This window comes from Pinus tabuliformis, chromosome 3_1, assembly GCF_031772625.1.
Source record: "Pinus tabuliformis cultivar Carrire ecotype Pingquan chromosome 3_1, CPIR1, whole genome shotgun sequence".
Taxonomy (NCBI): Eukaryota; Viridiplantae; Streptophyta; class Pinopsida; order Pinales; family Pinaceae; genus Pinus; species Pinus tabuliformis.
In genome coordinates, this window is record NC_142301.1 from 63,689,148 (window position 1) to 63,761,236 (window position 72,089).

The following is a 72,089-nucleotide window of genomic DNA, read 5'->3' on the forward strand; positions in this document are numbered from 1 at the left end:
TCACATTTTTCTACAACTATTATGCAAGATGTTAGTGTAGAAAGTCCCTCCGAGAAGGTAGATGGACAAGTTTGTACCTTTTGTCCACATGATGTGGAAGATGAGGTTCTATCAGTACCTAAATTCGAGGATTTGAAAGAAGAGAGACAAAGACTCCAAGAGGACACATCCAGAATCAAAAGGAAGTTCGAAAGCATCTTCGTATGTCAATCAAAAGATGCAACAAATGGTAAGAATTTACATGCTTCTTCCTTATGCGAAAGTGTTGACGTAAATTCATTTGCAACCTTTGAAAAACACGGTAAAGGCATTAGATCCAAGCTCTTGACCAAGATGGGTTACAAGGGAGGAGGCCTTGGAATAAACCAGCAAGGCATTAAAAATCCAGTTGCGGCCAAGGAGAGACCTAAATACGAAATCTTAGGCTATGTCGCAAAAGAAGAATGGTCTTCTAGTGACAGTTCATGGATATCGCGTTCCTTTTGTCATAAGGAAGGACACGAGGAGGCAAGATGTTGGAGTTTACATCCAGAATTGGTTCTCGCGTGGTTCCTCAAGTGTAAGAAGGACTCGAAGTACAAAACGTCTCCAAAGAGAGATCAAAATGTTGAAGAAAAAGGGAGGTTAAATTCTTCTTGCCACGCAAGTTCCTCACGCAAGCAGCGTAAGCCAAAGGACAACAAATAGAGGTATAATCGTTCTGTTAATTCGAATGTTGTTCATGATGGAAAACAAAATGCAGATTTGAATAAAATGTTGAGGAAAAATGTTTCCATGCACCTATCTAACCATTGTGTAGATAAGTGTGATAAAAGGAAAGCAATCATCAAGAAGATGTTTATGTCTACCGGAATTGAGACCGAAAAGAGAAAATCTCAGCCAAGGTTAAAGGCAAGTGAGCTGAGAGGAGCTCAAAAGAACTTTTGTACTCACTGCAATATCAGTGGACATTGGGTCGAGAAGTGTTGGAAATTGTTTCCACAACTTCATCCTAGTAAGGGCAAGCAAATCATGCAAGCACCAGAAGAGGAAGCGACAAAAGAAAAAGTGGTGCAAGATGCGACCATCCCTGAAGCAGCTTCAGAAGAAGAGAAAGTTCAAATAGAGGGTTCATTTACCTGGTTGGGTAAGAAATGGGCAGACTATTTGTCCAACTGAAGTTTGTAAATTTATGTTTTGCACTAGTTGCATATCCCCATAGTTGGGTAATTTGTAAAAGTGATGTTCATAAATAAATCACTTATATGCAACAATGTTTTCTTTAAGCAATTACAATGCTAGTTTGGCTTGTTGATAGTCAATTTGAATGGAAAATTTGGGAGTCAAGTTTATTCCATTTTGTTAAAAAAAAAAAAAAAAAAAAAACAACAACAACAACATTTTAAAACTGTTGTATGAGTAGTTGCAACACATTTAGTATGTTCCAAATGTGTGTAGCACTCAAGTTATACAAGTATTCACTATGTGAAGCTTGTTTGGGTTCATTTGGAAAAGTCTTTTAGGATCTTATCCTTGATAAGGATTTTGCAGATAAGCAATTCCAAGGTGTTCATCTTCTTGGAATTCTTCTTCGGAAGGATGTTGCTGTGGATGGCCATAGTGACATGGAAAGGTGTCGGCTCATCGCTTATGGCTCTGAAGAACAAAGGTGAAGGAGAAGGAAGGATGACCTGTAGGACACTTGCGGTGCAGACAAAGTATAGAGCAGTTGCAGATTATTTAAACTTTTGGAGACCAAAAGTTTTTTTAGTGGGGAAGAGTGATCAGGAGCTCAAAATTTTCCAAAAAATCAAAGTGTTAGAATCCTGATAAGCTTAGCTTCAGATCGAAGAGCTCGTCATTCTGAATCCAACGGTGTGAACGACACTCAAATCCGAGCTCGTATGCAGAAGTTAGAGCAAGTCAAAGTTCAGGGTTGACTGGATGACATGGCAAAGGTCCCAGCGAACCAGGAGGTGCCAAGTGGCAGGTTGCCATTGGCCCCCGTAAATCGCATATCAAAGGTGGACAAGTACTGAAGAATCGGCCCCTGGCGCAGAGCAGGTTGCGATGCGATCACAATCGCATATTGGAGGTGGACAAGTATTGAAGAATCGACCCTCGACGTAGAGCAGGTTGTGATGCGATCACAATCACATAATGATTAGAATCGGCCCCCGACGAAGCCCAGTTGCGATGCGATTTATCGCATATCGCAATTGTAGAAAATGATTGTGATTTGCGATATGGTTTCGGTAGTGATCGCCAATAGCGAAATGCGATGAGTTCCGATTGCGATAAGTCCTGAACGTGATATGTTTTTAGAGTTGTAATTTATAACTCGTCAGGTTCGTTAGATCGACGATCGCAGTTTCTGAAGGAGTGTTGACGTCGCCTCTCCGCCGATAGCCGATTGTGATTGTGATATCCGACAGGGCTGTAGAATCGTAGCCTTAACCGCCGGACCACCACTCCGCATGTGACCACTCGGCCCTTAACCACGAGATAGGCGGGAATGATGGTGAAACCACTGATTTCAGCGGAACTGCCAGTTTTAATTGTGAATATTGAATTTAACTGGCAGTAAGCCAGATTTGGAGGAGAAAATTGTTGAGAGATTGACAAAAGTCATAACTAAGGCAATTTTCGACCAAATGGGTTGCAAAAAGAGGCTAGATTGCCATTTTTGGGCATTCTGAACTCATTGGAACAGGTTTCAGGATCAAATGAGCACTTTTGGATAGGCTTTTTGAAAAGTGAAGCCTATGGGTGCTCTGGTCAACCAAAGTGTTGATTCAGTTTATGGAGGAGTATGAAGGTGGAGATGACCTTGCAGGGGTCTTCCAGCCTCCATGTGCTTTCTGCAGCAGCCATTACAGCAATGTTGTAGCTTTATTTCTTCTTTGCTCTATATGTGTATGGAGAAAGAGAATTGTTTAAGTACTTCAAGTGGATTGTAGTACTGTTTATGTTCTTGGAAGTTGGAGTATGGGGTCTTGGTGTAAGATGCCTGTGTTTGCTGAAGATTTACATGTTTAACTGTAGGTTAACATGTGTATGGAGTGAGAACTTTTGTAGGAAGTTGTTTCTTTGAAGGAGAAACTAGCCATTCCATTTCAACAGCTTATGTACTCTTCTTTTCTTGATATTGAGCATAATGAGAAGGGGTCATGCCTTTAGAGTTGATCCAAGGAGATGTAGCCCAAGAGGGGTGAACTCCTTTATCAATGGCTGGTGTATTACTGTTTGATGCATGCTTCCATTCAGTGTTTTGGTTTCATGTTTTAAGTTTTCTTCAAGAAACTAACTTAAGTAAACACACATAAAATTCATGTTTTTACTTGCTATTTTGGAGTACAAACCTCAAGCATATTTTTATATTTTGAATGGGGAATTAGCACAACATTACTAATCTGCTTCAATTCAAATGAAGTTTTTACTAACCTTGCTTGACGCCGATGTCGCTTCTAAAACTTTTAGAAATGTCTGCTAAAGTTCTAATTTTGATTTTCACCTCTTCATACAGCCTATGCAGAACTGCTATCAAATGCCTAGGAACCCCAAGTTCCTCCATTTTGTGCCAAAGCTTATCCCTGGGAACTGTGTCAAAGGATTTTATGAAATCAACAAAAGGCTTCTTCCTTTTTCTACCATACTTTTTCAATGACGTGCCTTAAAGTTATACCATAATCAATTGTGGAATGTTTAGGTCTAAAACTTGCTTGCCCTTTAGCACATTTATCTCTTTCTTTCGCCCACTTGTTGATTTTATTTTCCAGCATGCTTCCAAATAACTTTGCAAACAAGAGGTTTGTTATTATGGTCTTATAATTAGAGGGATTATTGATGTCACCACTCTTGAAAAGAGGTATTGCCAAACTAGTTGTCTAATCTGTGGGGAAACCTTGTTGTATGATGTTGTTGATTTTTTTTGTAATGTGAGGTGCAAGAAATTTTAAGCCTCACTTTAGATACTCTGCTTGGAGTTTAGCTAAGTCTTTTGCTTTTCTAACACCCAACTTCTTGATACCCATCTCTACCTCTTGCATTGTGAAGAGTTCAGTATCTGTGTTGACCAAGGGAGGAGGGTCAACCTTGGGATCTTGCTCATAAAGTTGTCTTGCATAGTCAAACCATTTAGAAGTTGTAATACTATTTTCAGTTTGCATCTTTCTCAGTTGGAACTCCTTCCAAAATAATTTGGGGTTATTTTTCCCAAGGAAGATTAGTTCTTCCCTCCTTGAAACAATGAAATTAGTCTTTTTCTTTCTTAATATCTGTTTGTAAGCTTTGATCTTTATTTTATCCTTATTTCAACTCTTTCCACATTGTCCTTGCATTTTTGCATTCCTCATCAAACCAAGCATTAAAAGCAATTTGTTTCAGACTTTTTAATTTTTTTCTCTTTTGCACTCTACAATTGCGCTTTGAATTAAATATGTTAATTCGTGACTATGAATGCCATGGATTGGAATTTTCTCCTTCGCAAAGAGCCTCTCTAGCGTTATTTTAAAGGTATTACAATTTCCTGGAGTCAAAAGAATTATGCCCTTTGGGAGATTTTGTTGAACACACTAAGTTTTTGACCCTAACTGTTTCTTTCTAATCCAAGAGAAACATAAATAAATTGACTTGTGATCCGATTTTAAGTCCCAAAGTTGATCTCCAATCAAAAATTCCTCCATTTTCTCACATAAACCGTGCGAGCAAATTACATAATCTACTACACTTGCTCCATTGTAATTAGTGTAAGTGAAATTACCAGACTTTGCCCATCTAGTCAAACCATTACAAATGACTAAATCAAAAGCCCCACACAGAGTAAGCAATTGTTCACCAAAGAGATTACAACCCTTGTCCTCTGAAATTCTTTCCCACTGATGATTACTCTCTTCTGTAATCCATATAGGGTCACAATCTTCTTTACAACAAAGAATACTAGCTTGCTCACTTGCAGTCTTAGCATTGAAATCACCCACTATAAGAACTTCACCTCGTTGAGAATATGTTGCAATATTTGCTTTTAAGGTTGCAAAGGGATCTTTGTGGTCAAACCCTCTACTTTTGTAAGTTTTTGAAACTTGTGGCGCAAAATAACATACTGCAATTATGATGTGATTTCCATTTTTTGATATTTTAAACCAAATGAACTGTTTATTTGAGTCTTCTTCTTCTAAGTGAATGAAATGACCTTCTTTTTCCCTCACTAATACCATGATACCCCTCATTCTTTGATTTGAAAGTAAAACATTCCAGGAACCGGTGGTGCTGCGCGGGAATGGCTGCCTGCGATTTCTGATCGCCCTCCCCTGCGTTTCTGCCCTCGCCCCCAGGCTTTGCCTGGCAGGGCCGCTGCCTAATCCCTTCGCCCTGCGCGCCCCACCTGCGGGGCTCCTTTCGACTGACGTCTTTGGCCTCCTGCTGCTCTCTGCGGGCCTGCAATGGCAGGTTCCGCCTCCCCTCCCCCTGCTTCAGATACTGAGGCAGTCTTTGCCTCTCTTCTATCAGAGATCTCAGATGCCAGACCTCGCCCCTCTTTGTCAAAATTCATTAAAAAGTTGGATGAAATCCCTGAGGTGATTCTGCCTCCTTCCCTCCCTCGGAAATCAGCTATAGCTTTATCAGAAAGAGGTCTTGTTGGCCAGTTCACGGGACTCTGGCCGTCTCCACGAACTGTTCAAAAATGGGTGGAGCGCAACTGGAGCACAATGATCCAAGGAAAGATCGCCATCAGATTCTGCGAGCGAGGATACTTCACCTTCCTGTTCGAGACCAAAGAAGACAAGCACCTCATCTTTCGTAACGGACCCTATTTCATGGACACAAGAGGTCTCTACCTGAACAAATGGACCTCGGATTTCGATCCGGAAATGGACATCCCCAACGCGGTCCCGGTTTGGGTGCGCCTCCCTCATCTGCCTCTGCACTGCTGGGGGGACGAATCGGTAAAAGCAATCGGCAATGCAGTTGGAAAGTACATAGACAGATCAGAACCGAGAGAGAACATGCATGCATGCGCAAGGATCTGCGTTGAAGTTGATCTAGGGAAAGGACTGCCAGAAGCCATCAAGATAAAGGTGGATCAATGGATGCATATTCAACAGCTGGACTACGAACAACTGCCCTTCAAATGCAAGGTATGTCATGAGTATGGTCATTTTGCCAATAGATGTAGCAAGTTAAAAGCAAATGAAGTAGAACAAAACGTGGAAAACGCAGAAGCACCATGGGAAACAGTCAAAAGGAAAAAGTCCTCCCCTAATCCGGGCACTAGCTCCGCAGCCCCTCTGGCTTCAAACCACCCTAACCCTCCTCCCCCTCCCTCCTCAGCGTTTCCCTCCTCCTCCAACCCCTTCGAATCACTAGCTGATGATGTCTCGCCCTCCCCCCCTCAATCCCCTCGCCCTGTCTCCCTGTGCTCCAACCCTCCTCCTTCCCCCCCTTCAACCATAGAAAGAATCCTCACTAGAAACAAAGCAAAAGAAGCCAACCAGCCTTCAGACCCTCCAAGAAAAGCTGGTCGAAAATCGAATAAAGAGCTAAGGGACGAAACAACAGCCAAAGAGATGGCAACCGGCACCCAACAACCCATGGACTCATTTCTAGGCAAACCAAAAGGAAGCGACGAAAAGGCCAAGGAGAAATCAGGATCCCACCCCACAACTGGTAAATAATGAAATTGGTCTCTTGGAACTGTAGGGGGATCGACTCTTCTTTAAAGATGAAAGCAATCAAGGATCTAATAACACAGGAACAACCAGACATTCTTCTAATCCAGGAGACCAAAACCACCGAGCAGGACTTTCTTCTTCAAATCCAAAAACTCAAAAGTTACACAGGTATCTCAGAAGGTTCAGACGGGGCTTCAGGGGGAATAAGAACACTATGGAGCAAAAACAAGTGGGAAATTGCCAACTCTCAGCTATGCAACTGGTGGATCAGAACAAACCTAAGGAACAAAAGCAATCAAGAAGTTTACCACATCTACAATATATATGCCCCTAACCATTACAGGGACAAAGCCAGCTGTTGGAACTCGATAGAAGCAGACCTCTCCTCCATCAACAGCAGCAGGCTAATTTTGGGGGGAGATCTGAATCTCATTAGGCAGGTGGAGGAAAAATATGGCGGGAACTACCATGCTGACCCATCGAGAGACAAGCTAGAAGCCATCATACAGCTCTTCGACTTGATCGACACCCCACTGTCAAATGGAAAATATACATGGACCAATAAGAGAACAGGACCACACAACATAAAAGAGAGGCTAGACAGGATCCTAATACAGGAAAGGGCAGCTGGAAATTTCCAAGCAATCAGGAGTTACATTATTCATGGCACAGCTTCGGATCATAAGGCCGTGGTCCTCACCTTGGACAAAGGAAAAAACTTCGGCCCTCTTCCTTTTAAATACAATAAAGCCTAGGACTCCTATGAGGACTTCCGCACCCTGGTACGAACTCAGTGGGCAAACGAAGTTCTAGGTTCGCCACACTTTGTTTGGGAAACGAAGATAAAGCATCTCAGGACAACCATAAAGCAATGGGCGAGGGAGAAAGCAATCCTGGAAAGAAAAAAGAAAACTGAGCTGCTAGCAGAGATGGAAAGCTGGCATAAAGAAAAAGAGCAGATGCAACACACAGCAGAAGATCTAGAGAAGGAGAAAAACATGTACAAAGAACTATATAGGCAAAATCGTATGGAAGAAGAGGAGCAAAGGATGAAGTCCCGCTGCTTATGGCTGAAAGCAGGGGACAAAAATACCTCTTTCTTCCACAATAATGTTAAAATTAGACGAGCCAACAATCAGATTGACAAAATAGAAGTTGAAAGCAAAGGATGAAGTCCCGCTGCTTATGGCTGAAAGCAGGGGACAAAAATACCTCTTTCTTCCACAATAATGTTAAAATTAGATGAGCCAACAATCAGATTGACAAAATAGAAGTTGAAGGGAGGGAGTTGAAGGAGCAAGAAGACATAAAAAACGCAGCACTTCACCACTTCAAGGCTCTTCTCTCGGCTGACTCCCAACAACATGACAGCGCTGCATTCTTAAGTGTAATAGAGAGAAAAATTACAGAGGAGCACAACAACAAGCTGGAGCAAGAACCCACAGTAGAAGAAATCAAAGAAGCCACCTTTAACATGCAGCAAGACAAGGCCCCGGGGCCAGACGGTTTTACAGTGGCATTTTACAGGCAGCATTGGGAAACCATAAAGAAAGATTTTGTGAGAATGGTAAAAAATGCATTCAAAAAACATAAGTTGGGGGACAACACAAAGTCATCGCACATAGCATTGATTCCCAAGGAGACAAACCCCAAATCATTCGATAGGTTTCGGCCTATCTCGCTTTGCAATGTCTCATACAAAATTATTACAAAAATAATAGCCAATAGACTGAAGAATTTCCTTCCTCTTCTAATCTCAGAGAACCAGGGAGGCTTTGTCCCTAAGAGGCAGATCATTGACAATGTCATTTTAATCCAGGAAGCCATTCATAGCAGCCACAATAGAGGAGAACGTGGAATGATCATCAAATTGGACATGGCCAACGCATTTGACCGAGTGGACCACTCCTTAAATGCAGTCCTAAAAAAATTTGGCTTCTCCCCCAACTTTATTAGCATCATCAGCGGGTGTATCTCCAACCCCTGGACTGCTTTGCTGATCAATGGTCGCCCCAGCAATTTCTTCAGAAGTACCAGGGGCCTAAGGCAGGGTTGCCCCCTCTCTCCTTTCCTCTATATCATCATGGCGGAAACTCTAAGCGTTCATCTAGAAAACCTTCGCAACAAAAAAGAAATCACTGGAATTCGCATTGAAAGAGGAATAAAGGAGATCAATCATTCGCTATTTGCGGACGACACTTTACTAATTGGGGGAGGATCCAGTCTGATGGCCAGGAGGTTCAAAAAAGTTTTGGATGCATTCCTCCAAGCTTCTGGAGGCAAGATGAATAATAGAAAATGTAAACTGTACACCTGGAATGTGCCCTATCAGACTCAGCAGAGAATAGCTCAAATTCTAGACATTCCACTTCAAAAAAACTGGAGCTCATTCCCTTACTTGGGTCTGCCCCTGGCTAAGGATCACATCAAAGCAGAGGTTTGGACAAACCACATGGAAAAGATGAAAGGCCTTCTCTTGAGCTGGGGCGCCTCTTGGCTAAACCTAGCTGGCAGAATCATCCTCATAAAGTCTGTTCTCTCAGGTCTCCCAATTTACCAATATGCGGTCATCATGGCTCCAGCTAGTATCCACAAACATATGGAACTCATCATGAGAAGTTTTCTCTGGCAGGGAGGTAAACAGGATACAAAGAAATTCAGCCTGGTTAACTGGGAACAAGTCACTCTTCCTTATGACAAAGGAGGTCTCTCCATAAAAATCCCAAGCCTTTCCAACCAAGCGCTGGGGCTCAAACTGATCTGGAGGATCCTCACAGGAAATGGCTCGTGGTGGGTAGAGACAATAAAAAGGAAATACCTCAGAGGCCCAAACTCCAACATCCTCAAAGAACCAATAGCAGATAGGCCTTGCACTCCGACGTGGCGTCTCATCAAGAAAGTCTTGGCGCACTTCAGAGGGAATGTCTCCAAACTCCCAGGCAATGGAAAGAACACCAAAATCTGGTCTGATAGAATAATGAACTCCAATCCCAGGTACCTCCTCCAAGAGCTCAGGCCCCTGCAAGATTGGATGGAGGAAAGAAGGATATTCACCCTGTATGATATATCCCTGTGGAACCAAAACAGGTGGCTCACATGGAAAGACGTACAACTTCCGCTGGATCTTAAAGACCTCTGGCTTACCTTGAAGCTTTCTCTCTCTGGATCAGCACCAATCAACAAGGAGAAAGAAGACAGATACATTTGGGACACTGGTGGAGGGCCCTTTTCAGTAAAAGAAGGATACAAATCATTACAAAACTCAAACCCTGCACCAAAATGGAACCTCTACACTGCTGCCTGGAAGTCCGAATGCCTCCCAAAAGTAAAACACTTCAACTGGGCCCTTTTAAAAGGGAAAATTCTCACTGCTGAGAATCTGAGAAAGAGAGGAATTCAAGGCCCGTCGATCTGCTGTTTCTGTCGCTCAGAGGAGGAGTCTATCCAGCACTCATTCCTTATCTGCCCTTTTGCCAAAAGTTGTTGGAACCAGTTAATAAGGCCCTTGGATATCAGGGGAATCCCTGACCAGATGCAAAACCTTCAGAAGAACTAGAAGAAAGACTTCCCCTATTCAAGAAAGGGTAAGAGTAACTTAATTAGAGTATGGAAGTGCATTCCTCCCACACTATGCTGGAATCTTTGGCTGGCTAGGAACAATCACGTTTTTAATAACAAAATGCCTAATCTAGACAGTGTCATAGCAAAAACAACTGCAAACATTTATGAAGCTGTTAGTGCTAACTTCATAGCCTTTCCAGACCAGACGAGCTGGACTCAAGAGGAAAGGGATTGGTATAGCAACTTCAAAATCAACCACTCTTCGAGCCCTCCTCCTCAGAACAAAACTCAACAGAAGCCCTCCACCTGGAAACTTAGGGGATCTAAAGAAGAGGTAAGTCAATGGATTTCCAATCAAAATCGACCCCTTCTTTTCTTTGATGGCGCATCAAAAAATAATCCTGGAGACGCAGGTGCAGGAGGCATAATTAAAGACCACAAGGGGATCCTCATCTGCAGTTATGAATGGGGACTTGGAAAGGCCTCGAACAACATAGCGGAAGCCTATAGCCTATTCCTAGGCACCGAAATTCTCTCCAGACTGGGCCTAAAGAACGCCATTATTATCGGGGACTCGGCCATTGTCATCTCAGCTATGAACACAGGTAAGGAATTTAACAAGGCAGGCCTCAACAACATAAGAAGGAGAATCATGGACAATATCAGTAATTTGGGCGTTGTAACCTTTAGGCATGTCCTAAGAGAGAATAACGCAGAGGCTGACTCATTAGCCAGCAAAGCAGTTAACAGGCAGCAAGGACAGGTCTGCGAGAATGGAAAAACATATGATAGGGCGATACCATAAGAATCCCAACTGCCATTCAGCTCACAAGAATAGCGCCTCTGGAATTTGCCATATCAGCAATCATCTCACAGGTTTCTCCAAACTCGCCCATCCTTTCCTCCTCTCTCCGCCGTCCCTCTCCCATCCCTCTGCCCCCAGATCTTCGCTCCCTCACCCCTCTCGTGATCCACCCTCTGACTCATCAGTCATTCTCCATCGCCGCCTTTCTGGAGATCACATCGCGATCCTGAATCAAGATTCGCTCTCTGCCATCAGATCCCGCCCTGTTCGAGACCGATTTCCTTTTGACTCCTCTCTCCTCTCGCCTTATCCCCTCGATAGACCAAACTGGTACTTTTCTTCTCAGAACAGGTCCTCAATCCCGTTTCACGCATTATCAGTCACCCTCCCACATGAGTCTCTGATCCTCTCTGCAGATATCCTCTGCATCGACTCTCTGCTCCATCGCCTCAACTTGCTTCCTGCGTGCAGCGATATCATCTCTGAAGACATCAATCACTTCATGAGCAGATCTCCTCAGACTCAGCTCAAGCAAGGAGGGACACTCCAACATTCTACAAATAGCAGCTCGGCTCAAAGCAATCACTCTCACTTCATCGTTTCTGGGCTGTGCGAAATCCTCAGGCGGCGACACTCTCCTGAAGCGGATCGCTTCCACCAGAAGTGCACTCAGTGCCTCTCGATCGCGGTAATTTTTGTTTGCCTTCGCCTTGTGCTTAATTTCTCTAACAGTTGGTTCAACAGGTGCAACAGAGCTCATCAGGCCCTTCTGGTGCTCCTTGGCCCCCGCTGCGCTGCTCTGTTCTCAGTTTCCCTATCTCATTTCCTCCCATCCACTGCTCCCCCCAACCTTGGCTCGCCCTCTCATCTTCAACCAGCTAGGATGGCAGATAATCAGGGTCAGACATCTGCTAAGGATCAGGCCAGCAATCCCCTTGACAAGTTATTCAATAACAAGGATTACACCATGTGCAAAACCCACACCTTCATGATCAATTGCCTGACCAAGAACCTCAACGAGCTGAAGGATGACTATCAGGCAGACAGGAACTCGAAGCACAAGAAGCTGGAGAAAAGAAAGGCTGAGATCGAATCGCTGAAAGAAAGATGCAGCCATATGGAGGAGGCCATCGAACACATTCGTTCCCTTACCCAGAGCTCCCAAGCTGAGGCTTCAACCAAAGCCAGCAGCAAGAAAGGCCCGCTTCCTGATGACTCTGCCACTCAAAATCTTCCTTAAAAGTCATGCATTGTAAATTTTGCTGGATAGGTGGCTCCTTTGTAAGGCAATACAGCCGTTTTTATTTTTCTTTCTGTTTAACTAAGAGAAGCAACGAGGAACCAGGGTCTGCGCACCCGATTTTAGACCTCAACTCTCATACCTATTTTCCTTATGTACTAGAACTATGTTCTGTTGGCTTTTGCAATATATAAGTATCCGATTCTGTAAAAAAAAAAATACCATGATACCCCTGTGTCCTTTGCCATTCCCTGCTGCTTGTTCCACACTGTGATCTTCCAATACCCTTCAAACAAAGGTGTCTTAAACCCTTCATGCTCATGTGTTTCTATGAGGCAAATTGTGTCTCTATCTTCCGCAATAGGCCCTAACCCAGGTCCTCGTCTCCATGGGTAACCTTTGCGGTTCCAACAAACTAATCTTAAGGGAACTCGTGTATGAGTTGAGTCTTTGTCCTTGCTTGCCCATATTGACTTTGCTGCTCGGTTTCCTGCTAAAGAGTTTGTTGCCTCTTCTTTGTTACCATCTTGCTGCTCTATTTTGGGAGGAGGTCCAAAACGTGCTATCACAACTTTACCTTTATAAATCTGTGCTCTCTTGCCCTCGTCCCTTGCTGCCCTAACCTTTGACATTTCCTCCCTCCTTTCCCTCCCTACTTTTGGCTTGTTGTCTTATAGTTAAAGCTTATTCTAGAAAAAAAACAAGAACCCCTCAAGAGTTGCTTCTTGCTTAGAATGATATATTTATCATGCAAACTAGGCATGTTGACTTTTATAGGCATGACTCTCTCACCATTAATCTTACCCATCCTCCATGCTTAACACATTTATCCTTACTAGAACAACTTGTCTTTTAAGAAATCCCTTACAAAATCAAAAATATATTCATGTCTTTTAAGAAATCCCTTACAAAATCAAAAATACATTCATTTTCCATAATCTTTCGCCCCTTTAATAATTATGTTTGTTACACTATCTTGCCTTTTCCTTATTTTCTCTATATCACATGTTTCCAACTCGAATGTTGTCACCCCGAGGATTATCTACGCTTGTTTAAACGAAAAGGCCCCACTGCCAGCGTTTAAGAGATAATAAAGAAATGATCGCCATAATTAAAAACACAAACGTCATTCACTACGTTTGTTTAGACGAAAAGGTCCCCCAATGGCAGCGTTAAAGAGATAATAAAGAAATAAACGCCATAATTAAAAAACAAAGGTGCCCCCGCCAGGTGCCAAAATAAACGGTGCCATTGAAATGCTGTGATACACGTATTGGCGAAGGAGGAGACTTTTTCACCTTTTCCTTGCCCAATTGGTCTAGAAGGCTTAATTATAGGCCGGAATCTAACCTAACCGATATAACTTTTCGCTGATCACAGTGTCTGCTGTATGATGCGCCTCTGCACATCTGCGATGGGTTCCTCCAAGGGATTTCAATTAGGCCTGCTGTGCTATTTTCTTCTGCTCTTGTTGGACTCGAGTAAAGTTGCAGATGGGGCCAGAAGGGGTTGGGATTCAATACTGAAAATGCCCACCGATCATATCGATGATGATAGTGATACGATCGGTACTCAGTGGGCTATTCTGTTGGCTGGTTCTTCCGGTTATTGGAACTACAGGCATCAGGTACACGTCTTCTTCATACTACCTATGTCCTTATTGATGATGTTCAACGTGATTGTTGAATTGGGGTTGAGTTAATTTGTGACATTTTTGCTGAACTGCATTTGGGTTAAACGGTAATTGGGCCATGTGTGTGCGTAGGCTGATATCTGCCATGCCTACCAAATTCTGAGGAAAGGCGGTTTGAAAGAGGAAAACATTGTGGTCTTTATGTATGATGATATCGCTCACGATGAAGAAAATCCTTACCCTGGTACTATTATTAATCACCCCCAGGGTAGCGATGTTTATGCAGGCGTCCCTAAGGTGAGGCAAAATATCCCATTTCAAATAATTGATCCATCTAGGAAGTTTCAGTCCATTAATCTTTCCCAATTCTAGTACCATTTCTGAAAATTCGTCTTTACCGATATCAGTAGCAATGCCATGTGGGTGCAAAATTTAAAAACTAAACAGTCCTCAGTTTTACACATACAATGGCAATGCAATTTCACATCAGGACTATGCACTTTAATCATCTGGATTTCTAGAAACAGGATTACCTGTCTTTTGTTTTTTCACCTTCTACTTGGGCTTTCTAATATTGTGTAGGACTACACAGGCGAGAATGTTACTGTGAATAATTTTTTTGCCGTTCTTCTTGGAAATAAAAGTTTAGTAACGGGTGGAAGTGGAAAAGTTGTTGAAAGTGACCCCAATGATCGTATATTCATCTACTACTCTGATCATGGAGGCCCTGGAGTGCTTGGTGAGTATTGTTGTTTATGTTTGTATGCAGATTGATTGGTATTTCAAGTTAGTGGTGTTGTGTCTGATAATATGGAAGCCGCTGTTGTAGACAGCTACAGTAGATTTAATCTTGTCATATTTTATTGATAAATCATAAAAATGTAAATGCAAAGTGAATCCAGTCCTTGTTAGCCCTTAAGGGTTGGCTCAAGCAACTTGCCATGCCAAAGTTGTTGCAGAAAATCCACGAAATTCTGCAACTGCTAATATGAACAATCTGAAACTAATTTCTATTCATATAGACACAGAATTTATCTACTTATTTTGCAGCGGAATAGGAACAGAAATAAACACAATCACACAATTCAAAACAATTTTTTTTTTCTAGGGAACCCAACTGGGAAAACCCTCTGCTTGTTTGAGAATTTTATTGATAGAAACTGAGCAATTGATCTCTTACAAATACAACTGTTTCAATCTGAAAGACACACTTGTCTTTCCTGCTTGATCTAAGCTTGAAACTCTTGCAAGAAATGCTGATCACACTGCCCTCACACTGCCCTCTTCCCTTGCTTGATCTCTGCCCCAAATTCCTAGCACAAGAGCAAGGGAAATCTGCCTTCTACCAACTCGCACAAGCCTCAACACACAAGCACCAACCTGTGCTCTCTACTGCCTTGTCTCACCAACTCGTGCTCACAAGACAATGATCAAATTGTGCCTTCGTTCCTCCTTATAAGCACTTCGATTAGGCTATTACTGACAAGTTCTATTTGAGGAAAGTCAAACTGTTGATTGACTAATTAACAAAAGCACACTGATTGTGTTAACTCGTTCTTCCTATAATTTAGGAGCCTGACTCAATCAACTCGCCCTTTACCCAAAATAACTTGCACTAGAAGACAATAAACTCAACCTTCCACTAATTAGCACTAATCAATTGCTTCTTGCACTCCTACTTTTAACAATTTGCCCCAAATTTTAGGAACTCGTCCTACTTTTTAGGAATTAGCTCCTAACTCATAGGAACTCGTGCATGCTCAAGGAGAAACTTGTTGAGGCTCCTTGAATTAAGGTACAAATCAATGAACCTTTTGTGCTACTATTTTCAATAGTTGTAATGACCAATTAATGGCCAATTAGGTCACGAGGAGGTCAAATCCATCCACGTCTCGACCAAGGAGGTCATGAGGGGGTCAAATCCACCTAGGTCCCTCAGGGTTATGCCAACATGTTGTCATTTGATGGCACTTACATAGCGTGCATTCCATGTTGTCCGCTGGTGGCATTTACATAGGGTGCTATTCATAGAATGTGAAGAAGTGCATGGAGGGCTTCCTTGAGGAAGTTTTCATATATATATATATATATATATAATTTCTTGGTAGCCTCAAGGGTTAGCTAAGTTGTTTGACTTGCCATGCCAAAGTTGTAATGGCCAAAGAGATCACGAGGTCAAATCCACCTAGGTCCCTTGGGGTTAGGCATACTTGATGTCAACTGATAACATCTACCCTGATGCTATTGATGGAATGTAAAGAAGCACTTGGAGGATTTCCCTGATGAAGTTTTCCATTAAGAATAATATAAGTCTCTTGTCTACAAGGTTTACTTTATTAGAATCAGAATCTAGAGTTGAATTTAATCTGAATAGACCATAGGGTAAGGTTTGGATCGAATTCACTTTAACACACACTCACACCTCAAGTCACTTAGGTTCGTACACTCGACACACTATTATCCCACATCTATCTCACACACAAATTATTATTACTCATTCTAATAGTTTGAATACCCCCTTAATGATAATTTGGGAACTACACACCTGAAACCTAACATCTCAAAGTGGGAGTTGCCATTACTTCTATCTTTCTCACTTAATGACAACTTTCTAATATTGTTTTCAATAACAGATTGACACAAAACATGACCCACCATTGAAGCTAACGAAGTGCCTATTTACAATGCTTTCTTAGCCATGAGTAAATAGGACACACAATTTCTTCTTCAAACCACTCTTTGCAGGCCATCAAACCACCCTTTTTGGGTCTTTAAACCTGTCACTAGAATTGACTTGCTGTGTGTAACACAATTTCTTCTTCAAACCACCCTTTCCAGGCCTTTTAACTTACAACTAGAATTGAGTTACTGCATGTAACACAATTTATAGAAGTAAGTTCAAATGGTAGGATCCCCTCAGTAGTTTAGTAACACAGTAACACGTGTCCACACACTTGATACACTATCTATACACATGTGGGCACTCACACAAATTATAATTACTCACTATAATATTCTGGGATTTATGGGGGAAAATCTTTGAAATACCCTTTTCTCAAGAATAATTAAAAAATATGAAAAATTGAATTATGTTATACATCTTGTTGAGGACACGATAGCTAATTATGAAATTTAAGTAGATTTTGTAAAATTGAAGATGATCTTTCTTCTAAATTTGTGGATGCTTCCAAGGAAAAAGTATAGTAAAAGATAGTTAGATGGTATATATTAGCCACTGACTCTATCCTTGTTGTAGTGAATGAATTATTTATTGCAAAAGGTTGTTTCCACTTAACCAATCTCTCACCTTTTGTCATTTTCAAGTTCCGACTTCTCTTGTTATGAATTTAGACTTAAGTTCTTGAAATAGGTTCTTCTTTATCAATAGGGCATTGAAAATCAGGTGGATTCTTAACTGTTTTACAATGTTTGTCTACCCCTTTGTGGAATTTTGTAAAAGTCACTTGACATTGGATTGCACCCAAAATTCATCTGTTGTTTTATTGTTTGGATTACAATCAGATACTTTGTTGATAAAGCTAATGAATTTGGTTGTAGGAATGCCTATTCCACCTTATCTTTATGCAAATGATTTTATACAAGTCTTGAATCAGAAGCATGATGCTGGTTCTTATAGAGAAATGGTGAGTGAAAGCAGCTAAAGTGTTTTTTTAGTCTCTGTCATTTATGTATTACCATCTCTATGAAATTATTCGGTGGATATAAAGTTTGAGGTTGATATTTATGAATGAAATTAAATCTTGTAGGTTATTACTTTGATTCCATCCTGCATTATGAGCTTGATATGTGGTTCAAAGTAGGGACGGTCAGATTTCTGACAAAGGCTGTTGGGGATGTTAATAATAATGTTGTTTGAATGATCAGGTAATATATATTGAAGCATGTGAAAGTGGAAGTATTTTTGAAGGTCTGCTGCCAACAGACATGAACATATATGCTACAACGGCATCAAATGCTGAGGAGAACAGCTGGGGAACTTACTGTCCTGGAATGGACCCCCCTCCTCCTCCAGAATATGACACCTGTCTGGGAGATCTCTATAGTGTTGCATGGATGGAAGACAGGTTTGACTTTACCTCCAGGTTCACTTTGAGCGTTTGATTCCATTTATAACAAATCATTTATGGGCCTTTCTTCGTTGCATTGACAGTGAAATGAACAACTTGAAAGAGGAAACCTTGTTGCAACAATATGACCTGGTAAGTATAAAGGCTTCCCGTCTTGTCTTTAGTGGGTGTGAAACAGTGGAAAAAATCTCCAAGAAATTGGCATTTTTCCAATTTTTCTTGATTTATTCCCACTGGGGATTTTTTTTAATCTATTTTTTCCAATCTGTTCATCCTGCATTCTGATTTTTAACTATGCTGTTCTGATTTTTCCTGATTTTCTGATTGGTTGACCCCAGCTGCAATATTTATGAGCCCCATTTTTTCAACATTGGTCTGGATTGGTGATTTTATAAAATAGCCCACTAGTTGAATCATTAATGTGGCTTTTGCAATAGTTCCAACTTTTCTGATGAACATTGAATCGTAAGCTTTTGTAAAGCAAAATGCAGGATATGTTTAAAATTTACATACAATAAGATGAAGAAACATTTAAATAAACAACTTAAAGCAAGAAACATATAATCTAGCTGAGGGAATCTGGAAGCTTAGCATTGTAGATTCCATTAAAGTTGGCACGACTGACATACACATAACAAAACTGAGTGATACAAGGATGAATTAGTGATGGTACAATCTTGACTTGCTTTTGCAGTGGTCTAGTTTTCTTTAGCTTAATATATCTACGTGATAATATGGCTGCAGCAGTCATCTGAGCAAAGATAATGAATAAATGTGTGTGCATGCGTGTGTGTGTGTGAGAGAGAGAGAGAGAGAGAAAGAGCGAGAGAATATGACCTCAGTCATTTATCTCTCTGAATTTCATATTGACTAAACTAACAAACACAATGATATTTAAACTAACAATTCACTTTTTGACTAAATTAACAGGAAACAGAAGGATATGGACCCGGATATGGATCCACCAGATTTTTGAAAAACCAGGATCCGGATACGGTGGGGAAATGCCACGTACAGAAATAAAATAATATATATTTTTTAATTAAAAAAACATAAAGTTAAAAATCAAAACCATTCATGAATCACAACATTAGGTAACTGAAAGATTGATAAGGTGTTTCAGTTACCATAAATGGGTGTACTCATACATGGAATTTTTTTTATCTTTTACTAATTTACCTTGCAATAGTGCATTGATGATACACCAGAGTTTTTACTTTCCGGACCCAAAAGAGAGGCTTTAAATTTTGGTGCATTGTACAAAGATATTCATAAATCTCCTATGATTTCACAGATCATACTTATATTTTTTGTTTTTCAAGGCAAATGTTTTTTCGAACATGAGTGCTTTTCTCAAATTCTCTGCAAGATGCAGCAACTAATCTTACGAAACAGAGGATTGGAAATGATCTCAGTAGCTTTGGTAGTCCTCAAAAACTGAAATTTAGCATAACCTGTGAAAAATGGTAAAATGGCCTTAAGCTCCTCTATGGAGTCACATATGGTTGCTGCTATCAGGGGCTTTAGTTCCTTTAGGGCCCTAAGAGTTGTGTACTTTTCCCAGGGTCAGTGGAATCAACAATGTAAACCAAGTGCTAAGCACCAACGTGGACTCAGACTTGAGAAATGTTTCCAATTCAATTAACTTTGTCAAAAAGAAGATATTTGTTTTGGTTTTCTGCAGAGCAATGACAATTAATTTTGTATGGATTCATGCTCCAAGGTTGCAAAATTGGATTCTGTCTTCACCGTACCTTCAGTGTCATCCAAAGAAACTTGTCTACTTATTTTGTTTCCGCTGAGATGACCCCTCCAATCAAGAAAAACTCAAATTTTTTCTCTGGGTCCATACTCTAGAAAACATTGATGCCTTTAAAATTGTGTTTTTGCTACCCAGAGCTAGGTGATGCCATTGGAGGGTTATCTGACTCTTAAGGTTGTCTTGAACATGCTTATTTTCACAGCCTGGCCGTGGAAATCAAATGACTTTGAAATCTGAGCTATATACAAAAGAATTATTCCACATCTATTTCCCTTTCTGTACGAATCCATTGTGAGTGAAAGTAAACCCCTCTGCATTGGCCAAAAGTTTTCAATATGATCCAAGTGATATAGGTTTACGTAAATATATAAATTCTATTAAACCTATTAAAACTGCTTATTTTTGTGATGGATCATTAAGCTTTCCGTGAAAAGCATCGACTCATTATTAGTTTCTCATTTGGATTTCTGTAGTGCACAAAAAATTACAGAAGCAGTTGTAAATTCTCTCCACAGCTACAACATTAGGTATAACTAAATATGGTTGGCGTCGATGTGGGAAACTGTTTTTTGTTAGGATATTCCGACACATAGGAAATAGTTAAGTATAACTTGGCCTAGTATATTAACCGTTCATGAGAGAAGCTTATGTAAATTTTCATTCTTTTATTAATATATTGCCTGAAGTGGCCGCGTTGGCTTAGGCCGTGGACTGTTTCCCTCTTTGAGGGTTTTAACCACATCAAAATACTGGTGTATTGATCTGTGATCTGTTTGTGAGCGGTGTTCTTTGGTGTTTTGTCTGAGGAACTTACCCTGTAAATTCCTATATAGTATCAAAGGATATTCTGAAGATGTCAAAGGATATAGACTTATTCCACTTAAGTCCAAAAATGTTATCATTAGAAGAGATGTAAAGTTTGCTGAAAATATATTGGCCTACGAGCCTAGTTCGGTGGATGTGCCACCTCTTTCTATCTCTTCTGCTTTTGAAAATATTTCTTCTTCAGATGATGAAAGCGAGGATGACAATCCTCCCCCACCTTCTCAGGATCCCCCTTCCGCTCTTCAGCTTCCAACATGGGTCCGTGCTACTCGGGATGCAGCAGGTGATCTTGCCGGTGATCCTACAGATCAGCGACGTACACGTTCTCAGTTCGATAGAGCCTCTTCTTTATTGGCTCAAGCTTCAGCGAATTATGATCCTGACACCTTTGCACAAGCTTCAGGCCATCCAGATTGGGACACAACTATGAATGAAGAATATTGTTCATTATTGGCAAATGATACATGGGATCTTCTTCCTCTACCAAAGGGACGAAAACTTGTTAGATGCAAATGAGTTTACAGAACCAAGTATGGACCAGATGGGAAATTTGATAAACATAAAGCTCGTCTTGTTGCTAAGGGTTTTTCACAAGTTGAAGGCATTGACTATACTGAAACCTTCTCCCCTTTTGCCAAAATGAACTCTATCCGCCTTGTTCTTTCCCTTGCTGCCTCTTTCAAATGGGAAGTCCATCAGATGGATGTTAAATCTGCCTTCTTGCATGGGGACTTGCATGAAGAAATCTATACAGAACAACCTATTGGCTTTATACAAACAGACTCCAGCCTTGTATGTCGGCTTAAGAAATCCCTTTATGGTCTCAAGCAAGCTCCTCGAGCTTGGTATGCCAAAATGGATAACTTTCTTTTAGAAAATGGCTTTTCTAGGTGTCATTCTGACAATACTGTCTACACCAAGAAAGTGGGCAAGTCTCTTATCATTCTTGTTCTTTATGTTGATGATCTTATCCTGACTGGTAGTGATCCCAACCTTATAAACCATGTGAAGTCTAGCCTTAAAAGGAAGTTTGAAATGACAGACTTAGGACACTTACATTATTTTCTTGGTCTTCAAGTCTTGCAATCCAAGGAAGGTATTTCCCTTTCCCAGTCCAAGTATGCCTGTGATATTCTACGCCATTTTCACATGGAAGACTGTAAGCCAGCCCCTTCTCCCTTTCAGTTTGGAGTCAAACTTTCAGTCACTTGTATTTCTCCTGAAGTTGATGCTACCTTATACTGTCAACTTGTAGGAAAACTTTTGTATCTAACCCATACTCGTCCTGACCTTTCCTTTGCCGTTGGCCTTGTTGGTCGGTTTATGCAAAACCCACATGAAAGTCATTGGAAAGCAGCTAAAAGAATACTTCGTTATGTTCGAGGTACAGTACAGTTTGGGATTCATTATAGTGCCGAAGCATCTCCTCTATTGGTTGGTTTCACTGATTCCGATTGGGCTGGTGACCCTGATGATCGGAAGTCTACAGTAGGTTATGTGTTCACTCTTGGTTCAGGACCTATTACATGGGCTTGCAAGAAACAAGGTGCCATTTCTCTTTCTTCAGCAGAAGCAGAATATCGTGGTGTCGTAGAGGCTAGTAAGGAAGCCTTGTGGCTACGTCAGATCCTGTCAGAGTTTGGCTTTCAACAGCAACATCCGACTACACTTTGGTGTGATAATCAAAGTGCCATTCAACTATGCAAAGATCCAATCCAACATCAGCGCAGCAAACACATTGAACTGTACATGCATTTCATCAGAAAGCTCATTCATGACTATGTTCTTGAAGTGCAATATTGTTCAACAGATGATCAAGTTGCAGACATCTTTACAAAAGCTCTCACAGAGGCGAAGTTCACTAAACTTCGATTTATGGTTGGAGTTCAGGAAGTTGTCACTAAGGGGGGGTAGGCTCTAGTGCCTCCTTCCTTCTCCTATTGTGTCATATTTGTAAATCCTTCAATCCTATCCCAAGTTGTTCTTAAGGGGGGATGTTAGGATATTCGGACACATAGGAAATAGTTAAGTATAACTTGGTCTAGTATAGAGTTAGGTAAAGTGTGTTTCTTTACTATGTACTTTTGTAACTTACAATCCGACGGTCACGATATGTAGTGATCCGACGGTTCATTCTCTCCTCGGTATTACCGACACTTGATCCGTGGCTTAACACCCGATTGGTCCATGATCTCTATTTAAAGAGCATGGAGGGTCATTTGTAGGTTAACCGTTCATGAGAGAAGCTTATGTAAATTTTCATTCTTTTATTAATATATTGCCTGAAGTGGCCGCGTTGGCTTAGGCCGTGGACTGTTTTCCTCTTTGAGGGTTTTAACCACGTCAAAATACTGGTGTATTGATCTGTGATCTGTTTGTGAGCGGTGTCCTTTGGTGTTCTGTCTGAGGAACTTACCCTGTAAATTCCTACATTTTTATTTTTAAAACAATAACTGGAGGATTTGGGGCATGCAACTGAGTTACATCGGAGAGAAAAAACTGAGGATTTGCCAGTTATTCGGAGCATACAGAGCTATACCAAAGCCCTCCAGAACTACTAAAAAGAGAGATGTAGTTTCATGAAAGTACCTAACTGTATACAGCGAGTAATAGAGATTTAAAATACTACAGATTTTGAAAATCATGGAAATCAACCTGGGTTAATGTCTTCACTGGGCATGATGTTAAATGAAGTTAGAGGAGGAAGGGTTCTGCCATATTTAGCAGGTGCACTAAATTTGGCAGAGGGACCCACAAGTGGGGCCAAGGTGCAATTTACCTTTTTCTATTTGTTTTTGACTTAGATTTAAATTTTCCTATAGTCAAAAATTAGATCGATCTCAACCGTCCAAGGAGATCTAATCTCAGCCATTCGTGGCAGTGGTGGGCCCAAGTCAAATTCTAAGAGGGAAAAAGGGTGCAGAACTTGGTCATTATGCACAAGACATCTTGGTGTTCAGCTCAGCGAGAGAGAGAAGAGTTTAACTCAGCAGCGCTAGGGTTTCAGTTTGGCATGAAAGAGGCAGAGAAAGAAGGTCGATTAAGCCAGATTTACTTTTGGTCATTCACATACCTCTCCAGGGGCCGAAATAATTGTGAAGAGGAGCCTGTACAGGTAGTGTGAGTCCATACTAGTGCGTAGAAAAGAGGCAGAGGGTATTTGCAATGCGCAGACAAATGAGTAGAGTGTTTGTAGAGAGAGAAAGGGAAGTTTTCCCTCTTGAATGTAATCTTCCTTAAGCATATTTTGTTAAGATGAACAATAAAACACCAAGATTGTAGGTTTTCTCCAGTTGGGGTTTCTTGGGTAAATTTATTGTGTATTGTTTTTATGGTGTGCTTGTCTTCATCTATTCCTTTTGTTTTCCATTGCATGCAAGTTAGAAAACTCGACATATTTGTGGGTTAAAAGTTAAAGTTCAGATTTTCGTTCTTTGCTTGGTTAAAATTCACAGATTAGTTAGTTGGGTTTTAGAAAACCAACATGGTATTAGAGTGATGTCTCTTAGTGAAGACTAGCACCGTGTTGTTTCGACCTCATGTACAGGAACAACTTGCACCAAGGCGATGCGATTACAGGTACAGGTGCAGATCGTTCCAGTAAAGGGTCGAAGTGCAATTTTTTACTAGTAAACCAGCGAGCTAGGTTTTTGGACTATTTCAACCAGCAAGATGTTGTACCGGGATTTGAGACCAGAGCATAGTTTGGAGGGAGCAACATATTTGTGCTCATGGAAGGGGAGAATTCTTGTGGTGCTTGAGGAGCAGGGTGTGAAGGAGTTTGTGGAGAACCGACCAACCACACCAATTGACCCTCAACAGTTGGCTCAACACAACAAGAATGATGCCAGAGCGAGAAGGCTCATTCTCGAGGGAGTCAAAGAACACATAGTTCCACATCTTTCCGGCAAGAAGGCTACTAAGGAAATGTGGACAACTATTATGAACCTTTACTAGGGCACAAGCGAAGCTAGAAAACTCGTGCTCAAGGACAAGTTGAGAAACATCCAGATGGGCAAGTCTGAGCCCCATAGTTTCCTATCTCACTAGAGTCATTGAGGTGAAGGACAAGTTGGCTGGTGTGGGTGACATAGTACCAAAAATAGATTTGGTGAGCCTTGTGCTGCTAGGGCTTCACAAATCATGGGACAACTTCCAAGACGCAGTGAGGGGTAGAGAGAAGCTTCCAGAATCCAGTCTAGGAACGAATGTGGGGTTATTGTGCTTAGGAGGAGATTTGGATTTGGAGCTCCTGTCAAGCATGAGGATGAGAACTTTTCCCTAGCTGGAAAAGGGGGCAAGGCTAAAGGCAAGAAGGGCGTAGGAGGGGCTGAGTCTAGCTCCAAAGGGAAGAATTAGAAGGAGGATTTGTCCAAGATAAAATGCTTCTAGTGCCATCAGTTTAGACACTAGCCACCAAGTGTCCTTAGAGGAACAAGGTGTCCAAGAAGGATGAAGTGGCAACTTTGGTAGAAGTGTACGAGTTTAGTTCCAAGTTTGAGGAGTTCTCGCTCATAGCTTGCATGGAAAGCTTTGTAGCCAACAACATATGGTACATTGACAGTGGAGCATCCATCCATATGACTGGGAACAAGGAATATTTTAGCCAGTTGACAGAGAAGGACATGTAGTTTCATATTGAGCTAGGAGATGATGGCAGGTACTTGACCAACGGCGTGGGTACTGTTAGATTTGAGAGGGAGTTCGGTAGCCCTCTTCATTTCAAGGATGTCCTCTATGTTCTAGGCCTTAAAAAGAATCTTGTTTATGTTTCAACCCTAGAAGACAGGGGTTATGAGGTCATTTTCATCAGAGGAAAGGCCTACCTCAAGCCATTAAATTCTAGAGCCATGAAACAGATCAGTGTGGGGGTGAAGAACCTTTACAGGCTTCAGTTAGAGACAACCACAGCCTTGAGCAATAACAAAGAGGGCCGTGAGCAGGGCCGAGACCTTGGGGAGCTATGGCACAAGTGAATGGGCCGTTTACATCATGGAATGTTGAAAATCCTCAGGGAGATAATCATAGGGTTGCCACAGTGCAACACAAACCATCATGATGTGTGCAAGAGCTGCACACTTGGAAAGTATGCGAAGACGTCCTTTCCCACCAATGAAAACCAAGCCAAGGGCATCTTGGACTTGGTTCATTTGGACATATGTGGTCTATTTTCTTCTCCATCCCTCATGGGATACAGGTACTACATCACCTTCATTGACTACCATTCAAGGAAGACGTGGATCTTTGTCATGAAGAAGAAAGACGAAGTGTTCACGAAGTTCCAGGAGTTCAAAGCATAGGTGGAGAACCAAACAGGAAAGAAGGTCAAAGTGTTGAGATTAGATAACAGAGGGGATTGCATCTCCAATGCCTTCAAAGATTTGTGTGCCAAGGAAGGCATTAGTGTTGATTAGTGGTTGTCATTGATGTCAACCCAAGCAGCACCAGGGGCTACCCTAATCTCGCATGGGCATTTTGACCTGACAACTCATTCCATCTTGAGTCAAGGATCTTCTAGATGGATTTGACTCGTCGAGATGTTTCTGTTGATGTATGACACGCCACGTAGTTGTTCACGATTTGAGAGATATTCGTGTTTGAAGTTAGTAACCCCAATTAGTGGGCTAAAACCCCTTGGAGTTGTGGCATGGCACTCATCATTGGTTGTGGTCATTGAATAGTCAATAATTAATAATGTTTTAAGCTCCTAGAAGCCCTCCAACGTTAACTTGTTGAAGACCCTCTCAACCTAAGACATTTCTATAAATTTTGACCCTTATATCCTCCTCATGTAAGTACTTTCAACGAACTATCTTGTGAGAAGACCTCTGTAATTTTTCGGCCCTCATGAGCTTCTAATGCAGGATTTGTTGCAGGGAGTTTAAGGTTTCGTTGAGGTCTGGTTAGGGCACAAAATATGATCAAGTTAGAAGGTCTATTTTGAAGCAAGTATAGAACTTTGGATTCTAGGATTTTGCTGCTTCAAATACGTCATCGTGGCATTTTCGTTATAATATTTTTTCTATGAAGCTTCAAAAGCTGAAATTAAAACCCATTTGAGCTGAAATCTTGATGAACCTCGTGACTAGATTTCAAATCTTGGTTCGCTATATTTTTAGAGATATGATTTGAGGAAGTTAGGGTTTTTGCAGGCTCCCAAATTCCATATCAAACAGGTGACCTTGGGAAAACAGTCATAACTTTCTCTCTGAGTATTGGATTCAAATTTTGTAAACAATGACAGAAAGAGGACGGATTATAGTTTGTTGGGCATTGTTTTCAGGGCTGAAGGTTGAAACAGTGACACGTGACACTTCGTACAAGTTCGCTCTACTGAACTAGTCGACAATCAGGTCATCGTGGGAGATTGGGCATAACTCCTTGAAGAATCCAATCTCGATCAGACCCATGGGGTTGGAAAGAGGACTCAGAGGGTTATAACAGGATGAAATTTCAGACCTTGGAGATCCGAAATTACATAGATACAACAGATTCAATATCAAGCTCCTAGAAGGCAAGAAAAAATATGCATTCAAGGATCACTGCAGCAAGGACCACACATCAACAGTCAAGGGTAAGTCTGCTACAACAAGGTATGTATAATTAGTGTTTGCATTTGAATTTTGAATATCATCTCTGACATGTGTTTTTGCAGGACAATGTAAGTATATTGTTTTGTAGTTGTTTGGGTCTTGCTTGTTAATGCATGTGCAGGAAGGAGAACACTTTAGGACAACTCAAACACATACTAGAAGGACGTGCAACACCAAAGTACCATTACTTGAAGCAAGCACGACAGTACCTCAACAACTGCAAGTGATCCAAGAAGCTATGTCAAGTCAAGCGTTAGTTCTTGTCAAGAGTCAGTATTGTAAAAGATCATCATTGTAAAATTGTAAAAGAGTCATTATTGTAAAAGAGTCAATTTGCCTAGAGTTGAAGAGGCATTGTTGGGAGGTATAAGAGTCATTGTTGGGATGATGTCATGGTTGGGTTGCAGGTCATAGTGTGATTGGGTGTTCGTTCAAGTACAAGAAAATCATTGTAAATCATATTGTATTGTGGATCATTGTCCTTGGTACGGGAGTCCACACTCTTGTCTCATTTCTAATCATTATAGGGTGGCAGGGAGGTGCTAGGCAGGTGCATGAAGTCGCCTACAGGTTGGAGCATGTGAACACTTCAGGGTGGTAGGTTGGTCTAGGATGTTGGGGCATCCATTCAGTTGAATATTGAAGAAACCAGGGCGTTGGGGCATCCTTCTAGTGGGAGCTGGAGAAGAATGCTTTTCTAGAATTCTAGGAAGTTGTAACTTTCATTTCAGTTGGGGTTGAAGATTAAAGAATTTATTAGAAAAGCGTTTGGTGGTTTTTGACTCGGAGGGGGTTTTCCACCTAAAATTGTTGTGCCTACTGTGTTTTATTCTTTACTGTTGTTACTGGATAAACATTAATAATAATTGAAGATTAACTAATGCTCTAAAAAGATTTAAAAGTGCTAATTGCTAAGGAATACTAATTCACCTCCCCTCAGTATTTCCAACAATTGGTATTAGAGCTTGGTTCCTTCAATAACAGTCTAACAACTGGAAGGAGATCATGGAATACACCAAGAATAGAGTTCCTTTGTTCAATGGAAATAACTATGCACTTTGGAGTGGAAGAATGTAGGTTCATTTGTTGGCACAAGGATACGAAGTATAAGAAATCGTTGAAAACGGCTTCACATCGACCTCGGATGAACAAGGTAAGAAAAATATGGTATATGATGCAAAGGCTAAAGATATTATTATCAGTGGGCTTATCGAATCTGTCTATCTTAAGGTATTGAGTTGCAAAACTGCTAAAGAGGTATGGGGCAAGCTTGAGAATATATATGTAGGTGACTCACAGGTGAAAGAAGCAAAGCTTCAAATTTTTAGGGCAAAATTTGAGCAACTCAGAATGAAGGAAGATGAAGATATTACTGCATACTTTCAGCGTGCTAATGAAACAACAAATACATTGAAAGGTTTGGGAGAACCTGTTGACACAAAAATTGTTGCCCAAAAGATCCTCAGAAACTTGCCAGCAAGATTCAACCCAAAGGTATCTGTCTTGGAAGATAGATCGGATCTGACCAATCTCAGCATAGATGAATTGCATGGAATTTTCACGGCATATGAAATGAGGATTGAAGAAGAGGATGGTACATCTCACTTAGAAACAACATTTTCCGCATCCAAGAAGACTAGTAAGGACAAGCAGACTCCGAAAGCGAAAACTTGCAGTTGTAAAGATGAAGAAAAGGAAGAAGATGAAGAATAATTTTCAGATAAAGAATTTGCCTACTTCACACGAAAGATGAGAACAGGTACGGGAAAATTCAAAGGTAAACTTCCATTGATATGTTTTGATTATGGTGAGGTTGGGCATTTTGCAGCCAAGTGTCCTCACAAAAATGAGGCTGTTATAAAAGGAAAGAAAGGTCCTAGGAAGTTCAACAAGCAAGGCGAAGAAATGGTTTAAGAAGAGTTTCTTCTCCAAAGAAGATAACTCCTCATCCGATGAAGACAGTGATGACGAAGAAGAAATCAACAGAAGAGTATTGTTTATGGCCAAGCATAATAAGCAAGAGGCATCTGACGAAGAAGGAGACGAAGAAGAAGAGATGACTAGTGTTGAATTTCAAAACGAAGTAATCAGGGTTATCAAAGAGCTCAAGGCTGAGAAGAAGCACGTCAACACTCTTGAAGACGAATTAAAGACAGAAAGGGAACATGTCCTAAATCTTAAAATCAAGGTTGAAGAATACAAACAAATTGAAGAATCGCTTAGGAAAGAATTAAAGGAAAGCAACAAGGAAAGAGAAGCATTGGAAGTTGAAATAGTCTCTCTACGAAAGGAAGTAAAAAATGGAAAAAACTCTTCAAAACTACGCCAACAACTCAAAGGCATTGGAAGAACTCATCAGCAATCAACAATCATGTAGTGATAAGAGTGGTCTTGGTTACAAAGAAAAATCCGAAAAGGAGTCAAGTCCTTCTATGACAACAAAAGAAGATGGATATGCAAAATCTACCAAGCAAGTAGATCTCTCAGCTAAATCAAGAGATCAAGACTCGCAAGAAGAACCATGGAAAACAATTCCTCGAAGAAGATTTCCTCCCAGGTATCAAACTATCTTTTATGGTCATTGTTATTCATGTGGAAGGTTTGGACATAGAGCTGTAGAATATCGCATGTATGTTTGGAATGAATATAGTTCCAAGAGATCTTTTAGAAATGGATATTCCATAACTTAGCAGAATATCAATAGATTTGATCATTTGAGAGATGATGTCGAATGTTACAAATGTAACAATTTTGGACATCTAGCTAAAGATTGCAGATTTGGAAGCTCTTCAAAGGAATTCTCGCAAAATTAGAATGAACAAGTATGGAAAATTAGAATGTGCTATCTCTCTCAAGGCTCAAAGCAATAGAAACGTTTGGTATGTTGACAATGGTTGCTCAACGCATATGACTGGAGATAAAAATAAGTTCATATCCTTGAAGGAAAAGAAGGATGGAACAGTGTCTTTTGGAAATGATGGGTCTTCAAACGTCATAGGAGTAGGTACGGTCACACTTGGAAGCAAGGATGCATTAGCAAAGGATGTGTTGTTGGTTGAAAATATGAATCACAATCTGCTCAGTGTTGGACAAATGTGCGATCAAGGACACACAATGCTATTCAACTCTAAGAAATGTGAAATCAAGAAAGGAAAATTTGGAAAAATTGTGGCTACAGCAAGCAGAGCTCCAAATGACATATACATTTTGGATGAAACACCTAAAGGGTGCTTTTTGGCAAAAGAAGATGAAAGTTGGTTATGGCACAAACGAATGGGACATAAATTTCGATAATTTGGTCAGGATCAACAAAAAGGAAGCAGTAAGAGAAATGCCTAAAATTTCAAAACCTACCAATACGATATGTGAATCTTGTCGGCACGACAAACAGACAAAAGTTGAGTTCAAGACAAAGGAACACTTTGCGTCACATCCATTGGAATTAATACATACTGATCTATGTGGTCCTATGAGAACAAAAGGTTTAGATGGTGAATTATACTTTATGCTAATGATAGATGATTACACTAGAATGACAACCGTCAGTTTCTTAAAGAAAAAATCTGAGGCATTCAAATGTTTCAAAATCTACAAGGAATTGGTCGAAAATGAAACTGATTTGAAGATCAAATGTCTGAGATCAGATAATGGCGGAGAATTCACGTCCAAAGCATTTCAACAATATTGTGACGAAAATGGAATAAAAAGGCAATTCTCAACAGCCAAAACACCACAACAGAATGGAGTTGCTGAAAGAAAAAACAGAACCGTACAGGAAATGGCTAGAACAATGTTAAATGACTCAAAATTGGATGATAAATTTTGGGTTCAAGCAATCGATACAATCGTATTCATTATAAATAGAGGTCTGCTTAGGAACAATTGTAACATGACTCCGTACGAACTATGGAAGGGAAGATTGGCTAACGTCAAATACTTCAAAATATTTGGAAGTAAATGCTACATCAAAAGAGAAGACAAAAATTGCGCAAGTTCGATTCCTGTGTTGACAAAGGTATTTTCGTTGGTTATTCACGCAAAAGAAAGGCTTGGAGATGTTGCAATTTGAGGCGAAAACAAATAGTTGAAAGCATAAATGTTACTTTTGACGAAGACTGTGTTCTAAAGGATAACAATGAGATCGTCTCTGAGGGGCTTGAGGTAGAATCTGTGAAGGATGAAGAAGAAGCTCCAGAACAAGACCAATCAAATAAGGAAACAACAATCAACCAAGAGGAAATAAGAAATGATCAGCAGGATGTACAAGAAACTTCTCCAAAAGTTTTAAAAGAATGGTGTCAAAAGAATCATCCGTCAAATCAAATCATCGGCAACATAAATGAAGGAATTAGAACCAGAAGAAGTCAACAGCTTCGTTCATCACAACAATCCCACCTTGCTCTTTTAGCAACTTTTGAGCCTAGCAATTTTGAGGAAGCTAGTCAAGATGAACATTGGGTAGTAGCTATGAATGAAGAACTGGATCAAATTGAGAAGAACGACACTTGGGAATTGGTTCCACGACCAAAGGATAAAAATGTTATTGGAACTAAATGGGTCTTCAAAACAAATTGAATGAGGACGGACAGGTTACCAGGAATAAGGCAAGATTAGTCTGCAAAGGATATGGACAAGTATATGAGGAGAAAGGATAACACAACAATATGAGGAGAAAAGGCTATGCGCCATCAAAGGGGATATGAAATGGCAAAAGCGCAATGCGCTATGAAATTGCGGTGCACCAACAAAAGGGTTATGAAAAGGAAATGGTTAAGTGTCAGAGTGAACTGGTAATATTCGGTCATGTTCATATGTACATATGGGAGGCAAAGGGTTAGTTAGACTAATCGTCACGGAAAGATAGGGTAATGCTTACTGAAAAATGATTGCGGGTAGAGGGTGCACAATACAACCTATGACATGGTGCAGGCATTGCACTCTAGGTGGCGTAGTGCAGATTTGGACAACAGGGTAGTGCTAGCAACTCGCGCAGAGCAAGAAGCAAAAAAGGCTCACGATAACACAACTTGGTGAAAATGAAATGGGAGGGGGTGTTATATATAGCCATTTCAATCCTTTGAGTAGATTTATTGCGATGTCGCAAAAAGAGTTTTGACGAAACACTGAGATATCGGGTTGCAATGTGTCATAATGTAGAGATGTGATGCGATTCATTGTAAAGATGCGATGCGCCATTCAACTTCTCAAATTTTCTAAGTTAGAACCTTCCCTTCCCTTCCCTTCCCAAACTAAGGGTATGAATAATAGTTTTAGGAGCTAGATCACATAGATGTCTAAGATTTTGAAAGAGGGAACTCTAAAATCTGGCTTTTATCAAAAAATTTAGGGGTTGTTGTAGCTGCTACAACAACACCTCCACAAAGTTGGGTAGGTGCAGACCAAAACTCTTTTTCTTGGAAGTATTGTGTACTAAGATGAGATCCCAGATCCACACTGGAATCTCAAAACACTGGATCCAAAATGGAGATCCTTGCTGGGTATGTGCTATATTCTTTTCACGACTATCCCATGCACTGTACATTGCGTCGGGCTTAGCGGGGGGTCATAGGGAGGGTGGCAGCTCTCCCCTTGTTCAAGGGGTCACAAGTGGGGTGAAGTCCCCTTGCATGGTGGGTTTGTAGGGGGGAAAAGTCCCCTTGCATGTGCTTTGGGGTTAGCACCCTCAAATTTTTTTTTGGGTGGTTTTCTGCCTTTGTCTTTTGACAATTTTCAACAAGTGGTTTTTTCCTTTAGCGATTTTGTGGTGAATGGTTCTTTTGTCCATGGTTTTGTAGTTTTGGTTAAGGAACTATGGTTGTTTTCTTATCCATGGTAAAGGGATTGTAGGTTTATGGATGTCGTGATATATATATATATATATATATATATATATATATATATATATAAAGAAGAATATATTGAAAATTCTTTATGGTTTTCCCAGTTTGGGTTTCCAGGTTAAAATCTCTATGTTAATGTGTGGGTTTGCCATGTATCTTTTTTGTTTGGAATCTGTTGCCAACTGTTAATTCTATAGTGTTAAAACCTTCATTTGGTATTTGTGCCAAGGTTGGCTTGGATTGTCTAGTGAGAGTGGGTTGGGCATTTCTTACATGATGCTTGATTGCAGGTTTACTAGCAAGGGCATTACTAGATTTGCTGGATCAGGAGGTGCAAGATGATCAACAATGTTGATGTTGCTGCCGCTGTCATGAAGAAGCAACAAAGGAGATTGTTGATGATGGTTTGTTGTTGTAGGACATGGAGATACAGTCCATCTAGGAGGCGCAATAAGTGGACGCAATATTAGGACTGGCTTTCATAGCTGCAAAGCCTGTGTAGATGGTGTGCACAGAGGACTCAATAGTGCCTAATTTGTGTAGGGTCCAATTTCCAAATATGTTGACCATGCAATGGGCGACCCAAATTTATGTTTTGATGGCAATGTAGTCACGGTTGGATTATTGGCAAACATGGAGATAGAAATTTGGAAGTCCACATCCAGTGGCAAATTGAGTTGAACTGCAAGAATTTGGAGAAGGAAACATGTGCCTTGAAGTCACTAGATGTGAAGTTGTGCATAGCGGGCTCGACAAACCCATCAGGGCAAGCGAGGAAATCCCCTTGAGTAGTTGATGAGAATGGGAGGGTTCATTGGCCTTCGAATTGGGAGTTGTTGAAGCCATGGCACAAAGGCGGAGGTGAGAGCCCTAAGAAGTTTGAGTTGCCATGAAATTTACTAGAGGCACCCCTCTAAATTGTCCATCTCCATGCTTTATTGGCTATCCCCTGGGGGAGATATGGAGGCTGATGGGAATTGCCTCTTCACTGTAGTGCTTAGGTCAATATGGCTTGGGACAATTTTCCGTGGTGAGTTGAGGCATAGAGTCATGTAGAGATTTAGTGAGGATGAGCAAACATATTTATGTGCTGGATCTTGATGTTAGATAGAGCGTCTACACAAGAGGTGAAGCTCTTGGCCAAGATGATAGATTGCAGGCCCTCGAATAGTCGTTGGAAGGAGAGGGGTGAGAAGAAAATATTCCTGTACCTATGCAAGGACTTGCCTACAATAGTAGGACTGACTTACATAGCTACAAAGCCTGTGTAGATGGTGTGCACAGAGGATTCAATGGTGCCTAATTTGTGTAGTGTCCAAATATGTTGACCATGCAATGGGCGAGCCAAATTTATTTTTTGATGGCAATGTAGACATAGTTGGATTATTGGCAAACATGGAGATAGAAATCTAGAAGTCCACAACAAGTGGTAAATTGAGTTGAACTGCAAGAATTTGGAGAAGGAAACATGTGACTTGAAGTCACTAGACGTGAAGTTGTGCATAGCAGGCTCAACAAAACCATGAGGGAAAACGAAGAAATCCCCTTCAGTAGTTGATGAGCAAGGGAGGATTCATTGGCCTTCGAATTGGGAGTTTTTGAAGCCATGTCACAAAGGCAGAGGTGAGAGCCCTAAGAAGTTTGAGTTGCCATGAAATTTACTAGAAGCACCCCTCCAAATTGTCCATCTCCGTGCTTTATTGGCTATCCCTCGGGGGAGATATGGAGGTTGATGGGATTTGCCTCTTCATGTAGTGCTTAGGTCAATATGGCTTGGGACAATTTTTCGTGGTGAGTTGAGGCATAGAGTCGTGTAGAGATTCAGTGAGGATGAGCAAACATATTTATGTGCTGGATCTTGATGTTAGCGAGAGTGTCTATGTAGGAGGTGAAGCTCTTGGCCAAGATGATAGATTGCAGGCCCTTGAATAATCGTTGGAAGGAGAGGGGGGGAGAAGAAAATCTTCTTGTACCTATGCAAGGACTTGCCTACAATTCTTTGAGCCCTTTAGTTAGTTGGCATATTTTTAATTCCATTCTTTATGCTAAGCATAGTGCCAGAGTTATTGGTGATGGAGCCATTGTATTGCCAAGGCGACTAGAGTGGGCAGGTTTTGCACTTAATGCGAGTCTAGGATGATTGCATTGCAAATTTTTTGGTGGTGGTAGTTGCAAGAAGCAGGTAGAGGTTAAAGTGGTGACAAGACGAGAGGATGGCAAATTAAGTGCCAGAATAACAATAATGAAGAAAAAATTTATATTATTATAACGAAGTTGAAAATTTTGTAATTGCATGTAAATGGGCATATTGTAAGACCTAATAAGGCATGCATACCTCTAGGAAATTACTGGTAAAGTCTAGAGTTAGAACTCGGTGATATGAGGGTATGCTAGATTATCAAATACCTTGGTTATAAACCTTGAGGATGGTAGGGCTTGGAGGTGAGCGGTGTTGGCTCACTTGGTTGGTTTGGCCGGATTTGGTCAAGGGAAACCCCAAGTCAAGTCTTAAGGGGGGATAGTTAGCTAAACTTGATCCGGTGAAAGAGTCAAAGTTGCTCGCTCAAACTTTGGTGGTTTCAGGCATATGGTTTTGCTTTCTCATTGTTTCATGCCCATGGATATGTAATAAAGCCTTTAAAAGGCTTGGGAAGAATTCATTGTAATGTGCCAGGGATGTGAGCGATGAAGGCTCACTTGGCCCAGCTTGGCCGTGTTTTGGCCAAGGGACTAATAGAATTCTGTTAGTTGGTTTTTCCTTGGATTGGGGTTTTCCAGGATAAACATTGAGTTTATTGTGTTTTTGTTGCTGGTAAATTTATCTCTTTCAGTGAATTTCTCTTGCCTGTATTCTTGGCTGTGTTGGCAAGATCTCTTGTAAATTTTTTCGAGATTGACAGTCAACTACTACTCGATCTCTGTCCACAGTTTGATCTGATATGAGCTGATATCATTGGCCTAAAGCACAAACTCAAGCTTGATATTGGCTGGATTCCACTTATATGACACAAGAAGTTGATGTACATAAGATTTTTGGCTTCAAAAAACTACATCTGGATTCATAGTTATGAATAACTGTGCGTGGACTGTGCCTTCATGATCTCCTCTTGAGTCAATCTAAATCACTGGATTGGAACACAGCAGGTCTTCAATATTTGGCTTCAAGTTTTAGATTGCACCAGGTAAGTATTGTTGTTTAATTGACTAATACAAAGATTTTCACTGTTGCCAAATAAAGTGATGAAGCCAAAAGAAACCCTCATGGAGGAAGGTAAGTCACGCTAATTCTGCAACACAAAACATAACATGAGAATTTTGGCATGTGAAGGAGTACTGTCTACTAAAAATTGATGTGAGAGTTCGATCGCTTTGAATCAATGTTGCACAAAGCGCGATCGGGATTTAATCGGCGCCGGGAAAAAAGCGGAAAAAATCGACAAAAGCGGGAAAAAAGCGGAAAAAAGCGGGAAAAAAGCGTTTGGCACAAAATTTCCTTTTTTTTTTTCAATTTTTTTAATATCTAAACCATCTACAACATAAAATAAATACATTGACACATAAATATGATAAAAAAACTAATATATAAGATGTTTAATATCATTTCTAGCGCTAAAATCACACATAACATTGAATCATGTCCTGAATAGTAAGTCCTGAGTCCCAAGTCCAACTCAGCCTCAAAATATCAACAAAAAATATGATAATGTATCTCATCATGTCATAATGTCATATACAATAAAATGAAAGTCTAATCCTATTGATTTCCTCTGCCCCTCTTGCGAGAAAATGGCACAACTTTCTCTTTCCCTCTAGATGTAGAAGCTGGTGCCTGTGCTGGTGGAAATGGCAGTGGAGTCTGACGTGCTCTAGAAGCTGAAGAACTAGTAGTAGCAGCTACAGGAGGCTTAGGTGGACGGAGACCACGTCCTCTACTGGTGGTAGTGGTAGCCCGGGTAGCCCGGGTAGGCGGTGTCACCTCCTCCTCCTGCTCCTCCAACTCCTCCTCCTCCTGCTCCTGCTCCTGCTCCTCCTCCTCCTCCCCCTCCTCCTCCCCCTCATCCTGCACTAACCAATCCTCAGTGGGATCCATGAGAGGCCTCTCGGTCTCAACCCTCCATTCAGCAGTGGTGTCAATCCCATCCAATGAGATGGCTTCCGTATCAGGTGTCTTACTCTTCTCTAGTTGTCTCACCCACAATCGAAGATTGTAGTAGACATAGACCATGTCATTAAGTCTATGGGACTCCAACCTGTACAAAGTTCATGAAATAATAATTAATAATTAATATTATAAAAAAAATATTGTTTAAAACTTTAATGAATTCAAAAATTTATTTGGAAATTTGCAATATTTTAAATGTTTAAGTGTTAACCTATTGCGCTTCTTCTTGTGTATTTTTTCAAATACACTCCAATTGCGCTCACATCCCGAGGAGCTGCATGTTTGGCTGAGGATGCGTACGGCAAGATTTTGCAAAAGGGGTACTCTGCCACCATACATCTTCCACCATGCGTCTACAACAAAATTACAAATAAAATTTTAAATAAACATAAGAAAAAAATGGAATTTGAAGAAACAATGAAATTTGAAAGTTGAAACAAAGTTACAAAGTACATACTACAAACTAAAAAATACCTGGCATTTTAATCGTCCTATCAATGACAGCCATCTCAAAGCCAAATGTGCCACCTGACAACTTATATTGCTCAATTTGTCTAGAGATCTCCATACGTTCTTCTGGAGATCTCACCATCTTCTGGACACAGGTTAATAATCCTTCCACGACCTCAACATCAAAATTAAACCCACATGCATAAGAAAATGCAGGGTTCAGGAACAGCCCAGCAGCATGAATGGGACGATGGAGTGTGTTGTTCCATCGCTCATCAATGACTTCCCATAGAAGGAGTTGTCTCTGAAACCCATCATCTCCCTTATCATCATAGTAGGACCGAATGGCTTCTTTGGCCCTGTCCATGGCTTCATACAAATAGTCCATTGCGGGCTTCTCACCATCAACCAACCGAAGAACCTTTACCAAAGGTTCTGTAACAGCGCACACCTCCTGCACTCTCGCCCAGAAGTCTTCCTGGTATGAAACTAGTCTGCAGACGGCCTCTCCTTCTGGTTTGCGGCTCATTGACGAAGCACGCCACTCCTCTGAAAGAAACATTCTCTTCAAATCCCACATAGAATTCAAGAGGGATTGAAGAGATATGAAACTCGTCGCAAACCGTGTAATGGCGGGGCGCACCAACTCTTTGTTGTTGGTGCATTTTCTCATCAAGCTAAGCACAGATGTGTGATTGTAAATAAATTTTGTGATGCTTTTTGATGAGTCAACAACCTCTTTGACAAAGGGAATTTTCCCTATGTCCTCTAACATCAAATCAATACAATGGGCAGCACAAGGTGTCCAAAATAAAGCAGGATGCCTGTCCATAAGCATTCTACCAGCAGCAACATAATTTGCAGCATTGTCCGTTATGACTTGGACAACATTTTCTGCACCCACCTCCAAAATAAACACATCCAGCAAATCACATAAAGTTCTTGCATCTTTGATTTGATGAGTTGCATCAACAGATTTGATAAACATAGTCCCCTTGGGACAACTAACCAAGAAGTTTATAAGGGTTCTCCCCTTTTGGTCAGTCCAACCATCTGACATAACAGTGCATCCTGTTTGTGCCCATGATGCCCTAAAATCCTCCAATCTTTGGGTGCAGTCACGCTTTTCATCTTGAAGAAGCCGGCCTCTGAAATCATGAAGAGAAGGGATTTTGTACCCCGGGCCAACACTGGCAATAGCATCAACAGTAGGTTGGAAAAATGGATTACTCCTTACAATGCTGAAAGGAATATCACTCCAGAGGAGAAATTTTGTCATCAACTTGTCAGATTGTTCTTTTTCAGTTCTTTTTAGCATTGAACCAGTAGTTGGTTGTGAACCAGGTGTGGTTCGAGGAACAAAATATGATGATGCAGCTACCGGATTGACTGACGCTGCAGTAGAACCAGTGCCACTTGGCCCACTTCCTTCAACTGACCTTTTTAGTTGCCTTTTGAGTTCTTCTTTGGCATCTCTAGTGTGCTCTAATTCTCCCAATGCTCTCATGGCTTTTTGGATAATTTCAGCATTTGTATTTAGACAGGGCCCCACATCATGTCCAGGGATTTGTGCAAGGTGGAACTTCAACCTGTACACCCCCCGAATATTTCCTTTCCACACAACTTGCAATACAAGTTTTGTCTATCATTCGGAGTTTTAGGGTCACCATATTCCCAGAAAGGATCCAATTTCCTTGGCATGTTTGTTTTTGAATTTTGAATTTGCAAACCTATGGAAAAATAAGGATTAGGAAATAGGAATTTAGGATTACATAATACAAATTACAATTTAGCATTTGCAAAATTACAAGTTAATTATTTCCAAAATCCCAATTTCTAAACCCAAGTTACCCAACCAAATGCCAATGGCAAATGCCAAAAAACAATGAAAATTCAAAAAAAATAAACAATGTTTAAAAAAAATGAGAAAATAAAAATAAAAAATTGGTTCTCATAGTCATAACAAATTACCCATCCCAAATCAATGAAAAATTTCAAAAAATTCTTTAAAAACAATGAAAACCAAAGTTTTTATAGAAGCAAAACCAAAAAAAATTAATCTACATACCTCTTTTATGGACAAATTGGTGATCTTGGCTTGGATTCCTCCTAAAAACACTTGGATTCGCTCCCAAATCCGACGGAAACCCTTCAGCTCCTCTCCCTCACCTCTTCTCCTCCTCCTCCGCGCGGCGACAGCACAATGAATTAAAAAAAAATCGAATTTGCCATATAAAACCCCGCTGCCCGCGCCTCCCACGATTTTTACGCAAAAAATCGCGATTTTTTCGATAAAAATCGGTATAAAAAAAAAGTGGCGATTTTTACGGATAAAAATCGCGATTTGATCGGGCAGAGGAAAAAATCGCGATTTTCCGATAAAATCGCGATTTTATCGCGATTTTAACAACACTGCTTTGAATAGACCTCTATGGGATGATCTTTGATCTGCTTCTTTTCAACCTATCACAAAATGTAGATCTCAATTTTCTTACGTATCATAGAATGCAGACTTCAGTTCTCTTATAGATTATACCACGTACCAAATTACTATGAGTGGATTTGCTAGGTAACCCCTCAATCTACATATTGTGAGAGCAATTTGATGCCATATACAATCAAGAATTTGAGAATACCGAGCAAGATGTACAAATACCATATTAAACTTATTAAAATTAGACCAAAAGAATGATGGCCTCTTTAGTGCCATTGTGCATCCCAAAGATCATAAATCTGCAATTTGCTGTTGTAGGCAGCTTCATTATCGCTATCATCATAGGCTTTTCAATAGCTTGTTCGTGCCCTAGGAACTATAGGGCTATGAGATCAAACTTTCCATCAACCTCTCCTAACCATTGCTCTGATACCATGTTAAGAATTGAACACAAATGAGACACCACAAGAAATTGGCAGAAAAGACTTTATGCCATATTCAACTCCTTGTGTTGATCTGAAGGTGTGAATTTATATTACATGAATTTGACCATTCTAGATCTAGATTTCACTGACAACTCATCAGTGGATCATGACAACACCTCATCAAAGATAAGGATTAACAACTCATGGCAATGTGGTCTTGGACTTTGTGATTGTCTAGGGACTCACGGTCTAACAGAACAGGCATGCATCACTTCTATCATTGGTGATGTGATAACCTTTTATGAGAGTTACAGAAATAAACTGATTTCTAAGCCAGTGCTTACTTTAACCCTTTCAAAAAATCTAATCAGCACAAAATTTAAAGTCAACCTGGTTGTTAAAATTGATGTGAAAATACTTCATGAAATAGGAAGCCCATAACAAGAAATTGATAAACCAGATCCGAAGAGGTCAAATTATGTTTTACTGACCTTTTGTTAATATGAACAGCCCTTGCAAAAATGGGAAAAAAATAGAGTCTGAGGGTATGGCCCGAGAATGGCCTTTTGATATTCTGAAAATTTTCGTGGCTGGGTTGTTAGTGCATCATTTTGTTTGATAATTTTGATCATCTATAATTCTTCTGTTGTTATTCTATATAAACAAACATTTTACATTGATTTCTCATCCTATTGGCACCAAATAATGTATTCCTTCAGTGATCAATGTCCATGAGTGTAGGAGCCAGTGAGATTTCTTTTGTGGTCATTTTTGTAGTTTGTATCATGTGATTCTGATATGCTAGATAGTTGAACTCATTTCTTGAGAAACAGCAAGGTCATCTGTCCATGGCTTGGGCTCTATGGTTTTTCCCAAATTGAGCTTTGCACTGCCACTCAGGTATTTAGATATTTATAATTGATTTTCATGTTTTCTATGCGGTTGGTTCATATCTAATTATCTTTGCTGTGAAGGGCCATCAAGAGTGAGCTTTATATGTTTAGATTCATGATTGATTAATTATCAAAACTAATTATTGAAGTTGGTTAAAAGTCTTTGGAAACAATTGTGTGTTATCTTTACATGTTGGCTTTCAGAATTCTGGATCAACATGCTATTTAAAATTTACCAACATTATCCATTGATAGAACACATATTCTACAGGTGAAGCGCAGAACCTCCAACCATAATACATACATGTCTGGTTCTCATGTTATGCAATATGGCAACCTCACTATCAGCCAAGAGGAATTGTATCTATATATGGGATTTGACTCTGCCAATTCTAATGCTAGTTTGGTCCTTGAGAACTCACTACTCTTAGAAAGGACTGCAGCCAAGGCAATTAATCAACGAGATGCAGATCTTCTTTACATGTGGCAAAAGGTTTGTAGCTCAAAAACATTAATATTTTGACAGTTGTTCATGATTGTAATCTAGGCGTTGTGATTAATTTTATATGATATGTTTTCACTATATTTTGGGTTAAAATATGAATATAGTTTTTCTCATCTTCTGCAGTTTGCATTGCTGCCAAACATGAACTTTTGTGAAACTACTCCCTATTTTAGCGAGCTTCAATATTTTTGAAACTTAGCTTTGTGGAAACTGTTTTATGAAATGCAATAGAAGTTAATATGAACTTGTTGGACTGTTTCAGTTTATTACATCTTATAAAAGGATACACACATAAGCTTAACATGCTATTGGGTTATTATTTGACAATTTTCAGTATAAGAAGTCAAAGGAGGACTCTCCGGAAAGGTTCACTGCACAGACACAATTGTTGGAATTCATGGCTCATCGTATGCATGTAGACAAGAGTGTAAAGCTTGTTGGAAATCTTTTATTTGGACCAGAAAAGGGCTCTGCTATTCTAAAAGCTGTGAGACCTCAAGGGGAACCGTTGGTAGATGACTGGGACTGTCTTAAGAAAATGGTAATGCTATATTTACATTTTTTTCTTGGCTTCTTCTGTTCTACTGTCTCATAGCAGCTTAAGGGTCATTTTGCACTCTATATGGCATCCTAGAATAAACTACTTAGATTTCAAGCTACTTAAACAAGTTGCAAAACTCCAGAAGTTTTAGTAAAAATACTAAATAGTTTGACATTGTCCTTATACGGGATTTGCAAACAGCAGGTTACACAAGTGAAATAAATCTGTCCCATTTTTTCTAGTTAAACTGCAAATGTGAAATGCCCTATTTTTTTGAATAGTAGAAAATCCAGATATTTGAATGATGAAAGTCGTCACATCCTGCATTTTCTTTGTATATGTTTTGATATATTAAGTTGGGTAACCATGAGAGGGAAGGTGGGTTGGTAAGAATGGGGCATTGTTACAGCCCCCCCCCCGGGTTTGATTGTTCAAAAAACTTGGAAGTGGTGGGCATGCCCCATCAGGGTCAGGTGCCCTCCTGCAAAGGGGGCATTGTAAAGTGGTCTTTTAGTGGGGCTTATCCTCACGATTCCAACTGTTAAATGGAGTCCTGCCTCTTGACATGTGGTCGATGCTGAGAAATGTCTTTTTTCATTTATGACTCTCGGCATATTGCTGCAAGCCTTTTTCTATTTAGTCGTAATGATTAATAACAATACTTTCCTTCTATGACAGGTACGGACTTTTGAAAGACACTGTGGATCTCTGGCCCAGTATGGCATGAAACACATGCGTTCTCTAGCAAATATATGCAATGAAGGTATCAGCATGGATACTATGGCCACAGTTTCTGCTGAAGCATGCACTCAATTTCCGGCTGGGTCCTGGAGTTCCCTTCAAAGAGGGTTCAGTGCTTGATAATTCAGGGCTTTCAAATTTCTTTCAGTGAGTGCTTATCAAAATATCGAGAGACAATTTCCAAGGATGAATGTTCTGTACATAAAAAAAACATATATGCTATGACACCTCGTTGCTTTGTTGTTTTCTCAAAAGAAAGAGAAAATGTGCAGTCATATGCCCATGGACCGGCATCTGAGCCAAAACTCTTTCTTTATCTACTGCATGCAGAAATTGGAATATATCATAGGGTGGGGCTTATGCATTTCCTTAGTGATGATCCCATTGCATATCTTGCAGTAAATGTGTATATTTCAAGTAGTTGTATAATATATTTGTATTAAGCTGCGCTGTTAATGGATCTTTCCAAACTATTGTTGAAAATGGACCTTCTCTCAATTTTCCTTTCATAAAAGAGGCCATGGCAATGGTTGAATTGAGTATCCCTTAGCATCTTCGACCAAGAACTCTTCCTCTAATTCGTTGCCTTTCTTCTGAGCACTTAAACATTGCCAAACCTCACCCTTTTCGATGCACTAGACTTAGTCAAGTGGAGCTTTCTCGTCCCTTGTTTCCTCCTCCGCTTACTGTTATGGCTCTTGAATAAAAGATTTATTGTAAACGGAAATGTTGGGTCTAACAGAGTACACATATGGAAGACAAAGCACACAAGAAAGAAAAATCTCCCAAAGTGACACGTATATAATACAAATTATTTGCGGCAAAGAGAGTTATCTGTCCTAAAACAGATTTAACCCAAAATAATTTACACTAGCATTAGCTCTCACACTTGAAAATTTAAATCCCATATTTATTTTAGGTAAATAGGTTGCCTATATAAAATGGGCATTAACTGTTGGAACCGCCCTCCCCCCCACCCTTCCTCCTTTTGTTTTGTTTTCCTTATTGCCAAGTATCTACTTGAACGTTCATAAATGTTCGAAACTCGTCCTTGGTCAACACCTTGATGGGGTTGTACTTTAGCAGATCTTCTGTAATATAACAATTTAAATTTCATTATTTTCTATTTACTTCTTATGCAATGGTGATAAAATTTTTAATACGCTTGGTTCTAACATGAAATATTGGATTTTTTCAGAGTTAAATGACAGTTTTGACTCAAAAGATGTGTTTGAACATGAAAAATTGGAGTTTTAGAGTTGAATGAGAGTTGTGGCTTGAGTTTGTTGTAGGTTTATTTCACCAAGAGCCCTCCTAAGCCATGTTGCTTGTTGCTTGTATGGACTGTTGTATTATGCTTTGCTCCTGTGAGTGTTGGAATTATGATTGCCGTTACACCAAAACTCATTTTACGTGCGTTACGCTCACTGATTTAACAATGAGATCAACAATAATTGAGTGCTTGAAGCAGATCAAAACCACTCAACCAGACTTCGTTCTAGGATGATATTTTTTTTTGCAAACCCTCATTAAAATGATTCAGTAGGGAAGGAAACAGGCACTTGGATAATGCTAGGTTCTCATAACTCACTCCATGGCCTTGATAGCATGTTAAGAATTAACACTGGTGAGACAAGTAAGCATATTGGCAGAAAATGTAAAGCCTGTCTGTTGTGTATTGATCTCAAAATCTGAATTTATAATACATCATTGAACTTTCTAGATCTTCTAGATCTAGACCACATTGACAACTCATCAGTGGATCATTATGACACCTCGACAAGATAAGAATTACAAGTGTATTCTTGGACATACACAAAATCTGAATTTATAATACATCATTGAACCTTACCACATTGACAACTCATCAGTGGATCATTATGACACCTCGACAAGATAAGAATTACAAGTGTATTCTTGGACTTTGTGATTGTCTAGAGACTCAGTCTAACATGGAGGACAGTGCAACAGTTAGGTTGCTTCTTCCTAATAGATATAACTATGTCTGAATCCATGATACATAAGTAACGTGCAGACTCTTTTCCATCCATGCAACCTGCCCAACCAACTTGAAATTATTACTATGCATGTTTAAGAGGACAATGAATTGTTCTTTTTAAATACCTTAAATTCTTGTTTTGCAGGTTTTCCATTGGACATTTTTGGGGAACCATGCCAACTGCATGGTTCAAATTCGACCTAGTGGTTTTAATGTAGATCAAACACCCGATTAGTTTCATTTACGATGTTGCATCGACTCTAAGCATCTATAACCTCATCTCTGTTTTAACAGAAATTGTTACTGATTTTCAATCATCAATAATATTAAACTGTTCTTAGTATCTCGTGTGCATCATGGACATGAAAACGCTGTCATACTGCCACTCTTAATAATAAGCAAATCCAAGTCTGCAATGTTGAGAAGACATTGAGTTATAAGGAAATTCAAGTCTGCAAAGACATTGTATAGCTCACGTTTAGTTTTGTTCGTAACATAATACATAAAGGTTGAAATTGCCCTAAGGTAAGGTCTAAGGAAGCCTAGGATGACCAATATATACACACAAGCTAACTATTCGTTATGACACCCAAGTCATTGACTATTTGATTATGAAATTATGTTCACTTGTTTGTAATTATTAATTACCTTCCATTAAAACGTACTATGAGGTGCCGTACAACTCTGTTGGAGTCGTGCTCATTTATTATCTATTTTAGATCACATCAAGGGGGTCTCACGGTAGTAAATGATTAAACAAGTAGAAAAAAATTATTCCATTTTTTTTCAATTTATTTACTCTTATTAATTTTTTCAAATCAGATTCATGGTAGTAACGCATGATTTCTAGTAATTAAAAAGCTTATTTTTTATTTAACAGCGCGGAATGCTATTTGGATTAAAAACAAGGGTGTTTTGGTCGTATCGACAAAACCTTTTACATATGAGATGCGTTAATAGAGCATCCCTAGTTTTCGATTAGGCCTCAAAGGGAGTAACCAAACGTGGCGGGTGAGGATTGGGATTCTAATGCTTTTTTTCTGGGGAGCGTGGTGATCTCTTTTTTCTTTCTGGGCTTTCTTGGTGATGTGGATAGGCACAAGTTGACTTATGTGGGAGTTCCAAGATCTGCCTTTGATGCCCTTTGCACGGGGGAACCCACTGTCTCTCACGAATGTTCCTTTGGATTCATCGTTTCTTCTGTCTCTCACGAATGTTCCTTTGGATTCATCGTTTCTTCTTTCTTCCCCTGTATCTATTCAGTGCTTCATATTTTCACTTTTATTTTTTTATTTTTGTTTTTCCATTAATCTTTTTGTCAATAATTGTTAGGATATTCCGACACATAAAAAATAGTTAAGTATAACTTGGTCTAGTGTAGAGTTAGGTAAAGTGTGTTTTTTTACTATGTACTTTTGTAAATTACAATCCGACGGTCACGATATGTTCTAGACATAAAGTGATCCGACGGTTCATTCTCTCCTCGGTATTACTGACATTTGTTCCGTGGCTTAACACCCGATTGGTCCATGATCTCTATTTAAAGAGCATGGAGGGTCATTTTTAAAGTGATCTCTCATGAGAGAAGCTTATGTAAATTTGCTTTCTTTTACATTAATAAATTGCCCGAAGTGGCCGCGTTGGCTCAGGCCGTGCACTATTTCCCTCTTTGAGGGTTTTAACCATGTCAAAAATACTGGTGTATTGAGCTGTGATCTGTTTGTGAGCAGTGTCCTCTGGTGTTCTATTTGAGGAACTTAACCTGTAAATTCCTACATGGTATCGGAGCTATTTGAGGACCGCATCCATTGGTGATCCAAATCTGAAGCCGGTACAATTGCATCTGAATGCCGTTTCCTAGATATACCGTTTCTGCTCGCTTTAAGGCCGAGATGACTGCTCTATTGTGTTAGGAGCATTTGTTCCAATGAGGAATCCCTTTCGTTTCATGCGAAAAGGTTTCCGGTAGCCCTAGCTACGTCATTTTTAAGATTTGGTGGTATACAATCTTTATTTGCTGTTTTAGTGATTTATCTCTCTGTTTTTTTATTAACAGATCTATACTTTTCATTTCTGTGTATACTCTTTGCCCTGCGACTCTATGCGATCTGGGCAAATCAGAAACAGAAAGGAAAGATTTTTCTCATGCGTATGCTCTTTTTCGCCGCGTCTTAGTGTGATTTCGGATAATCGGAAACATTGATGAAATTTTTTAGTTTCCGTCAAAATCTAACATAACGCTGTAAGATTTGGTTTTTTTTGCATGTTCATTTTGGGTTGTGTGGTTTTTTGTTTTGTAAGAAAAAAGTGCTTTCTCAAGTAAGCACATACTCCAAAACTTCAGTGACTAAAAAAAAACTTTTCTCTTTTTAAAAAATTATTAACTTCTTAAACAACAATATTTTCCAAACAACAACGGTGATGAACTTCCTAACTATGTTCAAAATGATCATAGTTAGGATAATATTCCTCCTAATGATGATGAAAATGCTTATAGAGAGGATGATGAAATGATGGAGATGTTGCCAAGAAATATTGTATCTAGGAGTAGGAGTAGACTTTTTCATATCAATCCAAAATATTCCAGTTATAGAAGGGGTAGGTGGCAAAATATCTCACGAGAAGAAGTTCTATCAATGATTTGATTTCAAGTGAATGTTGTCAAAAGGATTGTTTAAAACGTATGGATTTCAAGTTTGGATCGAAGAAAAGGAAGAGATATTTGTCAATGAATAAAAACATGGAAAATTCATATTTAGTCGGAAGCATGCAATCTACATTGGCAGGTTATGATTATCATAGTGGGACTTTATCTCCTTTTTTGGTCAAGTAAGAGTGGATCCTTCTATTAACCGCAAGAAAAATTACATATATTACATGTCTTTACAAGTGTAAAGACCAACAAGGGATAACCCGATGAAGATTAACCCGAAACAACCCGAAACAAACTCGAAACCTTATACCTAAATCTTGCATCTAAACATCTGCCCATTATCCAACTTGGTGGCCATTCGATAAGACCCCCAATGATCCAACGATCATTAAAGAAATCGCTTCGGAGATATGCGCGACCTTTACCAGCTTTACAGAGCCGACAGGGTAAATAAACTGTCAATGTATAAAACTTCGGGTCCGTTCTTGGACTTAACCTCCTCCCATGTTGAAACCCGATATCCTTTCGATCTAGATCTCGTAAGATCCAACGGTCACAAACACTATCGCCTCGGCAACATGTGCCCCTTTTACTCGGTTCACAGATCCGATAAGGATTATGAGCCATTGGTTTATAAATGTTCGGGTCCGGTCTGAGACTTAACCTTCGATTACTTTTAGAACTCGATATCCATACGATTAGGTCCCTATTGATCTGACGGTCCTCCGAGATATCGGATCAGAAACTTGCATGGTCTTTACCCTCTTTACGGACCCGATGAAGATTATGAACCGCTGATCTAAAAATCTTCGGGTCTGCTTGAATAGTTAACCTTCGATCACTTTCCCACCCGATAGCCATTCGATGGCGAAGGCTATCAAGATCTGTGGTCGGCGACCTGCTAAGAAGCCTGCTGTTTACCAAGTGCCCCTCCCCTGTAGAAAGCTCTGTTTTACGCATTTTTGAGGGATCAATGGTTAAGAAAGCCTTTCGCTTCCGCTTACTCCTGCTTCCACTAGTCTTCTTTCTTGTTCATTCCTAATAGTCTGGAAGTTCTCCATGTCTTTGGCCGCCTGTCTTTGACAATCCTCACGCAATTTTCCCGAGGGTGTCGAATCCCAAGCATACCTACTGTAACTTTCTTTGCATAACACTCCTTCATTTGCCAGACGATCAACTAGCATATTGGCTTTTCTTCGCACATGAACGAAGCTAACCGTTCTCAGGGTTTGTAGGTGGGTATGAATGCGCTGAAAGACTTGCAAAAGCCGCCAATGTTTTGAAACTTTTCCCGGTGCTTTTCCATTACATATCTTCTTGGCCGCATTAATAATCAATTCAGAGTCTGCTTCAATGATGGCATTATGTAAATTTGACTTGATCAATATTTCCAGGCACTGCTCTAAGGCCATGAGCTCCGCCATGTTATTAGTGGCAGTCCCCAAATGACTATGAAAGATATCCTTAATGCACCCCTGCTCATCTCTGATGACCCCTCCAAAACCAACCATCCCTGGGTTACCTTTAGAGGCTCCATCTATATTGAATTTCAAGAAACCATGAGGAGGAGGTTGCTAGAAGTCTTTACCAGCATTTATCTGGCTCACACCCTTGTTTATGCTCTGGGGAACTAGCAAATGGAGACCCAACTGCAGCAGTATACGAGTGTCTTGGGGCAGAGTAGGGTCCTCAGGAGGTCTCCCTAAAAGGGCTCCAACAGTGTCTTTGAGCTGTCTTAATATTTGTGCAATAATGTTCTGGGTTGAGCCAGTTTTATTCTTGAAAATCCTGCCATTGCGTTCTTTCCAGACATCCCAGATTAAGAAGCCTGGAACCAGAGTCCAAGCTTTGTTGATGATTTCATTGCCTGAGAAGTCTTTTCTCCAATTCTTCAAAGTGTTAGTAATACTGAGTCTGCCCTGTCAGTTTCCCTGAAGATTGAGGCCACCCAATACCACAAGGTAGAGGTGAAAGGGCAGAGGTTGAGTAAGTGTTTCATCGTCTCTTGTTGTGAACCACATAGATGGCATTTGGATGGGCCAACAAAACCCCTTTTTAGAAGATTTTCCCAAGTTATAATTTTCTTTTGTTGAACCAACCACATAAACAACTTTATTTTCATCCAATGCTGGTGTTGCCAAAGGTCCTTCCATACCTTATCAGGGTTTTGATAATCAAACCCTAGGGCTATTCGTTTAACTTCTTTGAGGTTAAAGTTACCTTTTGTGTTTCTTCCCAATCTCAGTTGGTCAGACGAGGATGATACCAAAATCTTCCTCTGTTCCAAGTCCTGAGCAAGAGAGCCTGCCTGAGATTTCAAAGGGCTCTCTTCACTGTAGCCCAGATCCTTCCATATTCTCCATTTACCATTGTTCCTTGCCTGATCCCAGAAGTCACTTACCATGCATAAACCTTTGTTGTCAGTGTCATTCTTTAGAGCGGTTAGTTCTTCCCTAAACAAGTTTGGTTCCTGCTGCCAGTTGTCCTCCCAGAATCTTGCCATGTTCCTAGCTCAGATCTCCTAGAAGCTGTGCTGCTGGACAATGGCTCTCTTTTCCCAAGCAAGATTCCAAATGTAGGAGCCCTTGATAAGCCCAGACATTAAGATATGATCCCTCTCCTGCCAGTTATTTGCATATTTCTGTTTCCAAAGCTTGGCCCAAGGGGTTGCCGATTCCTTAAACCACCTCCACCAAAGTTTTGCACCCGAAACTCTGCTGAGGGTTTCAGGGTCATGAAGCCCCAAACCACCATGGGCCTTAGGTTTGCATATCTTTTCCCAAGCTACCAAAGCCCCTTTCTTTTCTCTTCCCCTTTGCCCCAAATAAAATCTCTTTGAATGTTCCTGATCTGTTGCATAACTCCTATAGGAGCAGGAAGAGCTGACATCATAAAAATGGGTATGGCCTGCAGGATAGCCTTTTTAAGCACAAGGCGCCTTGCGAAATTCAAAGATCTGCATGTCCATTTCCTAATCCTATCCCGAAGTTTGTTAATTACCGGCTCCCACACTCCCCTACTTAGAGGTTTGTTTGTAAGAGGAATTCCAAGATACTTAGAAGGTAACTGATCCATTTGAAACCCTAGAATTCTGGTGAGGTTTCTCTAAATAGAAATGTTAGTGTTAAAAAAGAAAACTTTTGATTTGTCAAGGCTTACCTCTGTACCAGCGGCCATAGCAAAGTCGTTCAAGATTTGTTTAAAAGCTTTGGCTTCCTTGATCGTGGGAATGCCCTGCAGCATAGTATCATCCACAAATTGTTGGTGAGTTGAAGCAGCTCCATCTATGGTAAGTTTCAGTCCCTGGATTCTTCCTTCAGCACTTGCACTTTTTATCGCTCTGCCTAGCCCTTCCATCATGAGCACAAAGAGGAAGGGGGAGAGCGGATCTCCTTGTCTGAGACCCCTAGAAGGCATAAAGGTTCTTGAGGGCGAGCCATTAAGCAGGATTGAAAAACTAGCCGTGGATACTAGGGCCATAACCCATCTAATCTAGTTGTGGTTGAAACCATAAGCTCTCAGCACTGCCTTGATGTAAGACCAACTTAGCTTGTCATAAGCTTTCACTAGGTCAAGCTGTATGATCATACCAGCTTGCTTATTGCTCTTAAGAGAGTGTACCACCTCATGAGCTTGTATGATGTTATTGAGAATCTGTCTTCCTTCCACATAACCAGTTTGCTCCTCTGAGACAAGAGCTGGAAGAAGGGGCTTGAGTCTGTTAGCGATCACTTTGGAATCAAAGCTATGAAAGAGGCATTGAGAGCCTTCAAAACCATTCTGGATCTTCTAGAGTCTTCCACTACATCAAGGATGTCTTGTTTGACTGTTTTCTAGCATGCTTTGAAGAAGTCCACATTGAATCCATCCGGGCCAGGAGCTTTCCCATTTTGCATCTCATTGATAACTTCACTGACCTCATCTTCAAACACTGGCCTGTTAAGATTGTGATTGTCTTCCCTTGTTACAAGCTTGGGAATGTACTTTGTGAAATTGTTAATGAACCGTGACCTATCTAAGAGAGGCTCCTTTGCAATGCTAAGGAAGTGTTGTACTAGGACAAATTCCATTTCTTTGTGGGAGACAAGCTCTTTCCCTTGAAAATCTCTGAGTTTTGAAATTCTGTTATGTGACCTGTGATCCGAAGTTGATTTTTGAAAAAAGTTTGTGTTTCTTTCCCCTTCTCTAATCCAATGGACTCTCGATTTCTACCTCCAGAATATCTCCTCTTGGATGCACCTATCTTCCCATTCCTTTTGAAGAGAATCAACTTGAGTTTTCATTTCCTTGGTAAAACCATCTGTGATTATGATTTGATTAATCCCCTGGAGTTTCTGTGCAACTTCTCTTTTGGCTTTAAAAATATTATCAAACTCTTTCTTGTTCCAATCTTTGAATCTGGATTCGATGTGTTTAAGTCTTTGTTGCAACATGAACATTTTAGTGCCTTGAATGGGCAAATCTTCCATCCACCATTTGTCAATATTACTGGTGAAGTCAGGGTGAGAGAGCCAGACATTTTCAAACCTAAAAGGCCTATTCCTCGGTGTACCCATAAAAGCGGCTTCAAGCTAGACAGGCCAATGGTCCTAGCCTCCAAAGGGAAGGATTAGAGTTGACATGTCAAGGCCCGTGAGAAGTAGGTCCTATGAGATTAAGAATCTATCTAGTTTAGAGGCAACTTCAGGAGCCCCTCCTCTCGTGTTGTTCCAGGTGAAAGTGCCATTTATTGTTTCAGCATCCACTAGTCTCATTTTATTTATGAAGTTATGGAAGGCAATGGAGTCTCTGCCTAGTGTTCTGGTGCCACCTTTTTTCTCTGTAAGAGATTTGATCATATTGAAATCCCCTGCCAGAATCTAGGGCATATCAGGATATCTCTCTCTCAGCTCCTCAAGGGAGGTGAGAAGCTTGAGTTTGTCTTCTAGTTTTTGAGGACCATAGACATTTGTAATCATGTCTATCACCCAAAGGTTGAATCACCGACGATAGATAGTTCCTGGACGCTTCCGCATCCAGGATTCCAAGTTTTTGGGGATCCCAAAGCGTAAGAATCCCTCCTGCCGAGTTATCTGCCTTAACCTTTAGATACTCATACTTGCTTAACCATTTGCTTTGTATTTCTCTGATCTTGTCCATCAAACACTTAGTTTCCTGAATAAAAACTATATCTGGTTTTTCTTCTTTTATTCTACTGCTAAGATTTCTTTGTTTCCTTTTACTTCCTAGGCCTCTAATGTTCCAGGTTGTAAGCTTCATTAAGAAAGGTTTTTAAAGGAGTAGTTTGTGAGATCTCTCATCTTACCTGAGTTAATCATGAGTTTCCCACATTCAGTCAACAACTCATTCTGTCTTTTTCTTCCTCTTTTCCTACTGGGATTCTTGGAAGAGTGCCCCGGTGTTTCCTCCATTGTTTTCATCCCTCTATTCTCCTGGCTGTCATGGTTTATTTTGACTCCAGAGCCCTTCGATTGGGATCTCCAGAGGAAGAGTTGTTGAACCCTATCAAACTCCTCCTTTGGCAGGGAGTCAACCCCTTTGGCAATACCCTGCTCCAGAAACTTTTCTAGATCTAAGTTCTCCCTCTCAAGAATCTCCTGCAGTTCATGGTCCTCCGTTCCCACCTCACTTGGGGTCATTTCATGGTCCCTACTGAGCTCCACAATGCTCGGTAGATCATCCTTTTGCTGGCTGTTCTATGGTATATCCTCCATGCTAGCATCCCTATCCTTCTTATTGGTATTAGTTTCTGATTCTTGGTTTGCCTCGTTGTTTCCAACTTCTTCTTCTAAGATTTTGAAACTATTGTGGCTTGGTTGCCCGTCCTCGTTGATTTTCTTTTGGTACCACTTTACTCCTTTCCCTTTGTCCCCCACCTTATTGAAACCCTCGGGATCTTTGCTTGTGGTGGTTTTTGTGTTGCTCTCCAGTTTGTTTGATGGGCAGTCTCTATATAGGTGCCCGTGTTCATGGCACTTATGACACTTGAATGGGACATGTTCATAGTCCACCGCTTTCACCCATTATTCATCATACACTTCTAAAATGATCTTGTTCGAAAGTGCCCCAGATAAGTCCATTTCCACACAAATTCGGGCGAATGAAGTGTATTTACCTCTTAGAGTCGCATATGATATTTTTATAAAATGCCCTAGTTTATTGCTGATAGCCTTTAGAGACTCCGACAACCAATAATCTAAAGGAAGGGAGTATAGTCTTATCCATACTGGTACTGAAGTGAACGTTTCTCGTTCTGGGACAAAATTCATCACCCATGGTTGCATGTAAAGGCCTGCAACAACGTAAAAATAGGGTCCTCCCTCGAACACTCTGTCTTTATCTTCTAAGCTCGTGAACACCACCGTAAAGAAGCCCTTGGATCCAAGGTGAAGGTTAATTCCCCCCTTTGGTTTTTAGTGGTTCCTTATCCATGCGTGTAAGGCCTTCTTCGTCGGCAAAATCCCCATAAATTTGCATATAACCGCGTGTTCTGCCATGTGTTCTCTATGCACTTGTAGCACTGGGTCACTTAAAACGACCCGAGGAATAATGGTCGACTTGGGTTTACAGACCCCTATCACACTCATAGGTGCAGCTTTTTGACTGCTACCCTCTTTCCTTTTCTCCCTGCTATCTTCCTCATGATTTTCTTTTTGTCCGTGAGGTTTGATATTTCTTGTGTTAATATCCTCAGTTATCACCTCCGGTGGTTTCTTGAAGTGATGCAAACCAGTTCCCTTGCTTCTGTTCGTGGCTATTTGATTGTAGGAGGGAGCAAAACTCCCTCCTCCACGACCCGCCATGGTTACCAGCGCCAAACCCTAACTCAAACCCTAGATCAGATTGCAGAGCCACCAGTCGTCGCCTACTTCATTTACCTTTGGATCATATTGGGACTTTATTTCTCTATAGAAAGAATTTCAAAATGTTTCACTCAATTGGTAATTTTCGTTGGTCAAGAATCCAAGAAAGATGCGAAAAAGATCCCACATTTTATTCAGAAGTACGTCATAGACGAGAGTTTGGGCCATTAGAAAATATTACAATGTCATGGATGCAATTTATTTTTTCAAAGCATGGAGAGTGTATGCCAAATAAATACACAATACATATTCCAGATAATTTCTCAAGATGAGAAATCTACAACTTGTACAAAGAATATGCAGAAGGTGTTGAAGGAGATGGTAATATTATTACATATCAATATTTTTTGAAGATATGGAGGAAAGAATTAAACAATGTCCATATTCGTATGAAGGCAAGGATGGGGGTTTGTAGTGCATGTGCTTCTCTTAAATAAAAAATGGATAAATGTCGAGGGGCAGAAAGAGGTATGCATTCATAACATTATTTTAAAAATTTGTATAGTTATCAACTATGAAAATGTATTTATTAATAGGTTTATTTTATGTTATGTGCATATTCCATTGTCAAAGCACTTCAAGAGCATCACAATTAGAAAACAAGTGAAAGGAAAAAGTTGTATAAGCATTGAAAGAAGTGTTATGATAATCCAAATAAATATTTGGGTTTGATAATTCATGGTATGGACTAGAAGAAAACACTTCTACCACATTTTGTTCACACACCAAAAAAATTATAGGAGGAAAATTTATTCAGTTTCACTTGGTCGATTGTATGGTCTAGTTTAATGGGAAAATGTCATCGAGGGTTTACTTCACAGCTCCAAATATTCATAATAATGTAAATCTAACCATAACCATAATTCATGACGTGCTTTCTCATTGGTATGGAAATCTTCCTGAAGTTTTGTATCTACAATTGGAAAACACTTGTCGTGAAAACAAAATCAAATTATTTTTGGATATCTAAACATGCTTGTTGAATTGGGATTTTTTTAGAAGGTAAAGATTGGTTTCCTTTTTGGGTACACTCATGACCATATTGATTAGATTTTAGTCGTTTTTCAATAACATTTAGGAGGCAGGATGTTGGAAGTCTTCCATTATTAATTGAATGTATTAAGAAATCATACATTCCATACCCTATTTTTCATGTGTTGGAAGAAAATACTGACATGCGAAGGTTTATTCTGGGATCACACGTTGAGGATAAATGCATTGAATAACTTAATGCCATTAGCTTCCAACATCAATTTCGTATCAAAAAAATTGATGGAAAAACACTTATATGGGGCAAGAAGTATTCAACTACTGTAGAATGGGGGTCGTCATCAAGTTTGACATTTTTGAAGTTCATTCCAGATCATCCAATATTTTCATCAAATATATTGTCATTACAATAAGTTGTTGAAGTCCATAATGCATGAAGGCAGAAGAGAGATATAAATTATTCTGAATGCTTGGAAGAAATTAAAAAATCTATTAGATATACATATGAGTACTTTAATGTTGTTGATTTTGTTTGGTGGGAGTCTTTTTTCAATAATAAAAGTGATATCATTTCAAGATTAATAAATGAAGATACACTTTTGAAGACTCCATTTATTTGGCCACAAAATGTGTCAAATGAACATGAGGAAAGAAACATTGTTGAACAACAACAATATCAAGGTATTATTAATTCTTCACAGGTAGAGGAAAGAGAAATGTATATTGGTTCTAGAATATCTCGTGCACAACGTGAAGCCATGGAATACCTTTAACAGGGTTCTATACATGATGTTAAGGAGGGTTTCATGATCGTAGTGTTAGCATATGGAGATCCACATGGCTATCCATTCTAGGTTTCCACGGTTATAAAGGTCATTAAAGAAAATGAAGATGTTGTAGCTGTTTAAGTACATTGGTATGCCACAAATACACACCCATTCAATGGTGTGTACAAGCCAAAGATGGTAGTTGATAAACAAATTGGCAGAAAGAGAAAAAGAAAGGGTACAACTATAAATTGTCGCCGCATAAACCTCTTAAAATTGGAGGATGTTGACATACTTGTTTATGACTTCAATTTAACAATGAAAGGAACTCCCAATCGTAGATCTAAAAGAGTTTTGAAACCTGAAATGGTGGGAATGCATGTTTACTCAGATGGGGCACTAGTTGAAGAAAGAGAAGAATATGGGTCATCTTCATATGCATCTAGTCATGAATCTGAAGATGTTGTAGGTTCTAATGGTGTGCCAGAACATATGATTTCTTTTAAATAATTGTCTAAACATTTTATGTAAATGATGTTTGCATGGTAACTTGAAATAACAATTCTAACTTCAATATGATCTTACATGAAGTTATGAGTCATTTCTATGTTTGTTGGATTATATGTTTTAATTATGATGAATTCATTTGTTTAAAATATCCACATTGCAACAATAACTTAGAGAAATAATTGATACTTCATTCAATCTACAAGTATTGATATTTTGATTAAAAGTCAAAATAAAAATAAAAATTAATGTTGAATTTTTAAATTATAGAGTGATATTGCCATGATATTATTTCTTGTTATCATTTGATAAACCATAGTTAAAAAAATGTTGCAATTTTAATGCCTCATTAAAAGGGGATATTTCATTTTGATGGTTGATTTTATGTTTTTGTTGCAATGGGATAAGTTGTCTTAGGATACGATTTGAAAAGAGTTATACTTTTAGCCATTAAAATAAAAATTATCTTGGAATAATGACTCTTTCATTCAGGTGTTCATTTTTAAAGTTTTTTTTAGTTATATAATTTGCTCATAATGTCATAGTTGAAATATGTTGTAAACTTAACGTTTTTTAATTCCATGGTTGAAAAAAAGTCAAAATTTTAATTTTTTTCTAAGTTATGATATTTTATCTTTAATTCTATGGTTGAAAACAATTAGAATTTTAGGGGTTTTTAGAGTCATGATATTGTAGAAATTCCTTGTATATTCAAACTGCTAATTGTAATTTACTAAAACAATAGACTTGAATATACTCTACTCATCAATGGAAACAATTAATGAACCGGGAAATCACGAAGCATACAAGAGAAAGAATTCAATCAACACATTACACAATGATTTCCTATGGAAAACTACAACTAAAAACCCCTGCTATTTGTATATTGCATTAGTAAAAAAATATGAGAATATTACAACGCTTTTCTCAAGCCCGAGCAACCTTATCTCTATCAGTGTCACAACTTCCTAGACTGACTCTGGCCAACACTTATCCAATTTCCTAGCCTTCCAAGCTCATACTTCTTTGCACTGTTCAATGAGGAATTAGGCCCCTATTTAATGGGATTTTTTCTCGATTGAATTGCGTAGTTCCTTTAGGCTCTTCGTCTGACTCCATGCACCATCTGTACAATTCAGATGATTATACAATTGATAGTACACTACCCGTGAACTCCAATCTCAACTGGGTCTTTCTCTGATCTGACATGCATGAGTTAATTATGAGTGAATCTTCAGTTTACTAGTTGATCATTGTAGACAACACCACGCTCCACTTCAGAAAGCACAACACTTGACTGTAGGCAACACCAGACTACTAGACCTCCCACTAGTTCCTCCATCAATTGGAACTAGTTTAACTAAATTTAACTCAGTTAGGTTGAATTAATTAATTACAACTCAAAAAAAACTCAAGGCTCCTATAATGTAGGATACGCTCTACATGAATCTAGTTAGACCCTCAGCTCGAATTAACTAAGCCAACTAAGTCAAATTAACTTAGTTAAATCGTACAAGTTGTCTTGTGATGTGGAATTACAATTCTATTCCTAATTTAATTCGAGGGAAATTAAGTTAAGCATTTCTTTTTGCATTTTCAACACTCCCTCTCAACAAGAAAGGGATTCACATCTAACCCGATCCAACACCTTTGGAATGTATTGCATGCAACACTTCTCACTATTACTGTTTCTAATACAACATCTGCATCTGAAAAGCATCCAAAAATAAATAAATAAATAATCACTGAATCAATCTGCAACTGTTTACTAGGGAAAATGTGCTACTGCTGACTTTTCTACCGAGCCTTCTTCTGCGCTGTCAAAACTGCTCTGAACTCCTTAGTATATGAATGACATTGATCCTCCTGCTACTAAATACTGTGGGCCCCCATAGCAAGGTAACGATCCATGAGATAAAAAACACCTCAATGGACCCTGCCCAAATTTCTGCACTCTTGAGGTTATTGCTTCACATCGCCTCTCCTCTCACCTGTAGGTATGGTTGCATGTGCTCCCTTTGCCCACTTGGCTTGAAAATCCCCCCTACTAGAGGTCTCTACTTGAGTGGATGTCTCCACTCAACCTCCTCTTTTCTTCTCCAATTGTGGCTTCTCCACAAATGTCTGAGTTTTCCTGAGACGTCTAACATACTCCCTCTCAACCACCAAGTCTCTAACCTTTTCCTTGCTCCTGAAGGCTTTTCATGCATGAGCTAAATCTGATCTACTCATACTGCTGCTGATTCCGCACTGCTGCTACAACTACTACAATAATGAGTCTCATCTCCCTAGATCCTGAAGTACTAGCTTCCATAGGGATGCTCCCTCTGAAACTAGACTCCCCTTGAGTCTCGATCTCCTTATGGGAAATCTCTCTGCTCCCTCATGGAAACTTGCACTGTCCTCTTGCACTGGAAACTAGACTACAAAGCTCTACGCCGAGAATCTCTTGGCTAGAATTGCACTTGCATATTGCAACTGGGAAATTTGCACTTCCTATGTCTGCAAGGACAACTTTGAATTCTTCTTTTCTATCGTGATTTCAACTCCGATACCAAGTAGAAATTTCTACAAATATAGCTCTGATACCATGTATAAATTCCTTATATATTCAAACTGCTAATTGTAATTTACTAAAACAATAGACTTGAATCTACTCTACTCATCAATGGAAACAATTAATCGATCAAAAAATCACGAAGCATACAAGAGAAAGAGTTCAATCAACACATTACACAATGGTTTCCTGGGGAAATCCACAACTAAAAACCCTTGCTATCTGTATATTGTATTAGTCAGAACATATGAGAAGAATACAATGCTTTTCTCAAGCTCGAGCAACCTCTGCACTATCTCTATCTGTGTCACAACTTCTTAGACTGACTCTAGCCAACACTTAGCCAATTTCCTACCCTTCCAAGCTCCTACTTCCTTGCGTTGTTCAATGAAGAATTAGGCCCCTATTTCATGGGAATTTTCCTCCATTAGATTGCGCAGTTCCTCTAACTACATGCACCATTTGTACAATTCAGATGATTATACAATTGATAGTACACTGTCCCTGAACTCCAATATCAACTGGGTCTTTCTCCGATTTTACATGCATGAGTTAATTATGAGTGAAACTTTAGTTTACTGGTTGATCAATGCAGGCAACACGACACTCTCCATCTATTTCACAACTTCCTAGACAAGCCTTGGCCAATACTTAGCCAATTTCCTAGCCTTCCAAGCCCCTGCTTCCTTGCATTGTTCAATGAGGAATTAGACCCCTATTTAATGGGAATTTTCGTCCATTGGATTGCACAGTTCCTTTAGGCTCTTCCTCTGACTGCATGCACCATCTGTACAATTCAGATGATTACACAACTGATAGTACATTGTCCCTGAAATCCAATCTCAATTAGGTCTTTCTCTGATATGACATGCATGAGTTAATTATGAGTGAATCTCCAGTTTACTAGTTGATCATTTCAGGCAACACTACATTCAACTGTAGGCAGAAACACACTCGACTGCAATCAACACCACACTACTAGACCTACCACTAGTTCCTCCATTAGTTGGAACTAGTTTAACTGACTTTAACTCAGTTAGACTGAATTAATTGATTACAACTCAAAATAAACTCAACCAGGGATCCTATGATGTAGGAGACACTCTACATGACTCTAGTTAGACCCTCAACTCGAATTATCTGAGCCAACTAAGTCAAATTAACTTAGTTAACTTGTACAAGTTGTATTGTTATGTGGAATTACAATTTTATTCCTAATTTAATTCAAGGGAAAATTAAATTAAGAATTTCTTGTTGCATTTTCAACAGATATTTTATATTTAAAAACATGGATGATTTTTTTTGGAATTTTAAGGCTTTTTAGAGATGTGACATTTTATATTTAACGTCATGCCCGAAAAGTATTGGAATTTTAAGGTTTTTCGAGTCCCATTATTTTATCTTTAATGCCATTGCTAAAAAATGTTGAAATTGTACCCCCGATTTTATTTTATTTTATTTTAGCATCAACACTTTTCATTTTCGGTGTGTTTTTTCCATCTTTTTTGTACAAAAAAATTGGTTTTATTTCCATTTTTAAAAAATGTTGAAAATCTACCTTAAAAAAACATCATTTCAAAATACCCACTTTTCGCTTTTGGGTTGTTTTTCATGTTTTTTGGGTTTTTTTTGGTTAGAGTTCTCACTTTGAGTTTACAGTTCCCGTTTGATAGTTTACATTGTTCTGTAACTTCATTAGAGAGACTGTTGATTAGTCAATATTGTGATTCTTTTCTTTCTCATGTTTTTGCAATAACTCTTTCTGTTTTTTATTTTTTCTTCTAAGTCTTTTTATAATTCTTCTGAGTCTTTTTTTTGATATCTATGCACATATAAGTTCTCCCTTATTATCATCAACATCTTCTTCCTATGAATCTGATTTTTCTTAATCAGAGTATTGAGCCTCCATGGTCATGAGTAGGAATTCCTATTTTTCATTATTAGATGCATGTCCATCACTTTCCTTTGATGAACCACATCCTTCCCTTTTATACTTATAATTTTTTCTCTTATCCTCTTGTTCTTCTTCATCGTTACTATTTTTCAAAATAACATGTGCACATATAGAATCATGATGTCCTTTTCTTCTACCATTACAACATAATAATAGCTTACCTAGGGATTACACTTCTTTTGCATATTCTTCACCTTCAACTTCTTCCTTTGAATAAGAATATTCATTTTGATGATTAACAACTTGAGAATTGATGGCTAGGATATCTTCTTCATCATTAGTCTCTTCCAATTTTGTATATGGACATTTAGAAGTACAATGACCTATTCTACCACACTTAAACATTTAGATAATAGCTTGCCTTTGAATTTATTAGATCCTCTTATCTTTTTTTTACAAATGTAGTTTCTTCTTCATCAAATTCATAGCTAGAGAAATCAGAGGCTTTGTGATTTTCTGTCTTCTTTGATTCTTTGAGAACTTATTCCTTTTAATTTGAATTCTCTATTCTTATTTCATATGTAGTATCCATTTTTAGATTCTCCATATATTTCATTTATTAAATGTCACCTCCTTCATAGATGTTTTGCAACTTATCCCATATTCCTTGTTTGTAAGTTTTTGTGGTGATCAAAATTTGTATTTGGAACTAGATCCATAGTTTTCTTTTGAAGTTGACGTTTCAAGTCCAGAACAAGACCCATCATTAGGAAAAAATGGTAGAGAGAAGGAGGAGAGGTGAAGATGCATGACTATAAAGAAGGGAAGGAGAAAGAGGTGGACAAGTCGAGGGGAGTTAAACCATAATCATAATCATAATTATTGCCCGAATTATTCTCCTTTGAATTAAATTCATTATTCTCATTTGAAATGTTGTTCTCACAGGAATTGTAATCGGTACTGGGTTGCTTATAATCCGATTGTTGTTGGTTATATTCAAAATATAATCCTTGGTATCATTATAATTATTGTTGCCAACATTGAACCGTCGATTATTGGATTCATATTCTACGTAGGAGATTATGAAGGTGTTTACCCCATATTTCTTTTTCTATTTTACAAAGAATCACCTTATCAAACTCTAATTTTGATAGGCCACTCAAGATAACACTCATGACTTCTACATTATGTTTATTATCCTTCCATATACTGTAGATTTCTAAGAATCAACACCAAAAGACATAAAATATGCCCTCATCCTTTACTTCTAGAAGGTATAGTTCGATCCATCATACATAGGAGCTTTGATGGAACCTTCATGAATAACCATGGCCCCTCTAATATATTTCTTCCAATAAGTAGACTACTTCTGAAGGAACTTGCTCTGACACCAATTGTTGGATTCACAATTATATTGAGTGTTGAAAATAGCAACAAGAAATGCAAAAAATAGCATTGCTATAGATAGCATTTCAGGATATATTCCAATTTTAATTTGTCCTTGAATTAAAATTTGAATTTAGTCTCACCAGATGTTTGAAAAAATAATCAATTAATTCATATTGAGTTAATTAGTTGGAGAAATTCAAACATGAAGTCGTTGTGAAGACATGCAACAATTATATCTTTGATTGAGGAAGTTATCCCTTAATTAAGGAGATAAAGATGAGTTGTATTTGAGTTGCAATCAGTTAGCTCAGTTAACTGAGTTAAGTCCAGTTAGATTAGTTTCAAACAGTTTGTGGAAATAATTGTGAGTTCAGTCAGTTAATGCATGCATGCATGCAACTAGTGTTCTCTAGATAACTGAATATTCTCTCATAAATAAATCATGCATGTCAGTTCAGACAAAGACCCAGTTGAGATTAAAGGCATGGACAATGTACTATCAGTTGCAAGAATATTCCCATGAGGAAATCTCTTGCATGCAGAAGGAATTAATTCCTTGAGGATTGCATAGTTTCTACAGAGGTCAGAGTAGTGTGTGAGGGGAGAATCACATAGGTTACAGTTGGAGGACCTAGGGAAAACTACACAAGGAAAGAGGAGGCTTGGAGGAAAGAGGGAAGGCACATGTGTTGTCTATTATGTCTATGAGCAACAGTGAGGGATTGTACTGAGAGCTGGATAGCTTGAGAGCTAAAGCTTTGTGTAATCCTGAGATATTTCCACTTGTATGATAATACAGATAGCAGGGTTTTTAGCTGAGGCTTTCCCCAGAGTATTCTTCTGTGTTTCATGTGTGATTGTTTCTTCTTCTCTGTTATATGTGTTCTGTTTGATCTTGCTCAAATCGATTAAGCTTCCATAAGTTTGATTGTAGAAGTAGATTAAGTATTTTGCTTTAGTACATTGCTTAATCAGTTTAATCTACAATGATAATTTCTACATGGTATCAGAGCAAAGATGATCAGAGCTGTGAACAACATATTGAGAAGGGAGAAGTTTGAAGTTTGAAGTTCTTGATTGCAGGTACAAAACCGATTTATTATCACATCTCAAAGTTCCCCGATGGCGTTCAATGGCTTGAGACTCGAGTATGCCCTGGATGGCAGCTCGAATTACATAGCATGGAAGGATCACATGGAAGCGGTATTAGAAGACAATGGTTTGAAGGACTTCATTGATCAAGAAGTCCCTAAGCCAGCAACAACTAATGCCCAAGAATTGGTAGAATGGAAGAAATGTGTGGCGAGAGCGAGGAGGATTCTTCTGGAGGGAGTTCGAGACCATATTGTCTCGAGTCTCCATGGGAAGGAGACTCCGTTTTCAATGTGGAAGACATTGAAGGACCTATATTAGAACAACAATGACCAGAGGAAGCTGGCGCTGAAGGACAAGCTTCGGAAAATCAAGTGTGAAAAGGGCGACACGATTTCTACATATCTGAACAAGCTCACCACCTGCAAAGATGAGCTTGGAAGTGTAGGAATCATGACAGCCGATGATGATATGGTGAGTCTTGCTCTCCTCAGTCTTCCTAAGAGCTGGCATAGCTACCAGGACTCAGTGAATGGAAGAGAGAAATTTCTGGATTGGGAACGACTGTGGTCGGATCTGATGCAGGAAGAGATCAAGAGGAACACCAGAGATGGTTCTTCATCTAAGCATGATGATGAAGAAAATATAGCCTTAGCAAGTAAGGCGAGGAAAGGGAAAGGGAAGGCTTCCCATTCCAAATCAAGTTCTTCCCATGGAGGGAAGAAGATTGACAAATCTAAAGTGAGATGCTTTAATTGTCATGAGGTGGGCCATTATGCAACTAATTGTCCATTGAAGAAATCCAAGAAGGGATCCTCGAAGGGATCAGAAGGTGAGGCACTGGCCTCACAGTTCGAATTGGATTTTACCCTCATCGCATGCATGGTTTCATCGATGGTGGGTTGTGTTTGGTACCTGAACAATGGAGCCTCATTCCACATGATCGACGATAAGAGTTTATTCAGTACCTTGGAGGAGAAAGACCTCAAGATGCACATAGATATGGGCGATGATGGAAAGTACCGTGTTTCAGGTGAAGGTACGGTTGTGTTTCAGAGGGAGCATGGAGCTCCTCTCACCCTGACTGATGTAAAGTATGTGCCTGGACTGAAGAAAAACTTGGTATCGGTCGTGATGTTGGAAGACAAAGGCTATGATGTAGTCTTCAGTAAAGGAAAGGCATTCCTGAGACACATAGCCACGGGTCAAACCAAGAGGATTGGGATTCGAGTGAAGAATCTCTACAAGCTAGAGGTAGATGACTATGCTGCATTGAGTTCCAAAGCAGAATTGGTGCAAAGCCAAGATATTGGCGAGTTATGGCATAGAAGGTTGGGCCACTTGCATCATGGGGCCTTGAAGATAATGCAGCAGATTTCTACCGGACTTCCCAAAGGTAAACTTGAGCAAGTGGACACATGCAAAGGTTGTACCTTGGGTAAGTATACAAAATATCCCTTTCATGATCGAGACAGTTGAGCTGAAGCAATCTTGGAGCGAGTTCATACAGGTGTGTGTGGACCATTCTCGACAGCCTCCACCGCTAAACAAAGGTATTATGTGATTTTCATTGATGATTTTTCTCGTAAATGTTAGATCTATTTCATGCAGAAGAAGGATCAAACCTTCTCAAATTTTTGTGAGTTCAAAGATTTGGTTGAGAAAGAATCAGGGAAGAACATCAGGGCCTTAAGAAGCGACAATGGTGGAGAGTATGTCTCTCAAGAGTTTAAGGACTTCTGTGCAGCAGAAGGAATTAAATGAGAGTTGACGACACCTCATAACCCACAACAGAATGGGGTGGTCGAGAGAAAGAACATAACGATTGTGGGGGTAGCTCGGGCGATGTTGTATGACCAAGGCCTACCACTTCATTTGTGAGCTGAGGCATGCAACACAATGGTCTATTTGCAGAATAGAAGCCCACTTCGCATACTTGGGATGAAGACACCAGAAGAAGATTTTTCCGGGAAGAGACCAGATGTGGGTCACTTCAACATCTTTGGCTCATCGGTTTATTTCCATGTGACCAAGGATGCCTGGAAGAAACTTGAGCCGACAGCTGAGTTGGGGATACTTGTGGGGTACACTAATACACCTCACAACTAATGGGTGTACTTTCCTACCAGTCGGAGGACAGTGGTACGTAGAGATCTAAAGTTTTATGAGCAGAAGGCCATGTGAGTTTCCCTTGAGAGGGAGCTCCAACTACAGGCTGTGGAGGAACTTTTGGTTCCTAAGGAGGAGGATCTTCAAACTGATGCAGAGCAGCCGCATGCAGAGGTTCTAGGAGTGGAGACATCCACTCAAGCAGAGTCTTCCAGAGATGGGTAGAAGCGCTCAAGGGAAGCTGACAGATTATTTTCATATGCGAGAGAGAATGTGGGAGAACTATCTTCTCAGCACAGACAGAGGAGGTCACTTGATAGGTACACTGGATACATGGCCCTTGTTGGGGAATGTATTGAGACTGAGCCATTTTCCTTTGAGGAAGCAGTGCAACAACCGATTTGGGTTGATGCTATGGTGAAGGAGTATGACTCCATAGTTCAGAACAGTGTTTGGGATGTGGTTCCAAGACCGGAGAACAAGTCAGTTGTGAGTTCCCGTTGGATTTACAAGGTAAAGAAAGCTGCTGATGGTAGTGTGGAGAAACATAAGGCAAGGTTTGTTGCCAGGGGTTTCTCACAGGTCGAGGGGATAGACTATGATGAGACTCTTGCTCCTATAGCAAGGTACTCATCTATCAGATCGATGTTGGCACTATCAACACAGATGGGTTGGAAGATCCATTAGATGGATGTGAAGACTGCATTCCTCAATGGCAAGATTGAGGAAGAGGTGTACATAGAGCATCTGGAAGGTTTTGAGACCTTCAATCGTGAGTTGCATGTGTGCCGACTCAAGAGAGCTTTGTACGGGTTGAAGCAAGCACCTCGTGCTTGGTACACTAGGATCGACAACTACTTCACCAGGTTGGGCTTCACAAAGAGTGAAGCGGATGCGAACTTGTACCACATCATGGTGGAAGGTAAGTAGTTGATCATTGTTCTTTATGTTGATGATATGATATTGACAGGTGATGATCAGTTGATCATGTCTTGCAAGGAGGACCTTGAAAGAGAGTTCGAGATGAAAGACATGGGTCTCATGCACTACTTTCTAGGCATGGAAGTGTGGCAGAAGGATGGGGAAGTGTTTGTGTCTCAAGGCAAGTATGCCAATGAGATACTCAGGAGATTCCACATGGAGAAGTGCAAGCCCATGCAGACTCCTCTAACAGGTAACTGGAGGAAGGAGGATGCTACTTCAAGAGTAGTAGAAGCTACTGTGTATCGGAAGCTTGTGGGTTCACTGATGTACTTAGTGAACACACGACCAGATTTGTGCTATGCGGTGAACCAGCTGAGTCAAGCTATGGTTCAGCCTACCAAGCTGTTTTGGAAGGTAGCGAAGCATGTTTTGAGATACCTCAGAGGCACATCTCAGTATGGATTATGGTACAAATGGTAAGAGGGAGTGAAGCTACAGGGCTTCACAGACGAAGATTGGGTAGGGAGTCCGTTAGATCGGAAGAGCACATCAGGAGGAATTTTCAACCTTGGTTCAACTACAATTTCTTGGTATAGTAGGAAACAAAGGTCAGTTGCACTCAGCTCAGAAGAGGCTGAATACATGGCTGCAAGTCAGGCAACATGTGAGGCCATTTGGATGTGAATTCTAGTTGGTTTGTTTGATCAGAGGATGGATCCAACTGTGATCTATTGTGATAATTAGAGTTGTATCAAACTCTTTGAGAATCCAGTATTTCATGACAGGTCCAAGCATATCGACATTCGGTATCATCATCTCAGAGACTGTGTGGCGAGGAGGATCATGTTGTTGCAGTATATTTCGACCAAGGAGCAAGATGCTGACATTTTGACTAAGGCATTGTCAAAGTGTAAATTTGAGCTCCTGTTTGGTCAATTTAGAGTGTCCTAAATTGCTATATTAATTGTCAATCCGGGAGTCGTAAACTGCTGAAGTGAGGCACACTATATATGCAAGATAACCGATTTCTTACTTTTTGTTGTTTTTTATTTTTAGTTTGTTTTTGGGTTTATCTTCGTTGATTCCCTAATGTGAGATGGAAATTCTAAAAGATAAGTACGGATAAAAATGTTCAAAGCAATGATGTCTTTTAAAATGATTTCCAAAACTTCAAACTTGCAAAAAGGTTTTAAAACATGCAATGATGAAATTAATTCCTAAAAGAGAATGAAAATATGCCACTATTCTAATTAAACAAACAGTGAGCTAGTGACCATGAAACCCAGTATCCTTGCTGCTGTATAAATATAAAAGAAACTGAACTCAAAGAAATCAAAAAATTGTAAGCAAAGTAAACTAAAATCACATTACATCAACTCATATTCTGACCCCTCACCATTTGACTCGCTCTGGCTTTCAATAGAAGGGCTTTCAAGGTTTCCTCATCTAGATTACTCATTTTTGCTCTCTTTAAGTTGTATTGAAATCTTTCAAGTAAGTCCTCCAAGTTTTCATCTTCTTTTTGCATCATCTTGAATACCTCATCCTTATGATTGGTGGGCATGCAATAGTCTAGGTATCTATCAAAAAATGTTTGTTTCATATCATTCCAAGTACCAATAGACTGAGTGGCTAATCCCATGAACCATTTCAAAGCAGCTCCCTTCAATGTTGAAGGAAACAGTTTGAGTTTTTGAGAGTCTTCCATATAATCATAGGTTCGGCACAAGACTTCAAACTCAAATAGAAATGTTTCGGGATCCTCACTTCTCACCCCATGAAAGTTTGGGAGAATGGATGGTGAAATGTTTTTCATTTTTGTATGAGTTTCCTCATCGGCTATAGGGAATCAAAATGAGTTATCTCCATCCTTATTTCCCCCATTGTTGCCTCTACCTCCTCCATTGTTTCCTCCTCCTCTACCTCTACCTCTACCTCTACCCCCTCCTCCAAATCCATCTACTACTTCCTCTGTCATGATAGTTTCTTCAGAGTCCTCAGAGTCCTCTGGTTCTTCTATTAATGGCGAACGAGGAAGAATTTCTCCCTCCTCTTCTTCAGGTGATTCTACTTCTTTGATTACAATGTGTTCTCCTATAGAAGTGAAGAAAGGTTCTTCTTCTAGGTCAGATTTGATGGGTAATGTGGGAGAGTCTCCTAATTCAGCTGCTGCCCCTTGAATTCCAGGAATTCTAAGGCTAGGAGTGTGAGTTGGAGATGATGGAGGTGTATCTTGTCTATGTCTTGAAGTAGATGGAGTTGTAAAAATCGAACTCTTGGCCCTATTTATAAACCTTCCTCTAGAATCTCTTGCCCTATGCATGTCATTTTTTATTTTTATCTTCAAGTCGGGCTAATAATCCTCTTTCTGATCTTCCAGATCACACTAGGTGTAAGAAGAGAGCATACTCAAGAAATTATTGAACCAATAACTCTCTTTTCTGATCCTCCAGATCACACTAGGTGCAAGAGGAGAGCATACTTTGAGAAGTTATCATTTTTTCCCTTCTTTGAATTTTTCTCTTCTTTTTTTTTTAAGAAATTGGCTACCTAGTTACACTTCCCCGGCAACGGCGCCAAAGTGTTTGGTCAATTTAGAGTGTCCTAAATTGCTATATTAATTGTCAATCCAGGAGTCGTAGACTGTTGAAGTGTGGCGCACTTGTTGGGCCGTTAATATGCCATTATTATTATCACTTTCGAACACTTATTCCACCCATTTCTACTATTCTTCATCATGTCATTTATTATAATTTATTATATAAATCCATTTCTATGATGATTTATGCTCTTATGAACAAATGTTATTTATTCTCCTTTATTTATAATAAATTGATGATTATGAATGATTTTATCAATGATAGTTTCAATAAATTGGTTGTAATGTTATTCACCATTTTTAGCCTCCAAGATAATTTCCAGATTGAAGATTTGATCATTAAAAGTGCCAACTCAGAAATTCGCTGGAATAAAAAATGACAGTTTTGCGGTTGATATTTTGAGCAAATGAAGCAGAATATGGAAAATCTGGAACATGGGTTTTTTCCAGAACGGACCCAATTAACTTTTCAAGAGAACGGTTTGCCCAAATTCGACTTGTATTGAGAGAAACACAGGGTTCTTTGAGCACGATTTTCTCAGATTTGTTGTTGCGGCCGTCCTCCAAATCTCAGCTGCAAAGCCAAATTCGCCTTGCTCTTGTTGATCAATTGGTTAGAAACAAAACAATTTTGTAATAAATCATGTTGTAGTTATATCTATTGTAACCACTCTCTGCTCTCTCTTTATTTAAATCATAACAGAGATCAAAGAGAGAGAGGGAAAAATTATGGGGAAAAATGGTGGAGAATTAGGATTTAGAATTAGAGATTTAGAATTAAGAATTCATGATAGGATAGGAGGAAGAAAAGATTGTTTCATGCTGTAAGTCTCAAAGCTTCAGCTGTTGTAATGATTTCACCATTTAATGATTAATACCTGATTTGGGAGTTGCTATTCATTCTTTTCATCTGAAGTAACCCAGCAACGTCTGTTGGCGGCTAAGGGCCCAACCTCTGGTGGAGTACGCTGCTACTGCTGTATATTATATTTTTGGTTCATGCGTTGTTTTTCTTATCAGCTTTATTTGGTAATCTGGTATGTTCTATTATTTTACATCACAGCTCTGTCACGTAATCTCATTTTCTGAGACAGAAATATCATATTGATTTTGCAACACATTGCTGTTTCTTTACGTGCTGATATAAATTGTTTTTACAGGATACCGTTGCTGATCAATTATAGAATATTTGTGTTGTAACATTTGACCATTGGTATTACTGAATTCATCTTGGAAATTATTTTTCCTTACGATTGTTGAACTTATAAACGTTGCTGTTCCATTCTAAAAAGACAATTGTATTATTTATAAGACTGATAATTGGATTATCAGATCAGATTACCATTAAGGTGTGCCGTGTGTTACGTTATTATGCATTTGTATTTGGCTTTCAAGCGCTGTTCCATATTCTATCATTAATCAGTGATGTTCTATTTACTGTGTGCTATTCGATTCATCTTTAAAGATAGGGGATTGCCATTTGATTTCTGTAGAACACGATTGTTGCATTTCTCTTGTAGACTAAGGTGTTGTTGCTTATTGAATTCAGTTTTTGTTCCATTTCTTATTTGCTATTCCATTTCCTGTTATTCGCATTATCTTTGCTTTGGTGTGCAGAAGGTCTGAGACTGTAGTGAACATTGACATATGCTGTCTAGTTCCCAGTTTGATGATCCTTCTTTTGAGTGCCTTTTTAATTGCATCAGTTTACAGACTGTTACTGTACCCTCGACCGATAAATTGCTGTAGTTTTCTGAGTGAATGATTTAAGTTTCAGAGTGATAAGTTTCTTTTAATTGTAAGTAGATTTTATTTCCAGCTTTCATTTACTTTTGGATTTTAAGCACTATACTGCAAAAAAATAGTCTTGAGTAAATAGCCGCCTCAGACTGAGTACACTCTTGAAATAAAAAGTCGTCCCTGGGTTGACAATTAATATGAAGATAATTAGGAGTTAAAAAGACACCTTTTTATCGCTCGACAGCACTATATGTGCAAGATAACCTATTTCTTATTTTTTTTGTCGTTTTTGAGTTTTAGTTTGTTTTTGGGTTTATCTTCATTGATTCCCTAATGTGAGATGGCAATTCTAAAAGACAAGTATGGATAAAAACGTTCAAAGCAATGATGTCTTTTAAAATGATTTCCAAAACTTCAAACTTGCAAAATTGGTTTTAAAACATGCAATGATGAAATTAATTCATAAAAGAGAATGAAAATATGCCACTATTCTAATTAAGCAAACAATGATCTAGTGACCATGAAACCTAGTATCCTTGCTGCTGTATAAATATAAAAGAAACTGAACTCAAAGAAATCCAAAAATTTCAAGCAAAGTAAACTAAAATCACATTACATCAACTCATATTCTGACCCTTCATCATTCGACTCGCTCTCGCTTTCGGAGGTAATCATAAACAACTTGAGTAATCTGATATCTAATTTGCAGAAAATAAAACTAATATTAAACTACACACTCATACTTCAATCCCTCACCATTCGTCTCGCTCTAGCTTTCGGAGGTAACTGAAAATGACATGAGCAATTCAATAACTAACTTGTAGAAAAATAAACTAATATCAAACTACACATTCATAC

The 72,089-nt window shown here is 39.4% G+C and overlaps 1 protein-coding gene across 1 annotated transcript; it reads left to right on the plus strand.

Annotated features, from left to right (window-relative positions):
• The first annotated feature begins 13,530 nt into the window (after positions 1-13,530).
• Positions 13,531-43,527, plus strand: LOC149185792 (vacuolar-processing enzyme-like). Its single transcript, XM_089410802.1, has 9 exons — positions 13,531-13,883; positions 14,022-14,186; positions 14,472-14,628; positions 17,448-17,533; positions 17,775-17,974; positions 18,061-18,109; positions 41,633-41,854; positions 42,201-42,407; positions 43,086-43,527. The coding sequence occupies exons 1-9, from the start codon at positions 13,647-13,649 to the stop codon at positions 43,266-43,268; spliced, it is 1,506 nt and encodes a 501-aa protein (XP_089266928.1). The 5' UTR covers positions 13,531-13,646; the 3' UTR covers positions 43,269-43,527.
• The last annotated feature ends 28,562 nt before the right edge of the window (positions 43,528-72,089 follow it).

Bases quoted from the DNA above. Each gene is read 5' to 3' on its own strand.
- LOC149185792 (XM_089410802.1), top strand. From the start codon at position 13,647: ATGATGCGCCTCTGCACATCTGCGATGGGTTCCTCCAAGGGATTTCAA. The intron at 17,975-18,060 runs GTTTGACTTTAC...TTGCATTGACAG, and splicing joins GTTGCATGGATGGAAGACAG to TGAAATGAACAACTTGAAAG. The intron at 41,855-42,200 runs GTTTGTAGCTCA...GACAATTTTCAG, and splicing joins TTCTTTACATGTGGCAAAAG to TATAAGAAGTCAAAGGAGGA.